Here is a 72089-nt window from a genome sequence, read left to right on the forward strand (position 1 = left end):
GTGAATTGGTTTTGTATCAATGGTCGTTTCAAGCCTATGTCCACCTCCTTTGTACGTTTAGTGTATTTGCAATTAACGCAATGGCCACAGGGATAATGTCCCGTTAGGGTGGGTAAACCCCAGATATCTGCAACGCTCGTCATGTGACCTTGTTTTGGTGTAATGTCGTTCCTTGTAAGCAATTCTTTCAAATGAAATGTTCTTTTATGTGCAAACATGGGGAAATCTAAAGGACATTCCCCTCCAGTAAGAATATGCCAGTTCTTACGTATTATTTTAGTCAACTGGTTGGATCCTGGGCAAAAAGTGCTGACAAAAACAATTTTGTTTGTGATGGGGTCCTTCTGATGGTATTCCAAAAGAGCCTCCCTATTGTTATTTTTTGCTCTTTTAAAAGCTCTTTTAACTATTCTCGGGGGGTAGCTCCTGGCCTCCAATTTAGATTTCAATTGTTCTGCTTCCGATAAGAACGTGTGATTGCGGGTACTGTTTCTCTTGAGGAATAGAAACTGCCCGAATGGTAAGTTTTCCCGCGTGTGCCTAGGGTGGCAGCTATCAAATTTCGAAATGGGAATTACAGTCCGTAGGTTTATGAAATGGACTGGCTTTTAAAATAGTGCTGATTTCATCCACTTCAATGGTGATGTCCAAAAAGTCTATTTTCTTTCTACTGCATGTGTAAGTGAACTTAAGGAACTGATTCCTCTGATTAAGCCATTGGAAGAATTCTGCAAATGATTCTTCTGTGCCATCCCACACGATGAGTATGTCATCTATAAACCTCCTCCATAAGGCAATCTTGGTAAAAAAAGGGTTAGAGAGAGGATAGATGTGTTCCAGCTCAAAATGTTCGACGTAAAGATTAGCTGCTTTGGGGCCACAGGAGAGCCCGTGGTACAATTTACTATTAAATTAAAAATAATTCTCGGTAAGCGCCATCTCAGCACACCATAAGATAAAGCTATTTGGTGTCGTGCCTGTAGTTCTTTTAGATAGAAGAACGTCTTTGAGGACTTCAAGAGTCTCTTTCTGTGGGATACATGTGTACAAAGCTAAAATATCAAGACTAGCTAGTTGAGTATTAGGGTCAAAGTTCATATTCTCAACACAATTAATAGCTTCTGTGATATCCTGTATATATGAGTACATGGTAAGGACAAATGGTTTGAGGTACTTATCGGCTAGTTTAGAAAGAGGTTCTAATACAGAGCCGGTGCCCAACACAATCGGGCGACCCGGTGGATTTGTCAATGATTTGTGAATTTTAGGCAAAGTAGAACATTTTGGGATGGATGGATTGCATACACAAAAGTAATTGTGTTCCTGCTTACAAATCCAGTCTCTCTCAAAAGCTTTGTCCACTTTTTTGCGTATCAAGGCTGACAGTCTCGCAGTGGGATCCATTTCTATGGGAGCATAAAAGGTAGTGTCCTCTAATTGTCTGTTGCATTCCATGATATATGCTGTTTTATCTTGAATAACAACTGCTCCACCCTTATCCGCTTTGCGTATCACTATGTTCTTATTGTTAGCCAGACTTTTCACAGCCGCCTTTTCAGCATTACTGAGATTTTGAAATGTAGGACCCGGAGGTGTGCTTTCCAGGAGCTTCAAATCTTTCCATACTCTTTTCGCGAAGACTACGGCTTCGGGAGTGCGAATAGCTGTAGGAGGGTCAAATGAGGATCGATTGCGTAATCCACTCTCATTATTTTCTTTGTCATAGTGTGCATCAGCAAAGAATTGCTTCAAATTGACCTTGCGCAGTAATTGTTCGATTTCCATATGTGTTTGAAAGCTATCGTACTGTGCAGTGGGAACAAAACCCAAACCCTTATTCAAAATCAATTCTTCCGCAAGTTCCGGTTGATATGTTAACAAGTTGACTAATAGGGATGATTGCTTCTCGTTCTCCTCTCGTCGAGGTCCCAATTGTCTTCTAACGTGCACTCATCCAAAAAAGAGACCAAGGGTATGCTGCCCGTGTGTTGTTGTTGTTGTGGCGGTTGTAGTTGTTGTCCTGAGGTAGACTGATTATAGGGGCTGCCCCTTCTTTGAGATCTCCTATTACGATTGTTGCCTCGTTGACGACCCCGATTTCTGTAAGGTCTTTGTCCATTACCTCTACTGTACCCTCCTCCATTGGAACTTCCAGAGCTAAAAGAAGTGTTTGCCCTTTGTCCATGTTGTCTTTGCTGTGACATATAGGGGGAAATGTACCCCTCCTTGGTATACTGAAATGCATTTTCTTGGGAAAATTGAGTCAAGTCTTTGCGCATCCTAGCAATGCGTTCCTGTGTACAAAAACCTTTGAACTCAACCATTTCTCGTGTGATTTTGTCTAATCTTCTTTTGTAAGTTTCCAACGGGATTCATTTTTTAATGGCATACTCCATTGTTTCTAAATCCCCTGTCAGTTTGATGGTCATAGTGTGTGCTGTATCAATTATCAGAATAACCCAATCTCGCCCGCATTTGTTAGCTATGTAGCTCCATTGTAGTACGAAATGTTTGTCATCCGAAAATAAGCGGGGTTCTTTACGAACTACCAATCCTTGTGGTAGGGTGCCTGATCTCAAGTATTCAATTATGATGGACCCATGTAGTACAGTTCTAATAAGTCTTTTTTTTAGTTGAGCTAACTTGTTCCAGTTACTTAAATTGGAAATCAGAGGGCCTTCTCCTTCCAAAAAAAGAGAGGCTTGGGCCAGTAGGTCTTCAACATATGCCAAATTGTCCCCCCATCTTTTGGCTCGGGCAGAGCAGGGCCGGGGGCCACATTACAGCAGCTGCATCAATTAAGTAATTGGACAGCACAAGCCTGGCTGTCCATTGCATAAAGTGGGCGGCAGGGATACCACACGCGGCTCAGTTCCTCACCCTGGCTGGTGGCCTGACTCAAAGTCAGCAGCCACTGCTAGGGTGCTGGACTGGGTGGAATTCATAGTACTCATTAATAGTATTCATATGTTTGCATTTAGTGTGTTAAATACATTTTGTTTTTTTGGTGAGAGAATGCCTTTGTCAAAAGATACAAAAAGTTACCATTTCACATTATCGTTTGTTATGATTAACACCCTAATTCATGGAATTATTTGCGCCGGAAACAGGGATTTGTGTGCCATTTTGCAGACAAATCCCTGTTTGACAGATGGGGATTTGCGGGCAGAATGGCGCACAAATCCCCGTTTTCGGTTCAAATAATTCCATAAATCAGGCAGTATGTCTTAAAAGACAGCCTACAAGCCATTATTTGTGATTTTGTGGGTTTGCATTCTGATATTTGTAGTCTTCAAGATGGGTTGAAAATACTGCATTTGTACTCTTATTGTTTGACATATTTCAATAAGGATTCCTATATTGCTGGAGTACTTTAATTATGATGTGTGCATTTTTCAGGTCTGATTTATAAAACAGAGTATTGCTGAAAGCCAAACATCATGGGGAGGAGGGGAAAGGATCAGAGGGCACGTTTGTTGTGATGATTTACCAGGTCCATGGATGTGGGAAAGGAGGTTGCTGGACTGAAGATGTTCCCCCTGGTCCCGTGTTGAGTTTCAGGATACAAGTTGGCATTACATGTGGGTTGAGTGCATCCACTCACTTTTTTCACAGTGCCGACTCCATTCCCCTTTCGTGTATTTGAGGCCAGCATGCAAAAAAGGTTGTTTTCTCAAGTTTTCGCACACCAGGATTTGAACCCACAAAACCACATGAAAGTGTCCCGAAAGCACACATCTCGTATTGGTATTTTGCTTTCCATAGACTATTTCAACATAGATTTTTGGGTTAAAAGGTGCACACCTTTTACACTTTGCCAGCAGTGTACTAGGAAAATCTCCTCTAGCTGTTTTTTTCTTCGGGTATTGATGATTCATTTTGAAAAAAACAAAGTTCACTTCTATTTTGCATTTTCATAGTTTCATAGTTTTTTATTGATATACATATAACAAAACAAATGTTTTAAATATCATTGCTTTCGCATGTGCATTTTAAAAACAGACAGTTGATCTAACATTATTACAGTTAAAAACATCTCAGTTGCTATTACATTAGCGATTCAAAAGTGCATTTGGATAGTACGAAATACATATGGTGTCACTTAAAATTGTCTCACATGATCAGACAATACACTGTATAATTAAAACAATTTTAGTATAGAATAGCACCATAAAATACATTAGGTTTATATCGTTTCCACTCATAAATAGTGACCATAATGTCTCAATTTCATCAGACTTAAAAGTGTTATTGTATGATTTCATATGTCGATACCGAAGGGCTTGTAAACTTTCACACACAATTAACAAGTGGTGTAACGTCTCTGTGACATTATTACCACATAAGCGGCAATATCGCTTGTCACGGGGAATACCCAACTGAGAGCCTTTTACTTCCAATGCCTCGGATATATTGAATTTCAATAGGAGGTATTGCCGTACTGTTTGTGGATTGGGGTAGGCATGGTTGTAGTTTGGAGTCTGACCTCGGGACATGCGCTCATTGCAATAAGTCCCGCTGTGAGTTTTAGTCAATAGGTCTGACAGCTGTTGTTCATAGCTTACATCTTTCAATATATTTTTCAGGGTGGATTTCACAGAGTACAAGCTCATTTGGCTAAATGAGGGAATTGAACTAGTGCACTTATTGTAAAGTTGTTTCAACTCACCCATTATTCCAAAAGCATTGATGTTCGCGAGTTTCATGTATGCTTTCACATATCGACAAGTGATTGTATCAGTCTTGATACGTAACAACTTTTCGTAATTTAGTACACAATGGTTAATGAATACATGCGATAGACCTAACAGATTGAATTCTAGGTAAATATATTCAACACTTACACATTGTGGAAGAAAAAACAGTTTCCGAAGTAACAAGGCTTCAAATCGCACAACCAGTTTAATGAAGTTGTGCCCCCATATTATAATGGCGTACAGTAATATTGCTCTAATCTTAGCAATGTAAATGGTCAATATCGCAGATACCGAGTAGCCGCTATTTCTTCCAATGAAGATACTCAGAGCGTTGGTAGCAACCAGACAGCAGGCCTGTAGTGCGGACCACTGAGCGTGCCATGCTAGGCGATCATCAACGATGATGCCTAAATATTTATAAGTTTTAACTTGTTCTAAAGACTTACCGTTCATTGACCACACATATTTTTTGGGACAGCGTTTCTTAGTGAAAACCATTACCTTACTCTTGTCGATATTAATCAGCAAACCATTGAGAGTGCAGTAACTGCTGAGTGCCTCTAACATTAGCTGGAGACCAGCAGGTGTATAATCAAGCAAAATAAGATCATCGGCATATGCCAGCCATCCGATAATCACCTCCGAGATCTTTACGGGATTTGCCACGGCAATATTGAATACATTATCCATATCAGCCAAATACAGATTGAATAATATTGCTGCAACCATTGCATTTTCTTCCATTAGGAAAGGCCAGTTGAATTAAGTTTGCGTATTTCACGGTAGGATACGTTCAGTTCCATTGCGTATGTTAATGATCCCCCACACTTTTTTTCTGGACTTGACACCTATTGATGACATTTGAAGACCTGCAGAATTGCTTACTCCGCCTGCCTTAGTACTTTTCGGATAAATAGGCTTTGTTACGATTGCATTATCCTGCAGCAAAAAACACTTTGCCCTGTCTGGCCCAGGACCAATCTCTGCCCTTACATCCTTGGAACGTGTAGTCTCCTAAGGTATGTTTGGATTACTTACCAGTGATCTTCATTACTCTTTGCCCTGCTCTTCCTCATCACAGTATTTTCTTTTGAGGTACCCATCTCCACAAACGATTCAGCTCACTCGGTCGGCTACTCCAAAATAATCCTCACTCCTGATATTGCTACAACTGCAATATTAACAGTTAAAATTCAGATATTGAGCATCAGTCCATCTGATCCCTATGGCTATTAATGACAATTATTTTACATAATTTTCTATGAGAGGTCTCACACATCATTTGCCACCCAGGGCCTTGCAAATCCTAGGGCTGGCCCTGACTGCGGGCTAACCCTGTAGTGAGGGGCTAATTATTAGAGACTGCTGGAATCGCTGGGAGAGGGGCAAACTTTGTGGATGCATCTGCATATTCTAATTAGACTATTCTAGTAAGCTTAAATGTTAAAATCTGTTGACTCTCTGTTTCAGAAACACACACTTACTTAAGAACTTTGAGAATGTGCTGCCTGCTGTCTCACATGTCCTTCTCACTCACCTGACATGCAAGTATCAAGTCTCTCATCATGATTTCAATTGCCAAAAAAATGTATGCATACAAATTCAGGTGCTAACAATGAAATGTGCTAAATTATTACCAATTGCATGGCCTTTGTTAAAAGTTCACCCCTCCTCCCAAGCACTGTTTGTCAGGTCCTGTCCTGTTATGGCATTGTAGTTCAGCCAGGTCAAGTCAACATAGCCCAACATTTTGGTTGTCAATGCCAAGGGGGGATAAAGCATGGTCTTCTCAATGGCTGTGCGCCACTGTTTGCATGTGTTATTGTTTATGTAATGTACCTATGAATGTTGTGGGCACACACTGCATTGCAGTGGAGATGCTGGTTGCATGTGTGTGTGAGTAGGTGAGTGTGTACAAGCAGATGTGCTTTGACGTTTGTGTCTGAATGAATGATAAATAATGCATGGTGTGTTTGTTCTGGGTGGAATTAATTTTGTGAATGTTATATTGTTGTGTCACTAGATGGGTGGCAGGCAGGAATGAAGATGTGTGGGGGCTCATTTTCAACATGATGGTTGGGGGCCCCCTCCTTAGAGCAAAAACAGTCTGAGGCACCCGTGGGGTGCATACATTACAATGGTGACAAAGATAAGGTTAATAGCTGCCAATTATCTCGATGCAGTCAAGAAGCTAAATGCCCACTGAAGAGCTCTAAACCCTTCATTGCCAGCAAGTGGCTGATGTGGAGGAACCAGTGTTAGAAGGCAAAGAGGTGATAACACTTTGGTGTATCCCGTGGGAAGAGAAAACACAGTTTGTAATGTGAGCGCTGTAAAGTGCACAATTTAAGCCCCATAACTAAAATACAGAAACATGAACATAATGCTGTGTTACAAGACCACTGAGTGTTGACTGGTCACATGGAGACAGGTGCTGGGGACCACCCCTAAGGGTTGAGGCCTCTTATTAGAAAAGGTTGAAATGCCCTGATGCCGCCCATGGTGAATGGGTATGAATTTTTAGTGTGTGTGTATATGTATATGTGTGCACGAGAGGTTTTTGGCAGGTGTGGCACTTGTTTATAGGCATCGAGAAGGCACATATGAAATATTACATGGCTATACTCCCTTTTTTACTGTGCCATGATTTTATTCTAGGCATCTTGATAAAGCAAGCATGGTATGTATTAATAATTGGCTAGACTGTCATTTTTTACTGTTGTCAATGCAGTGAATTGTATAGTCATACTGTGGTGCTATAACTTTCAGAAGACTGGCTTGTCTTTAGAATAACATTTTAAAGATACATTGTCGGTCTTATGCAAGTTATAACAGAGCATTGGAAAGGGACTCTTGTGGTGTCATAGTTTAGCTTTATCCCTCAGAGCCACCATCCACCCTTCCTCCACCCCACCCCTTTCCTTCAGTTGTGATGTGCCCCCCAACATTTTCAGTAAAGTTACTCCACTGAAGTTTAGTGAGTGCTGCACATTGCTACACATTGATTGTGTTTATCAATTTTAATTTAATGTGATCACTGCCGGCTCTAGAGACCCAGTAGCTGACTGGTTAGAAGATGAGTTTACCACGGGAAGGGTGCAGGTTTCAGTTCACAAATTGACTCATCTGTGGAGAAGTGCACTAAAAAACAATTGATTTAAAATTGTTGCCCATCTATGTGCAGCAGCAATCCCTAAAATTGGTATTTCCTTTGTGGTCTCCTAATCACGACTGATCCTGCTTAGCTTCACAGGCGGCAGTGTCGGCAAATGATTAGTGGCATCCAGGGTGTTGAGATGAAACACTGATGGCATTCGGATTTACAGCCTGGATGGGCTCAACCCAGCTGCCCAGAATCTGCCACAGTTGGTTTGAGGATGGGAGACCACAACGAAAATACCAAGCTTAGTGACTGCTGAAGACGGATGGCCAATATTATGAAATGATAATGTTTTGGAGTGAACTTCCCCACGGATTAGTCAATGCGTGTACTGAAACCTGCACCCTGTCCCTGGTAAACTCATGCTCTAACCAGTCAGCTAGCAGGTCTCTAGAGATAGCTGTGTTCCAATTAAATAAAACCGTATAAATGCAATCCATGTGCAGCAGCCACTAAACTTGGTATTTCCCTGGCATTCTCCCATCCACAAACCAACTGAGGCAATCATGCTTAGCTTCATGGGTGACAGGCAAAGGGTTAGTGACATTCAGGCTGCTGTGATGAAACACTGACTGTATTTGGCTTTATACCCGGGATGGCCTCCACCCTGCCACCCATGTAGCTAAGCAGGTTGATTATCTGATGGGAGACATGCAAAGGCCTTGTGGCAAAGGCCGTACACTTCTAATGATGTAAGCTTGATGGGTGGGGCAATGGATCCATGGTTAAGAGTAGCACAAGATGGTGGTTTCCAACACGTGAGTTTCGCATGTGTAATGTAACAAAATGTAAGCTACAATGATTTTTTGGAACCAATCGATATATATGCTAAAAAAATACATGCCTTTTCCTTTGGAACAATACAATTCCAGTGCAGACTTCCAGTTTATGGGATTGAGAGGTACAAAATTCATAAAATATCAGTTGTGTGTGGGTGAATATTTTATCTGAAGGGGTGTGAATATTATTCCCAGATACGCCATTACGACCGAGTGCAGCGAGGGAGCCGAACCAATAAAGGGTGGTTCAGCTGAGTTTCCCCCATGACATTTTTTAAATAAGGGGTTACAGTGGTACATTTTAGAGCACACTTTTTAGAAAAAACGTTTACAAAGCCAAACAGTTTGCAATACGTTTTATAGGGGAACTGATGAAAAAATACAAAAGATACAAGTCACCAACAGTGCACAGGAGCATTTCTCTGACACATTTGCCTTTGCCCACAATATGTGGCAGTATAAAACATGTTCACACTGGCTGTTCCCATACATTTCCATGCTGACTGCACCATTCTACCTTAGTATTCCCATATAAGAACATACTCATGTTTGCCTTGCACATAATGGCAGTAATGATACTATAAGAAAATATGTCCATGTTTGTTCTGCCAATATATGGCAGTATCCCCACGTAAGAACATACTCCAGTTGACTTTACCATTAAAAATGCATGAAACAGTTTGAACACATGTCCAAACTTGCTGCACTAAAATACCAGTCGAGCTACATAATAACATATCATCCTTGCTTAATCAAATATTCCCTATACAAAATGTCAAACCACAATAATAAATGGCTAGAGAGGTTACATAAAAATAGGAGTCTTGCTTCGTAGTAACACTTATCATGGGTGCTTTGCCAAAGATGCCCAATACAAAATTGCATCCCACAACACAAAATTACTAGACTGGCTGCATAGAAATGACAGTCTAGCTACACAATAACACTTGTCATGCTTTTTTTTTTTTAATCAAAGCTGCCCAATACAAAATTTCATGCCATGGTAAGAATAATGCCACTGATCCTGCTTGCTGTATCAAAGATGACCAATACAAAATATCATACCACAATATGAAATGGCTAGACTGGCTATATTAAAAAGCAAGTCTAGCTATACATTACCACTTATCATGCTTTCTTTATCAACCTTCCCCAGTTAAACTGCCATGCGCGCCCCCTGGGGCCCAGAGTGCCTTACAGGTACACATTTATTGTGAGGCCATGGAAATCCAGGGGGGGGGAGCATAGAATTTTTTACTGGACATCTATCATAGATATCCAGCAAAAAAAATGTTGTGTTTGTCCCCTGGGCCCCACAGCGCCTACAAAATGAACACAGTCAAGGTGATTATGTGTTTATGCAAGCTGCTGCAGTCCCAAGGGGCAGGCATGGTATTTGTTTACTAGAAATCTATCATAGATCTCCAGTAAAATATTACCATACCTGTCCACCAACTCCACACCACCTCAGAAGGAGAGTTTCTTTGGGCCGGCAGAGAGGGCAATTGAGCAACAAAGGCATTTTTAAAATGCCTTTTTTATAGCCATCCTCCCCCACTCGCCAAAATCAGCTCCATGGACTGGCACAAACACACACACACACACACACACACATTCACACAACATTCACACAGCAAACACTCTCACTCTCTTATTCAAACATGCACCCATCATCATACCACAAGTATACAAGCACCCATACACATATTTAAATAATAAATACATGATGAACATATAACACACACATTTACACAACATACACAAAGCAAGCACACACAAAATCACACAAGCACCCCTCATCATGCACTCACTCATAACACAAGCATACACACACCCATACACATAATTTAAATGATGAATACATGAACTTACCTTCTGCCACCAGTCTTGAGGTTTTTTCCCCAATGCTCAAGCCCCTGCTAGCATGAACAGGAAGCTCCCTGGTTCGTGCACATGTGTACAGGGGCCTGAGCGTGGGTGATGAGACACCTCACTCCAGCCTGTTCTTGTTATGCTAAAATCCTTTTACCCCTAGAGAACTTGGGTAAGACCTGGAAGACCACCTTGCTGTGGAGTACGGGGCTTCAGCTGGATTTAGATGACTGCAGGAATTCACCTGTGGAGAGCTGCTGGGGTGCATGGTCTCCAATGTGCCAGGTCCGGTGGTGAAGAGGTCCTGGATCCATTAGTGCAGCGCTGATTGGATCTTCAGCAGGACGTGAACTAAGTAAGACAGGAGGAGTGGAAGTTAAAGCAATATTCTTGTGAGCTGTTTCCTGAGTAATATTCCCTTGAAAGCTTGACAGGTATCTTACCCCTGACAAGCCACTGAGCCTCCTTTTCGGTAAGAAGGATGTGGCACAAGAGTGGCGCTAGGAAGTTCGTGTCCATGAAGGAATGCCGGATTCCAGAAACCGAAATGCGGCTCAGAGCTCTAGCTGGCTGACTGCACGAAAGAAGCTTTGCAGTCAGAAGGCGGGGCTCATCCTGAACGAGTAGCTGCTTCTCGTGGAGGGTGTATTTTGTAATGTGTGGCGTGGAGCGTAACCAAGCTTTGAGGAGAGTAGCAACGTGAAGAGCCCTCGGCCATCTTCTGGGATATAATGGAGAGGAGGAGAGCGTGGCTACCAGTGTAAGTCACTGAGAGGAAAACACTAGACGGTTACCACGGGCAGGCAGAACAGCCATGATGGTGTGTGCTTGAGGTGGAATACTACTGATGTTCTGTTTAGGAGAGGAAACACTCATCACAGTATGCCCCCTCTTAGGGTTACATCCCCTGGGTTTTCCCGGTGTCTACTGTGAAACCACTTCACCACACGCAGAGCGTGAATCGCAGACTCAGACTTCTAGGTACGATCGGAAGGGAAGTACCCCTTCCATTCCACTAAGTATTGCAGCTTACCCCGATGGTATTGGGAGTGGCAGATATCCGCAACTTCATACTCTGTCCCTGAGGTGAACAGGACTGACGGAGGGCGCGTGGAAACCTTAGGATGGAATTGACTTTGTTTGTCATGTTTTAGCTGGGAGACTTGGAAAACAGGATGGATACGGGCCCATGTGTTGAGAAGACGTAGCTTGTAAGCAGCTGCTCCAATAGCAGCCAAGACTCGAAAGGGACCCATATTCTTTGGTGACAATTTGGAGGGTACTAGATATTTTGGAAAAAAGTGAGAAGATAACCAGACCCACTCTCTGGGTTTGATATCAGGGGCTTGAGTTCGATGGCGGTCTGCAAACCGTTTCACTTGGTCTTGTGCTTCCTGTAGGGCGGTCTTAGCTGTTGATGGCATTGGTGTAGTTGGTCCATCAGATGGTCCACATCGGGGAATTTGGAGTCCGAAACCAGAACTGTTGGAAACGATGTGGGGTGAAACCCATAAGTACAGTTAAAGGGAGATGTTTTGATTGCAGAATGGTAAGACTTGTTATAGGCCTATTCAGCCACTGGCAGTAGGTCTTTTCAGTCATCTTGGGTGGCTTAAACATAATTTTGGAGATACCCTTCGAGTGTTTGATTGAGTCTTTCGGTCTGACCGTTCGACTGAAGATTATAACCCGAGCTCAGGGCTCGGGAGATTCCAAGAAAACGGCAGACCTGTCTCCAGTAACGTGAGGTATACTGGGATCCTCGATCAGAGACAATGGTTTCCGGTAAACCGTGTAATGAGAAGATCCTTGTGATGAAAACTCAAGCCATCTGGGCGGCTGAAGGAAGACCAGAAAGAGGAATAAAATGAGCCATTTTTGTGAAGGTGTCAATCGTGACCATGACGGTAGAACACCCTGCGGACGGAGGTAATTCCACCACAAAATCCGTGGAGATAATCTGACAGGGACGTGATGGTACTGGCATCTTCAAAAGTTTTCCTAGAGGCGAATGACAAGGGGTTTTGGACTGCAAACAAGTTGGGCAGGAGCCCACATACTGTCTGATATCGCTCCTTAAAGAGGGCCACCAGAAGTACCGGGACACCGGTTCCTGTGTGGTTGTGATTGTTCTATGGCCAGTAGTCTTAATATTGTGACACTTTTCCAGGATTTCCTTTTGAAGGGACTGGGTAGGTATAAATGCTCAGTGACCATAAAAGTAACACCCTTGTTCCCTCGTCAAGGCCCGCTGTTCTGATCGCGAGAGGGGTTGTTTTATTGAGGGTCCAGAATGTTGCTTCAGGTGGTTCAAGAAGTCCGGAACCGTTTGTAAACCCATTGCAAGGTGGGGAAATATGGGTTCAGATCTGCACTGATCACTGGGAATAGGTTCCTTTCGGGACAATACATCTGCCCTTAAGTTGTTTCTTCCTGGGATAAATGTGAAGGTGATCCGAAACGGGGGAAAGACGTGTACCTATCGGCCCTGTCGACTATTGCAAGTCTGGGTGTACTGGAGTATTCTTAGGTTCTGATGGTCAGTCTGGACTTCCACTGGCCATTTAGCCCCTAACAAAAGGTGTCACCACTCTTCGAATGTGCGTTTAATGGCCAAAAGCTCCTTTTCCAGAACAGTGTAGTTCAGTTTTGCTATAGCAAGCGTTTTGGATAAATATGCCACTGGACATTCTTGACCGTGGTCATCGACTTGAAGTTAGACAGCCCCTAGTGCATACTGTGAAGCATCTGTCTCCACAATGAATTTGTGGGTCTGATCAGGAGTCATCAGAATAGGGGCTGTGGTGAAGAGCTTCTTAAGTTTGTGAAATACCGGTTGTGTGGTTACAGTCCAAATAAAAGGTTCTCCCTTCTTAAGTAAATTGGTTAAAGGCTGAGTAAGGGTAAAACAATTGGTATAAAGCGCTGATCAAAATTGGAAAAACCCACAAACCTTTGGATGTCTTTACCAGAGGTTGGGGTTGGCCAATCTTGTACGGCAGAGACTTTCTCCAAATCCATCGCTATTCCCTTAGCGGAAAATACATAACCCGAATAGACCACTTGGGATTGGTGGAAAGAGCATTTATCTTAGATGGTCCATGAACCGTTGAAAGATGGAGTGGCATTAGAAAGGTCAAATGGCTTGACCCGATATTGATAATGGCCAAATGGCATTCTAAACGCTGTCTTACACTCGTCACCCTGTTTGACCCGAATTAGGTGATGGGCTCCCTTTAGATCTAACTTGGTATAGATTCAGGCTCCTTTTACCGCCTCCAGGATGTGGGGTGTTAGTGGCATAGGATATTTGTCAGGAACTGTGATTTTGTTTAATCCACAGAAGTCAATGCATGGACGTAGTTCCGATGTATTCCTTTTTGGGATGAAGAACAGAGAAGCCGCGGCTGGGGACATGGATTCTGTGATAAGACCATTCATCAGATTAGTTCTCAGATATTCTGAAAGAGCTTCCTTCTCAGTAGTTGACAGAATATACATCCTCCCAAAAGGTTGGGGTTGATCTGGGATTAAATTGATGGTGTAATCATCCCTTCTATGAGGGGGTAGCTGGGTATATTCGGATGTGCAGAAAACTTCCTGATACCATTGATAAATATCTGGAAGACCTGAGATCAGGCTAAGAGTAGTAAATCCCTGGGGACTCATAGGAGACATAGGGGGTCATTCGGACCCTGGCGGTAGGGGGCTAATGGCACCGGTAAGCATGCTGGTGCTGTTGACCCCCTACTTCCCTATTACAAGGTCCCTTAGCGGGTCCCACCAGGGCAGGCTGGTTTTACCAGCCGGCCTTAGCGGGACCCGTTAAGCGACCATTGCCCGTTATTTGCTCCTTTTACATTGCCATTGAGCCCTATGGGGGCTCAAATGGGAATGGGGAATGGTTTTTAAAATGGGGATTTACCAGGTCTGCATAGGTCGGAATGTCCCGGTAAGTCCCCATTCCAAAACCACAGACCCGGATCCGAGTTTGGAGACAGTCATGGTGCTAATAGCACCATGGCTGCCTCCAAAACTCAGAATGACCCCCATAGTTGTTTTAACTGATATCTCCTGATTACTAATACAATGAGATAAACAGAACTCGGACCCCAGAAAGATAAAGGAGTTGTGTCGTTTCTGCCAGGGCAGCCTTAAGGTCACCAGATGATGAGTGGCCCGGTTGATATCCAGGATGAGGACCTCCTAAAGAGAAGATATCGACATCACCAGTGGGCCAGTCTGATCTTGAATGGCTCCAGAGACTAAAGGGCTTCCATCCACACTTTCCACAGGAATGGACTCTGCCTTGGTTGAACGAGGGATGCCATGAGTGACAGCCCAATGATCATCGATAAAGTTACCAGCTGCCCCGCTATCGATAAGTGCTGGAATGTCTTGAAGTACGGACTCCCCATTAGTGAAAGACACTCTAAGAACCAAGATGTGAGTATTCAGAGGATTAGTACACATGGAAATATGAAGTTTGGATGAGGAACCGTGGTCTAGCACTTGATCCCGAACCGTGGTTCCTATTACAGTCGGGCGCTGGCGTTTCCCAAAAGCCTAGGGGGAGCAATCAGACATTTTTGCACGGATTGGATGTTGGCTCCACAATACATGCAGAGACCTTAGGTCCTTCTGCGAACACGTTCTTCAGGGAACAAGGGGCCCCTTGCTGCCCTGCCCAGCTGCTTCTGAGGTGTTTTCCCGACTTGTGGTGAGGGAATTAGTAAATGGTTGTGGTATCCTTCCCTTCCTTCTTTCGCTCTGTCGCTCTTTCATGCGGTAGTCTATTTACATCACTAGAGCTATGAACTCAGTTAAGGAGGACGGCCTTGGAACTCGGGAAACCTCATCCCTGAGATCCTCTGAGAATCCTCTTCTGAAAATGCTGTCCTGACCTGGGCGTCATTGGACCAGGTGGTCTCGCTCTCCTTTTGCTTAAACTTAGTGATGTATGCTAGAACGTCCTGATTCCCTTGTTTAAGACCCACGACAGATTTCTCTTCTCGCTACTTCAAAGTTAGATAAGCCATTCAGTAGCTTATCTCCATTTCTTCCTCATAAAGTAACGATGGATACCTCTTTGTCACCGTGAATCCCTGGTACCACGGCTTTAAAATCGTGAAATCTCCAGCACTCAATGCTACACTTGGCATATATAAAGGTATGCTTTCTCGTTGTTAACAAATTAAGTTCCATATTAATCAACATAAGATCCAGGTAACTGACTGTTACCTTTGTCCTGTAGACTTTGCTACGGACCACCTGCCAGACACCTGCGCAGACATCTAACAACCCCAAGTTCAATCGCTGATACTACTAAGGTAGGCCCTTGGTACGCAGTCTTTACACAGGCATTCTTTCTGTGAGGTCAACTTTTTTCTGATACACACTCTTCTATGTGTCATCCGTCCCTTTAGGCGTTCACAATTCTGAATAAACATCCTGATGAAAATTCAGACCCTTCATCTGTTAACAGTTTAATCGCACTGAAGGCTGACTCCATCCCGAACCAGAAACACAAACATGACTATGTGTCGACAACTATAACATACTACCATTTTATAAGTAGTAGTTGAATTTGCACTATATATTATTGTTACTAACCCTCACTTGACTGTGGAGTATAAAACAGTTTGTAACTCTTTTGTTTTTGTCCAATAAGGCTTTAATGTACTTTTTAAGGTTCAATTGTGTTTTTGTGAACCTACAGATTTTAAATGTGTGTCTAAATGCATGAATAAACTGATTACCAAAAAAAATAAAAGTCTTACAAAATCAGTCTGTGACATCCAACAGCTAGTAATTTTACAAACTAGCTCCCTGCTTCTCTAGGCCTTCCTTTTTACACGTTTGAAGAGGGGAAGCTTTTGACTCTTCTGTTTTTCCTTTATGTAAATTCAAGTCAAGTCCCCCCTATAACAAAAAAGAATGCCCCATACTTGCCCTATCTTTACCTTATATTGGAAAGGCATACATTCTACACCAAGGAACAATTACCTGGTGAGTCAATTGATGAAGTTCTACCAGACCTCAGAGGGATATCCGCACACTAAAACTTGGGACAGTTCTTAAAGGAAGTGTTAAGGGATCAGTTGATAGTCCACACCACCAATGACCAAATACATGAGAAAATATGGAAAGAATCAGAACCCTAACTTGAAGAGGTTAATCATGTAGCTCAACGTATAGAAAGGTCATCAGAGGCATCTAAGAACATATCTATCTATCTATCTATCTATCTATCTATCTATCTATCTATCTATCTATCTATTTATAAAAATAATGGAAAAAACAATGAATTTCTGGCACAAAAGCCCATACAGAATTTACCATTGAAAACAAAGACATGGATCATTTACAATGGGTTGAGAGTATGTAACTTGAAGACCAGATGCTGCAGGAGGAGGGGAAACAGAAACCGGGGATGAGGACTTGTCAGAATGACATAGAAAACGGATGATAGAGGAATTGCTTAATTAAGGATGGAAGGGTGACGAAAAGTTCTCTAGGGTTGCCAATGAACTGCAGGTAGAGAGGGAAATAGCATAATGCACTCGCGTAGAGTGCTAGGAAATGGGTTCTTCAGGAAGAAGGAGAGCTTTGAGGTTGGTTTTAAATAGTGTCAGAGTTGGAGTATTACAGAGAGGGAGCAGAAGAGCATTCAGAGTAGGGTAGCGAGGATAGAGAGAGCAGAACCAAGAGGGAGCAATGGGGGCTCATGTCTTGATAAGGAGTTGAGCCGAGGATGATCTTAAAAAGCGAGGGGGAGGATAAGGAGTAGGATGAGCAGATAGGTAGGGTGGGGTGAATCATTAGATAGTTTTGAAGATGATGAAAATAAGTGTATACTTAGCCCTTTGTTTCTTCGATCAACAGCCAATCTGGCGTTGGGCATAGGAGGTAGATGTAAAGCGAGAAAGGTTGAAACGTGTGAAAAACCGCAAAGTTGATGACTTTGTCTAGAGGTGAAAAAGCATAGTTGTTGATGGCCATAAGGAGACTGGCACAGTAGTCCAATTGGGAAAGGAATAAAGAGGAGAGTAGCTGTTTAGCAGAATTGAAAGGAAGAAGATGACCGATTTTTCTGATAGTTAGACGGTTGAGTCGGGCTGCAGTGGAAAATTTGGAGACAAAAAATCAGGAAGTTCAGTAATGGGTTGAAGATGACACCAAGGTTACAAGCAGAAGCAGAGTAAGGATGGCAGTCGGTGGAGAAGAGAAGAAGAGGGGGGGAGATATAACCTATTTGACTGGGAAGTAGAGAACTTCAAACTTAGTGAAGTTGAGCATGAACAAGTGAGACAGCATCCAGTATTAGATGGCAGAGTGACAGTTTGACATTTGTGACAACAGCTTGTCAGATAAGGAGTGAAAGGAGATGAAACACTGAGCATTGTCAGAGAAAGGATGATAGCATAAGTCGTAAGAAGGATCCAGGACTCGGAGAGCTGAGGTTTAGAGTGAAGAGAAGCGGACCAACAGTCAGGGGTGAGTAAGGAAGTAAGGCTGTTCCAGGACTTCTGAAAGTATCTGGGAGGTTCAAGGTATGAAGTAAACCAAGTGAGGGTCTTGTCTCTGATACCAAGGGGCGATAATGTAGAGAGAAGGTCATAGTGTCCGACAGTATTAAAGGCATAAGATGGGTCCAGAAGAATAAGAATAGATTTAAGGTTTACATGCCGAGCAGATAGAGATGAAGTTGCTTATGTAGCGTAGGCCCCAAAATCCCAAATAGACCCAGAGGAATCAAACTCACATCCAAACAAGAAGCAATGATGGAGTAGACAAAGTGCACAGCAAAGCCCATCTTTATTCAAACATCAAAGCAAAGCCGGGACAGCATGCAAGCAGTTACGCCTTGCTGCTCTCTATATGTTAACCAGGGACAATTGCTGAAAATGTGTCATTGATGACATCACAACATATTAGTTCACAAAACCTTTGGAGAATGGGGATAGACTTGACGGTTTGGCTACCTATAGGTTGTATAAGGGTTAAACAGTTCAACTACTTGTATCTGATGACTCCACTTGGACGCACCCGTATATTGATAAAGGTTAAAATACATTCTCAATGACAAGTGGTTGGTTGGCATAATACTTGATGGGCAGTATGACACTAGGGCCTGCTATTCGTTGGCACTTTGCTGACCAACCTGGGACACTTGACAGGTTGTCAAGATATCAGCCAGACATAGGGCAGTGGAAAGAGGCCCATGAACTGCTCTTCTTCCGATTAAAAGATATCGTCCCTCATTCTCAGACCGTGAAACCAGGCAATCCCTTTTAAATGGCCTTGTTGTAGCAATGTGTGTCTACGTGTGATTGTATGGATTTTGGGTGTGCCTTGTATGTGTTCAATTCTGATATATGACCACTGTTCTCCATGTCTGGGTGACATGCTAAGAGACTGTGTGTAATTGAATTACCTTCTATTTACTAAGGTTTTAGCTAATATTAATATGCATGCCATGTTTTCTCTTGCCACTGGGGACACTCTTGGGTTATTCTCAAGGAGTCTTTTGACTTACTGCTCTACTGTGCCAGATTATCAAAGGCTGTTTGTGCCTTTTCTGAAACCTTAATTAATCTGGTTGTATGCTGCGACCATCTTGGAAACCGGTATCTTGTGCCTTGAATCAGCCATACCAACCCTCTGTTATTTCACTCCAACCATGGGCCATGTTGCCAGTTACTGTCTGAGTTCTGCACAAATATGTGTTTCTGTATATTTTGGCATTTTGCAAGGCCTCAGGGCTCATTCTGAGACATGACCAGGCTTCCATCTTTGGGAAGACTGCTGCTAAATGACACTTTTGCTTCCATGTTAGCGAGCAATATTTGTATGTCGTTGGTGTTGCATTCACTTTGTACATCAGTCATGATAATTTTCGGCATGTCTATGGAGGCTATGCTAGCATTCTAGTGCTAGTACTCTTCATGTCTAAATGCATATATTACCTATTGTAAATGTTCTTCATATGGAGTGCATGTTTTATTTGTGTCTAATGCATGTGCTTTTGCTATGTCAACTTTATTTTGGGTGCCTTTGTTCTCCTGATCCCACATTGTCTCCTATCCCTGTGGTAACAGTGAGGGATGAGGGCAAAATTGATTTCTTTTCTTGTAATATTTTTCGCCTTTGTGGTACTGACACTGGGGAGAAGCAGAAACTGTTGATTATGTATTAATCTGCCTCCTAACACTTCCATTGAGGAGAGCTGTCTCAGTGGAATGCAGAGGTCAGTAGCCAGATTTAATAGTCTACCAGAGGTTATAAGTATCACAGAACTAATTGAGTGGATTGAGTACTACTTGCAACAGGATTTTGGAATAGTGTGTTAGAAGAGATACTATATTAAGCAAAGGTTGACAGGACAGTTATGATCTAGACCAGGTTTCTTAAGTAGAGGGATGACAGTTGGAGCAGTTTAGACACAAGAAGGAAAAAACAGATGAAGTTGCAGTTAGTTTTGCTTTCAGGACCTGATCTTAAAACCAAAATGGAAAACTCAGTAATAGAAAAGGAGGAATTAGCTTTTGCATGGGCTGTGCACCATTTTAGACAGTTACTATGGGGGGACCATTTACCTTAAGAATGGAACATCAGCAATTACTTGAGCTATTGAGTGAAGGAGGAGCGGAAAGAGCATCCCATAGGTTATTCAGAATAGCATCCATATTGGTTGAGTACAATTACAAAATGGAGGCTACCGGTCATGGGAAGCCTGATGGAAGAGATGGTGAAAGGTAATGCTGTTTTAGTTGTGGAAGTATATGTGTTAGCTGGCACAGCTATAACTAACAAATGTTAGATGGCTGCTCATTTGAATAATATGATGACCCAAGAAGTAAATAAATATGTGTTTGAATGGTGGCCATTACAAAAAATCAGATAGTGGAAGTAAAGCCATTGGTACAGTAGTTGCAAACTCTCCATTGAAGGAAATGTGTTGAGAAAGGGTGAGAGAGTGGTTCATCCAAAGGGTGTTACGGGCAGTCATTGTAGCAAATGCACAAGTTGGACATTCTGAGATTACTGTCGCAGAGATGCTGGTTGGAGAAAACATGTGGTGGCCTGGTGTGGACAGGGGAATTGACAGAGTTGTGCAGTAGCACCTTTGGGCATTCTTATGCATGGAATGGGTTTACAATAAAAAATGATCTCTGACCCAAATAACCAGACAGACTATGGCAAAATACTACTTTTTTTTTTTTATCAGAGCAACAACGTAGGAATACATGGCGTACAACACATCATAGTCCAGACGCTTTCAATCATATTTTAGTTACACAAAGTATTTATACCTCGATGTGTGTCAGCTATGACATCATATTAAATGGCAAATAATAAAACCTATAGGATCGAGGGATTGGTTAGGGGAACATATCTGAAAGAAAGGGTGATGTTGATATGCAAATAATTGTCAGAGACTTGGAGAGGAGGCAAATGCATATGAACTATTTGTATGACAGGAAGAAAGGGACAGGACATGTCAGAGTTGAAGATGGGATATGCTCGAAATCAAGTTGCAATATACAAGGCAGAGGGCCTGATCACGAGTTGGGCAGTATCCTGTCTGGGATACCACCAAAATGTATTAGTGTTAGCATCCACCCATTACTGCCGGATCACTGGTTGGGCGCCAGCTCTGGGTAAACACGTCAGACTCGAAATTGGGCAGACCCTTAAATGCGGCAGTAGCACCGTTAGCACTGCCTTTACGTACTACCGCCAAACTCGTGATCAGGCTCTGAGTCTAGATTCAGCAAACCAATTAGGGTATCAAAGGTAACAAGAACAATTATCATGACTTGTGAGGGATGCTGTTGTATTATAGGTAGAGTGGCTAAACTGGGTACAGGAAATGTTTTGATATAGGTTTTTTGAAAGGGGAATATACGTAATATTGTCATCTAGTGTTGGTTAGATGGAATGCTGGGCGAATAAATTCTGGGAGCAGGCAGTGAAGATTTCTTTTGTGTCGGTAAATGCAGAAATCTTATGCCGGCATACCTCTGTACTAAGAGTAACTGTAGGTATAAATAAGCATTTCAGTTTGATTGCTCGTTCGCTTCTCTTCCTTTGTTTTCTCAATTTGAATGTACTAATTAATCACCTTTTAAGGAGTACTCAACCCTTTAACGCACCCTCACTGCCTGAGCAAACAATACTTCACAATGACTGTCTTTAATAGTGTAGCTATTATGCAAAGACACTATTAAGCCATTACTTGAAATGACGGGCTAATCCTCGGACCTTTATCCATCCACTCTTAGAGTTAGTATATCAGTATACACTGGTTACCTCTGTCAAGCGCCTAGGCTTCCTTTCACAGCGCTTTATTTACAGTATAACACTTTTTGTAAGGCTCCACATGTATATGATGGTTCCAGTTCCTGCCATGCCCTGTGGTGCCACACTTTCTGCCCAGTGTGCTTTCATCTTTTAGCTGCCTTGTTCCATGTGCACTCTCTGTGGTACATTAATTGCTTCTGCTCAGAGGGACACTTTTTCTCTGTATATGTCTTCTTTCATTGGTTCAAAGCTGGTTGTATGTGCTCACAATAACTCGTCTGTCTTCTGGTACATCTGCTGGTCTCAAGATGCATTTCCTGTGCCCATTGGTATCTCTGTGCTCTCTGGAGTATGTTCACTGTGCCTACTGGCACTTCTTCTGTTCTCTGGTACATGTAATGCTACACGGATAGTGAGCAGGAGAGTGGCAATAAGCAAGTTGTCATATGAGCGAGGAGTGCCAAGTTGCAGGATTAGTGCAAATATGCAACAGGTCCCAGTGAGAAGAGAAAATGCCAACCAGTGAGCAAAAAGTCATTGAACAGAAAAGTGCTAATGAAGAAAATATACAGTTAACAAGAGAACACAACTATCAGAACACAAGGAGTTCCCAGTATCCATATGTCAGTGTATTGACAAACTACAACACCACTAGGACATATTCTACCAAAGCCCTCCTACCATGTTGCACCATGGGGCACAGGAGTGCTGCACCACAGGGCATGAGCAGTAACTAAAGTGAGCAGACTAACTTCACAGGTCGTGAACATTACGTAAAGTGTCACACCGGCAAGTGCAGGTCCATGTCTGGGATATTATTAAGGAATAAAGGGAGCCAAGAGGATTGACACTCCATTTGAAGGTTTACAGAATGCCTGTCAATTATATGTAATAAAACAAGAAATATTTTGCCGCAACAATATCTGCCACTTGGAATGTTATCTTTCACAATACATGAGTGTTCTGGAAAGAAGGTAAACGTATACTGGAGGAACATCGAGAGGGGAGGTGCACAAAGGTTATTGTCCTGCACATCCTTGAAGAAATAAAGGCAGGATAACACATTAATGGAGTTGAGAGTATACTTTTAAGAGAATGGACTGCTATACCCGTCCATCTAACCTTTGCTTGGTAGAATATTTCTACAATTCTTTTTTGCCAATGACAAGCCTTAGAATGTTTTTTTGAAGAAGAGAGTGCATTCATTGGCTCTATTTGAGAGAGTTGTTTTTTTGTCGCCATTGTGTTGTTTCCACAGAAAAGTCTTAGAATTGCTTTTGCCAATGCAAAGTATTCCTAGTCTTTTTGTGAATGAAACTGTAATATGTGTAATATCATAAAACATTAAACGTTTTAGAAAAATGTTATAGAAAATATTGCTTTCAGAGTCTGTTTTTGAGAATGTTTTATTTTGGTGGACTCTGTTGCTTGTTTAGCTCATATTATTGAGAAACTTGCAGGACACAAATTGATGTGTTTTTACTTGTATTACTGTTTGCCGTAGGAAAAATGTAATGTTTGGAGGCAGGGGAATTCTGTAAATAGTTATTCCATCTTTATTTCACGGGTCCAGATTTGTATTGCTTGCATATAAAATACTAGAATTTTTTGTGCCAATTAAAAGTCTTAGAAATCCTTTTGTGAGTTAAACGTCAGACACGTTCTTTTTTTTCGCAAGGGACCTCATTTAGTAACCAGCTGACCCATATGCAGGCAAGTGGTAACATTACCTGGGTGACAATGTACCCCGTGCTTCCCCCCACCAGGTAGTACGCAAGACATTGGGTAAGTGTTGGCAATAAAAGGATGTGGGATTTTATTGCACAGTTATGGTCATAACAGACATGGGGCCTCATTACACGGACGGCGGTAAGGGTTAACGGTCACCGTTAATGGCAACGGTTACCGTTAACCCTTACCGCCGTACTACGAGGTCCCTTTGCGGGTTGGAGGATTTAACGCCTGCTTCTTGCAGGCGTTAAAATCCAACCCGCTAAGGGACCTCGGAGCTAATTACGGCACCGCAAAATTGCGGTGCCGTAATTAGCGCCTTCCCCAGTCCCATAGAGCCCTATGGGGCAGAAATGGGAATGGGGAAGGGCAATGGCGGAAAGGGGATTTACCGCCCCTCCAACCTTGGAATGGGGCGGTAAATCCCCTTTCCGCCAAGGCGGTGCCGGTATTTTACCGGCATGAGCCATGGCGCTAATAGCGCCATGGCTCACCGCCTACCGTGTAATGAGGCCCATAATCATAATTACAGTAACCATAACATGCTGTACTTTTGTGCATCGGGTCCCGAGGTTACCCCTCTGGCCCGTGCCACTATTCTTGTCCCACGACAGTGTGGTCACCGTACAGTGACCTGATTTCTCTCTCTTTCTTCTCGTACTTTTTCTTAGGGTGTGAGGGTTCGGAGAAAAAGCAGAGACTCTGAATGCACAGAGTACTCTTTGGTTTGGGTCCACGTGCAGGGACTACAAACCGGTTCTGTTTTCTGCTGAAAAACGCAGCTTCTTATATAGGACCCAGGGGCTGTCCCCTTGGTCCTTCTGTGTGTTGGGGGCCTGTGGTGCCAGTCGCCAGGCCGGCTGATGCCGACAGTGGATTGCACCTATAGTGCCTAACAACTGGTCTCCGCCTACTTCCTGTTTTGCGAGCCCTGGGTTTTGCATTCCTGCGGGGGAAGGGCAAGGTGTTGGTTAGACCCACTGCCCTTCCCTTGGTATTTCCCGGTTTGGCAACGTGCGTCACCTTTGTAGTTATTGTGGGGGAGAGAGGGAGCACTGGCCCATTTGTTGGGCTGCTGCTCACCCTCCCCCCCCCCAACTGCCATGGGGCACAGGTTACAAGGCCTCGGCTGGTGCCTGCGGCGTGCCCAGTTTTGTAACTGAAAGTGTTTTTCTTTTTGCAGACAATATAAATGTGTTGCTTGACAGAAAAGTCTAAGAGTTATTTGGAGAATTAGGAGATTATGTTAAGGGGTGGTAACTGAGTGTGTTGACTTTGTGTGGAAAGTACATATATTTTTTGTTTGCATCATCATCTCAGAACTCATGGCAGGTGATTATATTCAATGTCTTAAAATGAGCCTGCTGTTTTTTTTTTTGTGGCTGGTCCACATACTTATGGGTTGTGTAGATAAGTCTTAGAAATATGTTTACCAATTTAAGTGGTTGTAATTGAGTGTGTCACCTTTTCTTAAAAGTCCATATCAGTTTCTGCTTAAGGGTTAGGAGGAGATTATATTCAGAGGCTATAACTGAGTGTGTCATATTGTTGTGTCTAATCCACATACATGTTGCTAGTGTGGAAAACTATTTGAATCATTTGGAAATAGGTGATGATCAAACTTAGTGCATCATTATTTTATGAGACTCTCCATATGTGTTGCGTGCATAGAAAGTTCTTAGATTTCTGTGGAGGCAGGAGAAGATTTTATTATAACCATGCTGAGTACTGTGGAATGTTTTACCCACTAGGCTCTGCCCTGCGGCGTCACTGTGTGCTGGTGGCACCAGAATCAGCAAAATGGCCACAAAAATCCCATGCACGCCAAAACCTAAGGAAAGTGCGCTCTACCAAGCACAAAAAGATGACTGCCAAACTTACCATGCATGTTGTCAGTGGTGAAATGGAGACAGCACTCGTAAACATTTCATTGGGCTGTACAACATGTAAAAATGGAGCACAGATGAAAAGCACTGCTTGCTGAAAGAAATCCGAAATCTGCTTTTAACTCTTTTCTTGGTTGCTAGAAAATACAGAATGCTGGTCCCAAACACCCGCAAACATCCCATCTTCTTGTTGGGTGTCCCATACTATGGAATAAAAGGAATTATTGTGCATTTGCAATATCCAGAAAAGTTCAATTGGTCACAAAAACATCCAAAGCCAGTTTGCCTGCCTGGGAAAGCTGTCAAAATCTGGGCGCAGTACCAGCGGCCGCCTGTGACTGTTTCAAAAGCCGGTTTTAAAACTGTAAAAGTGGTACCATTAACATCTAATGTCTCAAATCTAAGTGACTTGTTATCAAGAGCAAACTAGGTTGTCACTATTTAAACTCCATGATTTAGAGCTTAGAATCAGTGTCCTAGATGTTTGTTTTAAAATTGTAAGTTTATTTTCAACAAAGAAAAATGTAACAAATGTACTTTTAAAGTAAGCCTGATTCAGTCAAAACTACAAAGAAACTTCCCCCACTGGGAAAGACATCTCCCTTCTGCTTCCCACCAAAAGGCCAGGAAATCACATTCAGGTGTTGATGAAGAGGGGAGGAGATTTTGGCTGCTGCTTCTGGGAGAGACAAAGGACCTTCCTGGGCTGAGAGGATATGCAGATTAAGGTGTCAACAGTGCTCCCTACCAGAAGGAAGAAGGCGGGATTGCGCTTGAGCTACAAGAGACAGATATACCGTTTTGTTGATTCACAAATGGACAAAAATCAGATTTCTAATAAAACTGATAATTTATTGTGGACAATTGTTAAAAATACAGAAACCCCAGACTTCTGAATTTAAATTTTGGAGATACATTTTAAGAGGTGCCATAACTCTGTGCTACGTTCTGGGACATAACTGTAGACATTGTGGTTTTATAGCAAATGCATTGTTGTCAGAAATATGAAACTTCACACACTTATGCCCCTATGAAATGTGCACATGTGTACCAAGTTTGGACAAAATAGATATTCTATCCCGGACAAGTGTGAAAAATTGTCAAATCCAGACCCAAGATCCTACAGAGATGGGGCTTGGATGAATACTTGCTCCACCAAATATGTCATATAGATATGATATTGCCATCAAGTTTGTAAAATTGTAAATATTTATTATATGAAAAGTAGTTTCATGTGCAAAAACAAAGGAGAGGGTTTTCCTGCCTCATAAACCACATTGTCATGATGACACTCTGTTTTCTTCTCCAATCAAGGGAGAGGAAAGACCCTAGCCAATAGAATACATGAATACATAGGGGGTGCGCTTAGGATAATTCATCATACCCACCCCTTTAGTAAATACATAAATGGAGACAGCTGAGGGCTCACAGACACACACATTCACCCACCGACCGGTTGCTGGCGGAGCACTTTGCAAGAGAAATCCATATTCTAGACTCCAGAATCCAGAAACTTTGAAAGCAGAAAGGCCCATTTCCAAAGCTGAACCATTCTCAGCTTGACCTTTAAAAATCCAGAAACCAGATTTTCCCCCAGACATCCAAGGGGAACCAAAGAACAGCCTGGCTGTGCTGTGCTGCTTTCCTGCTAAGAATTATTGCCAGAATCCAAAGATCCAACCCACTAGAGCCGAGCTGTGACCAGATAGCTGTGAACCAGAGCCCGATAGATCCAGTCCAGTCCCACCGTGCAGTATCCAGAGCGCCTTGTTGATTGCAGACCAGAGCGCCTGGCTGTCCAGTCCATGTGCCCAGCAGAATTCCTGTCCAGAAATCTTGACTGACCTGAATCCCTGACGGTTCTATTACAAAAATATATAGTGAGTATCCTTGGTATAGGTCTGCCACTAGCATATGTACTGTCCATAAATCATCCCTATCCAAATCCATCCCATATTACATCCAGAACTGTATTGTTAGAAATCCTTCTTGTCTTGCCTGAACTCTCCATCTCATTCCCTATTATCTTCTGTACTAGTAGTGTTAAAATCATCATTGCGCTGATGTATTTTCTGAAGAAGGCGAGCGTCTCGGCAGGCAAAAACCATCCGGTGATGTCCTGGCATGGTGGCTGTGCTGTCGTGTAGTTTGCATCTTCATAGTCTACCCCTAGTGTAAAGAAACCTTGTTTGTAATTTTAAAAGCGCATTCTTGTTTGACAATTTAGCCTCTTTCTGAAAAAACGGCCTCCACAGAAACCTCCAGAACTTCTTCACCGTTTATGCTAGAAACGCAATTTAAGTGTCTACTTAAAGCTAATATCCTAGGCTTTCCAGAGAACCCACAATTTTGCCCCGATATTTTCATTTGGCTCAAATCTATAACGTGTGAAATAGCTTTTCATTGCACCCAACCTCAAAAATAAGTTTTCTATTTGCTTATCACTCTTAAATCATTGTTAGTGTTTGTCTGATACCACACAAAGTGGCTCCCATTAGAATTACAACAATTTAAGTGAATTCAAACCATTTTCAGGGTTCTTACCATTCCATTCAAGCCAACTTTAAAACCATTTTGACAAGTTTGCAATCATTCCTGCATCTTTCTCTGTGTTTGCTGGGGGAAATTGGGATTGATACTATTTGCTTGAATTCACATTCCTGAAACCTGTACTCTCTCCTTCTATATTCTTTATATTGTATATTGGGCGGAATGAAGGGTGTGCAGGGGGAAATATTGACCACATTGCCAATTGATTGAACACACACAAAAGGATTATTTCTGTGCTGCATTATTTTTCCCATCATTGCTCCTTGTAATTAAAGAGATTGTTGAGTGTGACATCACCCCATTGGTGATCATTGTTTAATCATTACAAATAGTGTGATATATATTGTGCAATACATAAAATAAATATTTTAACTTTGCAAACCAGCCTGCTTCCTGGTTCAGTGTGACCGGGGGGCGGGGGGGATTCAAAGAGAGGGGCGAGATATAAGCGGTACATTGTTCAGAAATAAAATAACTTATAGACACAAATAATTAATTAAGGGTTTCAGCTGTGCATCACACGCTAGGCATTGACTTAGGCGAAGTGCCTGGTTGAAATCACTTACAGTACCACATCCAGCATTTCTGGAGCATGTAAACATGCAAAGGAAAGGGGAAGCAATATTCCCCTTTCCCTTTCACATCAGGCACTGTAGCTGATGTATGAACCAGAGAGGAAAGAGTTGTGTGTGGTAAATTGAACATGACAATGTTGTATTCAACAGCAGATGCTCAGGTACTGTGGTCAGAAGACAAGGTGGAGGTGGTTTAGTATACACGATCAATTGCTAAGAACTGTTAGTAGTACAGTTTACATCTACTGATGAGCCAGTGCAGTGTAGACCATGATGATCCAGGACCTATGGCAGAGAGGAGAATAATGAGACAGAATACAGAGTACACCATGTAAGGAAACCTGATGTGCCAAGACACGAACCAAACAACCTACAAGGTCACACTGAGACAAAAGAAACAACAGGATTGGGGAAGTTCCTGGTCTAAACACATGAACAGCCAGTGCTTATAGGAATAATGATAATCATGCAATTGATAATATTTTTGACTCATCCAAGTACATGCAGAAGCAACACATGATTTTGGAAACCACTATAAAGAGGAAGCAGGTCAAATTCCACATTTACATGGATGAGAGGGAAAGACAAAGCTACTTGTTCACCTGTACAGTGTCTTTGACATGTAACATGTTAGATCTAGAATTGATTGATAAGTGCCAGAGTGGGTTATCCAGACAGCCAGTGCCACAACCTCTATCTTCAACTCCACATTTGAGGTCAGATTTGGTAGTAGGTCATGTCTTAAACCACCACAAAAATCCAAAGTGCACACTTTTTTTATAAGGAAAATGATAGATAACATATTGCTGCCAGGACTTTGTGCAATACAACTGTTTTCCCGGTGAAAGAATGGAACCTACTTGGGTACCACATCTTTGAGATCCTAGCCCATAAGAGACATGATTTCTGTCACCCAAAAAGTTAGCGTCAGCTCACACTTGAGATGAGCCTACAATGCAAGAAATGTGCTGCACCAATAGCCATGGCAACATTTGAAGGCCCCACTGCCACCCACTGGAATTCTGTTTTGCACATGTCAGACCGAATAAGTAAAGAAGTGTCATCAGCTAATATCACTACTGCCGTAAACAAGCATTCAATTAGACATTCTGTGGGCCAAGAATGTGGCAGCTGAAATCTGATGTATGTTGTGTAATATTGCCTTTTGGGGAGGCCAAGACGGGTTCTAAACAGTACAGTGCATCACACAGTAAAGTACTGCCACTGGCATGCCTTCTAGAACTCAGCCTATTGAACAAAAAAAGTCCTATGATTTAGCATTAGGAAGTACACTGATCTTGTTGGCTACTCCATCTGACCAATTGTCTACCTCCACTACTGATAGAATTAGACTGGAGATGGAGAGCGTTCTGGATACACTTCTCACTCAATTTGGGTTCCTTAATGCAGATGAGTCAGAAAGAACACACAACAGAAATGTAGCAACTCCGATAGTAGACACATATCTACGTGACACACTTCACATTAGTAGTGATATTGCCCCCTCAATTTTACTAGTAAGTGCCCTTTCTAGCTAGGACCTATTGTGAAAGTGAATGGCTATAGAATTATTTTGGCTTCACATCTGCTGGTGTGCTGTCTAAGCAAGTACATAGTCCTGGAGGGCTATTATAACAACTAGAAGCCTTTGCAGTACCCCTTGTTGAACAGACGGCATGCATTAAAAAGACACAGCATTCCAATTAAGGAAGACTATGGGAAAACACCTTTTGTTGCTTGTTCACAAGTGCAACTATGAAGAGGTCATGTCTGCATCTATTCAGGCACCGAAAATGGAATGTAGTTGTTTAATGGGGCTTGAGGTTGTGAAACAGAGAGCTCTAGTGATTGACCACTGGTGTGGGCGAGGTCTGACTGTCATATCATGATGTGATGCCATCAGCATTTGTGCTAATACTCTTCTAATTAAGCCGTACTCCTAGATTTTTAAAACTGAAGTAGTTTAGGGACCAGATAGGTTTTAAGAGGGCCACCTAGATGAGCATGTGTGGGTTCTCCTTTCTACCTGAGGTCCACCAATATTATAATTATTTGGGTTCTCCCTGATACCTGAGAGCTACCAACATGATTTTATTTTTAGTTTCCACCTGCTACGATATGAGACTATGTTAGCTTCTTCCTGTGCTACATGAGAGAGATGCAGGCATAATAGTTTTTTCAGGGTATTTCTGGTGATGGTGGGTGGAGGAATGTAGGACATGCTCTGGGGGCAAAGAGCAGGCAAACATGTGAACACAGAGGCAACATTGCAGAAACATGTACAGACCTGAGGTGCAATACAAACGTATACATGTCCAGCTGGGATGCCCTCCTGGCATCCTTCCATTCCACTAAAGTCATCATTAATGTCTACTCCAATGGGACCATCCTGGTCCAAGGCCCCCAGGCCAACCTTCACCTCTTTGATAGACGCTTCCCGCACCTCATCAACTTCATTTCTTCTCCTGCTGTCCCCTCTCCCCTTTCCTTGACTAACTCGCCTCCCCCTTCTGCATCCTCCTTGGCTTCCTTGCCTCCCCCTTCCCTCTCTGCCCCCTCTTTAGCTCCTTCTATACCTCCACAGGGCGTACCCCTGATCTGTATCCCTCCCCGGAAGTCCTTCAAGGATGGCAACCTTATCCACATTGCCACTCTAAACTCTCGCTCTGCTGTCAAACAGTCCTCTGATATTTGCTGCCTTCTGGAAGAACTTCACCTTGATGTCCTTGGTCTCACTGAGGCATGGTTCACGAGCAGCTCTGTTACGAGCTTTGATACACTCCTACCTGATGGCTACAAGATCCTCTCCACTCCCAGGGCCAACCGTGCTGGGGGTGGTGTAGCCCTGATCTTCCCTGAGTGGATTCCTTCCACTGTCACTCCTATGCAGGCTGACTCCTCTTTTGAATGCCTTGCCTGCAGGCTCTCTCTCTCTCCTAGCCATTCCCTTACTGTGGCTACAATTTATCGGCCACCTGGTCAGATTTCCTCCTTCCTCTCAGAGTGGGCGGACCTCCCCTCTTCCCTCCTGGTCTTGACCACTCAACTTCTCCTTCTGCGAGACGTCAACATCCACCTGGATGCCTCCTGTCCTCCCTATGGACTCTTTCGCGACCTCTGTCACTCTCTCTCACTCACTATTCTCCTCTCTGGCCCAACTCATTCTGCAGGGCACACTCTTGATGTTCTGATCTCCTCAGACCTTCCGCTCTCTGTCCCTCTCACCACTCCTCTCTCCTGGAGTGATCACTTTCTCCTCTCCTCCCACCTCACCCTCCATACCCATCAGACCAAGCCACTTCCATCACTGCCACCCACTTTCTCGGTCATCCGACCCATGAAGTGCGTGTCAGCTGAGGCTTTCGCCGCCACCTTCTCACCCCCTGCCCCCCTTTGGCTGACTCTCATGCTGACACAGCCCTTTACACACTCCACTCTGCTATATCTGATACTCTTTATATCCTTGCCCCTGTCATGAGAATCCACCTGAAGACCAAAGCCAAGTGCAACTCCTGGTACGACTCCGACCTTGTCACCCTAAAACGCAAGTGTAGGGTGGCTGAGAGGAAATGGCATGCTTCATGTACATCCTCTGACAAACTGGCCTGCCGTCTGCTGCAAAGGCAATACCGGCGCTCTGTCCTAATGAAGAAGAGAGCGCATATCCAAGCCTGTGACTCTGTGGCGTCTAACAACTCGGCCGAACTCTTTAAAATCTGCAAGGAACTGGCCAATCATGCCGCAGACTCTACCTCTCCTGTCCCCTCTCAGGCCCTCTGTACTGCACTGGCATCTCACTTCATCTCTAAAACTCAGGACATCCTGTCCTCTCTCTCCTCCTTTCCCCTCCATCCCCCCACTCCCTGCTCTTCCTCCAGCCTCTCTGCAGCCACCTCTCCTCCCTCCTCCTCTGCTTTTCCCCTGTTCTCCGCAGATGAGGTTTCTAGACAAGTCTGATCTATGAAAGTCTCGTTGAAACAGGTTCACCCCTGTCCCTCCAAAACTATTAAGGACCACATAGACTCCCTGGCTCCTGCCCTGGCTGATTTCTGCAATCACTCCTTCGCCACTGGAGTCTTCCCATTCCCCTTAATGGGCCTACTCTCCTGGGGTTCCCCATCAAATTGCACTGTGCTTGGGTGCCCATACCCGGATGCCCGCCCCTCCATTCCTGGGTGGTACTGGCCTATGAGCCCCATGCTTCTGGCTGGATAGTAATCTGCCATCCCTGTGGCCCTGTGCTCATGTGCGCCAGGGGACATGGGGATGGCAGAGTCCAGGGACTGAGAGAGATAAAGGCCTCTGGTACTAGGGCTCCTGGGGTTACGCTCAGGAGTTTCTCTTTCCCAGCGAACCTCATCTCTATCCGCCCCTGCTCCCTGTTGCAATACAAGAGCCTGCGCCTTCAGTTCCTCAGTTAAGGCCTTACTAGACTCTATCAGTCTCTCCTGCATCGCCACCTGTTGTTGGAGTCTATCATTGTGCTGGCAGAGAGCCTCATTCTCTCTCTGTGCCTCCTGATTGGTCCTGGAGCACTGGGCCAGTCTTTGCTGCAGGAGGGTTACCTCCTGAGCTGTGTCCCTATTGGCCTGCTCCTTTCTTGCCAGAGCATCCTCCACCCTCCTGGTGTGTTCTAACAAGTTCTGGTGTTCTTTTTGGAGGTCACCCAGCCCCTGGAGGGCCAAGTGATTTTCTTCTGTTTTTCTTTTTAAATGGCAGACTTCCTGGCCTAAGGCGTCTCTTTCCTGACTAAAAGCCTGCATTTGTGCCGCCAGGTCGTCCCTCTGCCTTTGAAAGGCACCAGCTTTCTGGCGTTCTTCATCACACTCTGCCTGGGTATCCAGGTCTTTCAAAATCAGCTTGTTGCTCTCTGCCTTCACTCTATCTAGGTGACTTTGCAGGGTGGCTACCTGCTCCGTGCATGCCCTGTTAAAGTCTAATTGTTGCTCCAGCTTTTTCTGGCTCTGCAGTAAGGAGTCCAAACTGTCTTGGTGCACCTTCTGCAGGGCCAGAAATCTAGTATCCTGGTCAGCCTTTTCCTGTTGCAGTATATCCATGTCCTCTTTTATTTTAATGATATACTGCCTACTATCATTTTCTGACTCCTGGCTCCTCTGCAGCCCCTGCTCAGAAGAGTCCAGATCAGATTGGGCCTTCTGTAATGCCAGCAGTTGCCTACTCGCCAGATCTTGGCCTTCAGCACATTTGTCCTGCATGCCTCCCATATGTAAATATAAATATGCCGTTACCCTGGCAATCTTGTTGTTCTCATCCTTGGCCTTAGAGGACATATATAGTTCACTCAGGGCCACATGTAAGGGACCCTGGTCTCTCCATGTATCTGACCCTGTTTCCGTGATCTGGGGTGCGATTGCTTGCAACCAGACCGTCTGGTCCTGATGAGTCCACTCACCTCTCACAAATAACTTATGTAAGAAGTGCTCTCTGGCTATTTTCATGTCTACTAAGGTCGTCATTCTAGAGATTTGAGTTCCTTCTTGACTTACAGAAGTTTGTATTTTATTTTTGCAAAACAGACCTTTTCCTTAGAGCGTTCCTTTGAGGAGTGCTTTACAGCGTAACACAGCGTGGTGATCCGACCGGATATGTGTATCTGGTCAGCTGGCACGCTGTATTAATCTACACAAATGGTAGATCTAACCCAAACGTCCCGCTCGAGCCCCCAATTTGTAAGAGGATTCAATTCAACACTACAGCTAAGTCAACACCTAGTCTAGAATACTGAATGAAAACCCTTATTGATATATCTTTATGTCCAGTTCATGCGTTCTGGATGACTACCCCTATATAACACCCCTCTCTTGGAATCCCCTGACCCCACTGAGCCAAGAAGTAGTTCTGTTTTGCAAGTTTAAAAGGTTTATTTGATAATTTAAACAATAGATATATATATCACACTTTATAATAATTAATAATTAGATATCACACTTAATCTGAGCAGTAATCAATAATGGATAGTCTGGCACTAGCACACTTGTGAATAGGAACAGAAGAAGAAGGTGGTAGAGAATGCTTTATATAAGTTCAGATGGATGTAATGTTGAATGAAAATGCAATACAGAAAATACTCAATATGATTTCAACAAAACAATGTAATCACTTTTCTCTGGCAATCCCCTCCCCCCTTTATGCAATGCAAGGCAATGGAAGGAAAGCACACAGTTCTCAGAAATGCAATCAAATGTAAGTCAGTTCACCCCAGCAAGCTTAGACTACAGAAGTTTGAAACACAGGCCCAAAATGCTTTTACATGTGCTGGCAATGAAGTGAAAAATATGCTAAAATGCTTTTAATTCCCCCTAGAGGTTCAGGGTGAGTGGTATCTAGTTAATATTAGTCCAGGCTCACTCTAGCAATGATTCAGGGATGGTTCTTACGAGGCAAACAAATTTTTAGCAAGGAAAGTAAAGAATCTGCTGTTTTCACACGTGGAGAAATTTGCAAATCGCGGTAAAATTCGCGAGTGCGTTTTTCACGATTGCGGCAAAAATGTATGGAATGGGAATGCGGTTCTAGGTTCGTTGAAAGGCCAAGATTCCCAGCTTTCAGAGGAGAGTTACTGCAAGTCTCTAAGACAAACGGTCACGGAGATATGAGCGATATGGTAAAGGTCGTTTTTCAGATTTGAAATTTTAAAGTTCAAAAAGACAAGTGACAGCTAGCAACTAGAAAATGACAGGTGACAGTTAGGAGGCAGTTCTACTTAGATTAAAATAGATTGAATTATATTATTTTAACTAAGAGATTGGTTCTGCACAGTTCTGCGAGGTACTCACAATATATTTAGAAATAGAATGGGCCTCACCACGGATCTGGTCAAGTTTTCTTCACTCGCCACGGACGGTCTCTGCGCACAGCGTCTGGGTCAGCTCTCTAGTTCTGCGAACTGCTCTGCTTTCTCTGGGTACAGCACTGCTTCTGGATCTTTCTGCACAGCTTTCTCTGGACCCAGCGCTGATCTGCACGGCTCCTGGAAGTTGCTATCGCTGTTAGGTTTGCTGGATGCTGAGGCCCACTGAGAAGAGTTCTCAGTTTGTGGGTTTAGGCCCTTGCTTTGAGTTCTGAATCAAGTTCTTTGGAGCTTTAAAGTCTAAGTGTGGAATCTAGTATCTTCTGGATGTTGTGTGGTCCGGCAGAGCGCGTTGCAGCAAATGGAATTGAATGTCCCTATCTGTCCTGACTGTCTGCTTTTATGTGTTTTGAAAATGGGTGTGTGTGCAGCATCACTAGGCTCTACCCCTCTCCACTTGTCATTGGCCACTTCATCCTCTTCCCCTTGATTGGGGGAATGAAATGAAGTGTCATCATGATGAGGTCTGTTTATGGTACAGAGAACCCACCCCTGTCAAATTACACACAATCTATATTTTGACCCAAAAGACATATTTGCACAGGTACACATTTGTTTAAAATTACATGCACCCATCACATATCACAGGAGGTATACCCTGTCCAAATCTGCTCTTCCTGGGAGCTTGCATTCAGAAATGGCAACATTTGCACTTTTTAACTGGTTTCGTAATATCGGACATTACCCCAAATTTATACACATGTGCGCAAGGAGTATGGACATTACTTGATGAAGTGTCAGATTTTTAACATGCATACATTTTAAGTAATACCCTCTTAACTGCTAGCTTGCCCCCAGATCATGCCACCGGTTCTAAAAACCTCTTAAAATGTGGGCAGAAAAATCACAAGAATTATGGTATCATTTAAATAATTTTCACAAGTCCGCTCTATGAATGATCCATCTTTTTAGAGTTATGTTCTGGCCCCAAAGGGGTGTGGTTTCCCCCCAGCACAAGGTTGAATTTCTGGTTTTTCCAGTTCTGCCAGGCCAGCTTGCTCTCACAGGCAGTGCTCCTCCCCTTTCCTTCCAGGAGGAAGCCACTTTTACGGCCCCCATAATAAAACATTTGCCTGAGTCAGGACAGGGCTTTGTTCAATTTCCTGCAGAGCCCAGGTAATTCAATCAGGGAAGTGTCATATCCCTTTTGGTGGGAGCAGCAAAAGGCAGATAGGCCTGGGAACACAGCTGTTGTGCAAGTCTCATCTCCTGTCGGGGGTAGCTGGTGGGCAGAATTCAGTTCCTTAAGCCAGGCCCCAGCTAATGTCACTTTTAGTTACCCAGTTTTCTGCATTCAAATAAACTAACCATTTTTTACATATGCAGCTAAAATGCTGATTTTAAGTTTAAAACTATGACATTTAAACAATCGCATCCTATGTGACACTCAAAAGTAGGTCACTCATTTCTTTTAAACATTTAGATTTTTAGTGTCTTTCAGTCCAAATTTACTTAAACTGCTGAAATCCACAGCTCAGCCAGTCTTGTTATAAACCTTCAAGTCACTTCAGAATATAACTTTACATTGTATCCACCTCTCAGTAAGTCTTTCTTTGGCATGCTTTGGGTTCATTTATTCAGTTTTACACAAAAAAAAAAAAAAAGTCTGGTGTTGTTTTAAAACGCCGGCTTTCTGATAGTGGTGAGTACTGGTACTGCAACCGTTTTTGGGATTTAAGAAAATGAATTCCCCACAATTCTAGGTTGCTTTTGGCAATCAGCATTGCCATTCCCAATGGTTTCAGACTACTGTGTGGGTAGTCCAATGGTGGTTTTAGGCAGTGCCCTTCTGTGCCCATAACATCGGCAAAAATGAGTGGCAGCCTATTCTTCATGCATTTCCCTGTGCATTTTCTGGGAAGCTCTGGCCATCATGATGTTTTCCATGTCAGTACTGCACAGTTTTGAGGTAGGGCTTGGATGCATGGATAAAAACATCCCACAAACATATAAACAAGGCAACTTGAACTAGCGCTGTGAGGCCTGTGGGCGATTTGGCACGTTATCAAGAATTAAAATAAATAAATAAAGCTGCAAAGGCAAAAGCTCCCCCACTTAATATGCATCCATATTTGTGGAGGCACACATTGAAGATTTGACCCACAGTTCAAAAGTATATACTTCACCTTTTAAACGTTTACAAATCAAATGTAAAGGCACTTTCCTCATGCTTGACACCACTGCACCTTTAATTTAAGATAACACTCCAGCAAAGTTCATGATAGCACGTTCTGTGCCTTATTCATTTGCTAACTGTATCGAGTACCTACCACACGTGAACATTGGACGTATACAATAGCGGAGAAAATATGAAATTCTGCATCACTGCATGTGTGTGTGTGCACGCATCTGGATGCTTAAACCAACGCACTCTGAAAGAATGTACACATGTATGTGCGTTTGAGCAATGTACACTTGTGGTTGTGCAAGTCCGGTTTGCAGACGCTCATTATGAATCTGCGCTTGTGGGAATGACTTCATGAATTCCGAAAGTAACATTTCCCACAGCTGATCTAAAATGCTGTCATTTCTATTTTCGCGTTCCACGGTCATCTTACCCAATGCTTGCTCAAGAAATTAGATATAGGAGCTACATTTCCAGTTTTATTTATTGGAAAAATGGTGCTAAAGAAAGAGGTTCCCATTAAACGCCAGTCTTAGCACCTGTATTCCAAATTAGGGGATTTTGCTTTTTTGTTTTTGTTAGGCAGAGCTTGGGCATGGAACATAACTTACATATCCGTCTACACCAACTGCTTCGCCTTATTAACTTCACTGCTAAAACTGCCCATCTCACATGTAGAAGGTACATTTTAACCTGATATGAGCTGCTCTCTTTAGCTTATCGTGCTAAACTGTCTGGTAGTAGAAGTTCACACAACTTCTTCTTCCATGTGTATAGTTGCACACTTGTTTGTTTCTTGATGGGTATTGCTAGTCGTGCTTTCCTGTAGAGCTTCTTTTGCAGGAGTAGTGGACGAGCAGACCCTGTGAGCCAGCACGAGCAAGCTGATGGCCCTTTCAAAACTCTCCCACATCTCAAATATGAGGTGGATCTTCCTGCCCAGGAATCGTCCAGTGCTTTCCTGCCTGCTTGCTTGCTGTAACACGTCACACACAGCCACTGTAAAAAAATAAAACACTTAGCTATAACATGAAAGATGCCAAAAGGAGGGCCTCCCGTTACCATTTCCCTTCAATAGTTTCTTTAACCAGCATATCAAGTTTCAATTCAACTACCACCATTTCAGCTAGTTTGGCAATGCAAAATGATATTCTATCGAGACCTAATTTTCACAGTAACATGGTAGTTATTTCTATTTTGTTTTTATGGCTGATGAAACCTCAAAACCTGCCCCACAGACATGAAAGCACAAATGACCAGGATTATGGAGGGCCATTCACACATCTTAGAGAGGTAGCAAACGTATTCAAACAGGCTTCCAACAAGCATTTTCTCTAACCTAAAATCACAATGTTGGTTTCTGTAATTTAAAGTATCCTTATTGTATGTGGGAATATAGAGGCTTTTCATATCATACTTATTAAAATGGTTAACTATATCCAACAATAAATGACAGGTAATGTTGCTTGGGCATAGATTTCTGCAGAAGGTGCATCAGCTGACTGGGGGCCCTTACACATTACATTCAAAATGAACCCACACATGGGCCCTTTTAAATCAGTAACACGTCATACAAGGATGGGGATGCAGAATAACTCTTACACCAAATAATAATATCGACTCAGGAAGTTTGGCAAAATGTCTCCTCTTAATGTTTTATTTTCAATTGTCTAAAACAGGGATTTACAACAGACATCAATGGACGTTCAATCGTGCTCTCAATCATTTTGCATAAAAAACACACTTAAGTATTAGAAATTCACCATAAGTGATGGCATACTGCATGGCAAACTAAGAAAACCTATGTGGGATTGTGATAGGTTCAAGGAGAACATCTAAGTATACTTTCTTTAAGGGATAGGGTTGTAATTGGGTCTCTGCAGTCATGTGGACAACCAATGCCCACCACCTGTGCACGTCATCCTTATCAGTTACTAGATACATGATATACCATTGGCTCTCAAACTATAAGGCACTTCATTATATGGCCTACAATTTGTTGGCATGTGTGTGCCCTTCTGGAACATTCAGCTCGCTAGCAGCATTTAAGATGGTACCCCAGGTGCCAGTGGGTGGACTTGACTGCGTCTCCCCACCTAATTAGCCCTACATCTCTTATTGCTCATGTTTTCTGCCATTCAGATTGTCTTTGAACTTGGCCTTGCAAAGTAAATATGCTATTGTAATCATTTGCCGACTCGAATCTCCATTCAGGTACACGAGGCACCAGCATATTCTAAGATGGCCGCTCGCCCACTGTTGTCTGCCCCCAGTGCCTAACATGGCCCCTCACAGCCTCTGCTACCCTCGGATTGGCTGCATTCTGCTTCATACCTCCTGATTGGGTGCCGGCAGGCGAAGCCGGACCACCTCTCTTAAGGCCCACAGAATCAAGGCTAGCACCTGTTTGCTGCTTGTTTGCGCTTGGAAGCGCGGTGCGGCCACCCCCGCTGCCCGACCGAACTGACCCAGCAACTCACTCCCACTAAGCGCACCTCACGCTAATGGACAATTATCCACGTGTCACCACTCTGCTGCAGGACGGATGAACAATGTACCGAGCAACCATGCATACTGTGCAAGCTACTGTAAGTACATGTGCCTACCTGCATTACCTCGCTTCCCGACCGCGATCTTCCTACTCATTGCTAATGTACCTACTATGTTTACTTCAGCCTCTGCTAATCTGTTCCACTTGCATTGACGATTTAGTCTGCTATTGACAACTGCTCCCTCTGCGACCGTATGTATGCACTCAAGTCACTACGAGTACTGTTAAATCTAGGTGCCTTCGCTTTAACGTGTATGCCTCTTTGTCACCAACTTAAACTGTCAAACGCAGATGCTCAGTGCTATACATTATTTGCACTTTAGTCGCTAACAGGATTGCCATACCTAGGCGCCCGGCTGTAGCATGTATACTCCTTGAGCCACTAATGGGATTGTCAAATTCAGGCGCCATTGCGGTAGCCTCCTAGCCACTAATAGGATTGTCAAATCTAGGTGCCTTGCTGTAGCCTCTAGGCACTTTAGGCATGAATAGGCCTGTCAAACCCAGGTGCTAATCTAGGTGCCCTGCTACAGCATGTATGCACCTTAATCATAAATTGGATTGTCAAATCTAGATGCCTTGTCATAGCATGTATGCATTCTAGCCACAAATAGGATTGTCAAAACTAGGAGCCCTGTTGTAGCATGTATGCATTTTAGCCATGAATAGAATCGTCAAATCTAGATGCCCTGTTGTGGCATGTATGCATTTCAGCCATGAATAGGATTGTAAAATCTAGGTGTCCTGTTGTAGCATGTATGCATTTTAGCCATGAATAGGATTGTCAAATCTAGGTGCCCTGTTGTAGCATATATGCATTTCAGCCATGAATAGGATTGTCAAATTGAGGTGTCCTGTTGTAGCATGTATGCATTTTAGCCATGAATAGGATTGTCAAATCTAGGTGCCCTGTTGTAGGATGTATGCATTTCAGTCATGAATAGGATTGTCAAATCTGGATGCCTTGCCGTAGCATGTTTGCTTTATAGACACTAATAGGATTGTCTAATCTAGGTGCCTCTGCGGCAGTATATCTGCATTTTAGTCCCTAGTGGGCTTGCCAGATTTAGGTGTCACTTTGCCATTTTCGCATCATGCGCAAAACTAAGAGCTGCCTTTCACACACACTCTGGTCCCTAGCCTGGACTTTTCTAACCATCACCACAACAATGGCCCTCACTAACTCTATACCGTGCAACCTGCAAGAGAGAAACCCGCGACTTAGAGCAAGGTTGCCACGACTTTACGACCTCAAAATCAAAAGAACTAACCCATCAGGCGTTACATCCACTCCAACTGCCAACCCTCTTGCCTTAGCTGTGGGAAGGTGTCCCAAATTACAAATCGACTCGCTCCACAAACAGAAGAGACCAAAGCACCCCAATCCTAGACTTTTCCAAGAAACAACCTCAACTCCTACCTTATCAGGAGCCCTTATCAATGCTAGGTCCCTGATAGCACACAACACAGAAATTGCCGACATACTTGCTATGAATAGCCTAGATCTTCTCGCTGTCTCTGAGACCTGGCTCCACGATGCTGCAGGTCCCGCACTCATGATTGCCATACCAGACAACAACAATATGCTAAGAGTTGATCGGCCCAACTCCAGAGGAGGCAGCCTGGCCATCATTGCCAAAACTAAGATAGCTGTAAGACTCACCCCACCTCCATTAATTACATCGTGCAAACTGCTCTCTGCTAAAATACCCATCTCTAACAACAGTACATTAACTGTTCTCCTAGTGTACAGACCACCAGGCCCACTAGGTAACTTTGAGGAAGACTTATTCAGCCTCCTCACGAATAGCATCAAAGACACCACCCAACTCATATTACTAGGTGACTTCAACTTGGGATTCAATGATGACGAGGACAAACAGGCCCATTCTATCCAATCAATCTTAGTCGATCATGGTCTTACCCAAAAAGTCTCAGTCCCTACACATATAAAAGGACGTACTCTAGATTGGATAGCCAACCGTAACTGCGACACCACCATCTCTAATATTGTACCACAAACCTGGACTGACTACTACCTCATATGATTCTCAGCTACCACAGAGCCTCCTAAATCAGTGAATACTGAAATCATACCTCCCATGCCAACGAGAAGTAAAAAAGAAATCACTGTGGAAAAACTACTCCCACTACTCTTACCAGCTCTCACCGCTGGCACTATTAATTCTGACACAAACACGCTAGTTGAGACATTCAACTATTCTATATCCAAAGCTCTGGACATGATTGCCCCTATCAAACTTCGCAAAAGCAAACGAGAATCTCATCTCAACTCATGGTTCACACCTCACCTCAAAGAACTATGTATCCAAAAAGGCAAGCTCCAAGCTATCTGGAGGCATACACCCTCAGCTGAGAATAAAATCTTACTTGCCAACTTTGCTAAAAAATATAAGAAAGAAATTATCCAAACCAAAAAAAGACACGTTTAATGAGAGAATTAGTAAAGCAAACTCCATTTCCAAAGAACTTTTTTCCATTCTCCGGGAAATGGAAAACCCAATTGCTCCCACAGACAATGTCCCCAAGGACAAACTATGGTGCACTGTCATCCAAAATGCCTTAGCAAATAAAATTACAACTCTACAATCTAAAATTACAAAGAAGAAAGCCTCCTTGAGCTCTACCGGAACACATACCACCCTCCTGACATATATACTGAGTACATCGTCACAAAGCAACTGCAAACCATTCAGGTTTACCAACATATCCATACTGGAAACTGAAAAGGTTATATTATCCCTGAAACCATCGAACTGCCAAGGCGACAGCTGCCCAGCTCAAGTTATTAAGGACGCAGCTACAGATTTAGCACCCTTCATATCTAAATTAATCAACGCCTCCTTTAGCTCTAGCACTGTACCCACAAACCTTAAAGAATCTTGGGTACTGCCTCTCCTCAAAAAACAGACCCTTGACTCAGCCAGCCCCACCAATTATAGGCCTATACCACAGTCCCATTTCTCCTTAAAATTATTGACAGAGTAGCCTACCTCCACATTCAAAGCTATCTGGAGTCAAATCAAATATTAGGATCACAACAATCTGGATTCAGACCACTACATGGTACTGAAACGGCCTTAATTGACCTCAAGACACAAATCGACGAGTTGAAGGATAAAAGTAAAACAGCTATGCTCCTCCTCCTTGACTTATCGGCGGCGTTTGATCTGGTGGATCATGCAGTGTCATGCAACCACTTAGCATCTGCCGCCCATTTCTCAAGTGAAGTTATAGCCTGGGTAAAATCCTTCCTAGCTAACTGTACGATGAGAGTGTTCTCCCCCTTTGCTTCAGCTGACCCAATACAAATCACCTGTGGCATCCCACAAGGTTCATGTGTCTCCCCCACAATGTATAACATCTTCACTAAGCCACTCTTCGGCAAACTTGACAGACTGGGGGTAACTTATACTAATTACGCGGACGACACGCAGATCCTCATACCGCTATCTGGCAACTTTGCCGAAGACACAGCTACAGTAAATAAGATTTACCACCTCATTCAGGCATGGATGGCCTCCCACGGCCTTTGCCTCAATGACGACAAAACAGAGATACTGATCCTGGGCTCTGACTCTAACCTTAAAAAACTCAGCCCCAACTATCTCGCCTTCAACATAGATGGCAATATAATTAAAGTGGTAACTGAGGTAAAAACACTAGGTTTCTCTCTTGATTCCACATTATCTCTCAAAAAACAAGTCAACACCTTGGCTTCCTCTACAGCGTATACCTGCAAATTAATGAGGACCTGCAGACCCTACCTATCCAAAACCAACTGTATCACACTAGCCAACACACTAGTAATGTCTAAGCTGGACTATTGCAACTCCCTTTATGCGGGCGCCAATAAAACTGTCATAAACAAAATGCAAATACTGCAAAATAATGCCCTTAGAGCAGCCTTGGACATACCTCACAGAGCACACATCTCTAATATCAGGAAAGACCACCACTGGTTAAAAATCAGCGACAGAGTGCTTCTCAAGACGTTATCTCTCAACCATAAAGGACTGAAGAATACTGCACCTCCTTACATCTCGGCTAGACTGACCAGAAAATCCTCCAGTCACCACACCAGAGCCTCCAACCATTTCCTACTAGAAACCCCCAGATTTAGGTGAACAAAATCGGGTGGTGTAAGCTTCCTTGTTAGAGCCTCCCAAGCCTGGAATGCACTTCCCATTGCATTAAGAGCTAGTCTACCCTACTCTAGATTTAGATGCAAGGTGAAAAGTTGGCTCTGGGCCAATGACAATTAACAAACTGAACCCTTGCACTAGGCCTGGGATCACTGCATACTACTGCCCTGATACATCTGTAATCTGGACTATAGACTACCTCGTTACCTAGTGTGGGTTGTGAGATACCCTTATCTTGTACTTTTTGTATATATGTACTGTAAATATGGTAATACGATATGTATTGCATCAGTGGTTTGTATCCTCTGTATGTAACCTAAGCTTAAGTAATCTTGTACACGATGCACCCGGCTACCCCAGGGTTTGGAGCGCATTATCAAATAATAAACATATCACTGCCCCTGAGAATAAAAGGGAGTATAGGCACATCCTTATCGTAGCTCAGGTGTGCACATCCACTCCTATTTTCATCCTTGACTCACGTGACAGGAGACCATATTTCGGCATGTTTTGCAGCATTTAATTGTCTTGAATTAATAAACTTGGCACTCATGGTGTTCCTTCCTCACACCTTAACAAGGGCTGATGCAGCTTCTCACGTCCACTGTTCTTCAAGGATAGATAACCGGTTCTTGACGGCTCCATCCTTTGACACCAGTCCAGACAGCTATTTAAGGCTGTTCCTCGATCTTCAGCTTTTTTCTTACTGTGACACACGGCCCTCTGATCCTTCTTTCTTCACGGGTCTCAGCTTACTAAATATGTGACACCGATGTCCAGAGAATTCTATTAATAGTGGCACTACCTGCAGTTTATTCACTACGTATAGCCAGCCTATATGATTACTTAATATACTTGCGTTACAACATCTGTACAGTTATACAAGGGCTTGCATGTTCTACAGTGCTCTTCACACATGCAATCTTCATTCCGTATATGAAAGTATTCTCGATTCTTTACTTTGTCATCAGATTCTATAAGGTCTATGCACCTTCTTCTTCAACCATTTTCCTGAGTTCGTTACACTTATTTCTTGTGACATCACCAGCCTCTTTTCTTCTCATTTTTATATTCCTTTGGGGACCTACACTAAGAGATTGTCATCTCTGTAAGGGTACATCACATAGGGTCTTCTCAATGGATATCTTGCCTCTAAGGCTGTTCATGGAATAGGTGTTGCGTATGTCACAATTTCTGGCTTCCAACATATAGGCAGAATGGGGGGCGGGACTTCCTGCAGAGGCATTCATCTGCTCTCCTGCGAAAGGATATATTGTGCTGCAAGAACTACTTGAATATCAGTGAAAAATGATAATGATAGTAGTATGAAAAAGGTAATTCTGGAGAGGCGAGTGTAGTAAAATCAAAAAGTGACAGGTGCAAGGCTTTGAATGAAACATTACCACTACTGTTGTTCTGCGCAACATTCCATGCCATAATTCTTTAGTATGTGCATTATAGAAAGGGACACGCAATTGGCAAATGACTCTTGGTGCTGCCATTAAACGTTGCAGTTCAATCTCAATTGCTAGGCAATGTTCCCTCTGTACTGGGACACAAGCAACCATATGCATGTTTAGGCCTTGTGGTCTAGCAGTTAGGGAAGGTTTCCCATATTAATGACAGGTCCAAGGCTGATTTTCAAACAATGGTATAGCAGGCTGACAAGAGCAAAGCTGGTGGTTATAATTGATTCAGAGGCTTTTGACTATTAGATACAACCAGAAATCATGCAATGGGACACACATAGGATGGAGATAAAATGTGAAGAGAAACACACATCCTATGGGTGTGTTCGGTCATCTAACCACCCAATCACTAGCCATGGCTATGTTAATGCCTATGGCGTTACCAGTAAGTACCTGCCCCTCGCCATCAGAACATAACCTTTCTGGAGCTCTTTGAGCAAGCTCTATACCAAAGTAACACCAAGAGTGTTGCTGTATAGGGCCTGCCAGTGTTATATATAAGCATTCTTTTAAGTGTTTAATTACTTCATTGCCTCTTTAAATTAGCTCCTGTTGTAGTAAAAATCTCTTAGTTTTGTGTCTTAAACCAGTGGAATTTATAAGCAATATCTTTGTCAATGCCTCTGTTCCTTGTACTGATGTCCTGTCTTAAACAAGCAATCACAAAGTCAACGGTTTTGGCTTCGGTATAGGTATTAGAAGGACATTTGGCAGGCAATGCCATCATATGCCCAGGTACTCACACCATTGTCCAGCTGTCCCCCTCTTATGGCCAGGTACCTTATGGCAATGAATGGAAAATGCCTATCCATGCTTAATCAAAAGCCCAAGCTGTTGGCTTTGCCAAAGCACGTTGGCTTCAGGGTTTCTCCCTAGCTGAACTTGTATATGTCCAGATGTGGGTAGCTGCTTTATACGCCTAAGGAATCCAGCTGCCCCTCACTGAGTTCGTAAAACAAGGCTCTACCTGAAAACGATATGGCTAGGATGACATGTATGGACCAGTTTCAGATCTTCTCATGTTTAATTAGTGGGGTTCTGACCTAAAAGGAATGTATCTTTGTCTGTGTGGAAGGCTAGTCCACTCTGCCAGAAAGTTTCATTATTATATTATTCTAGTACTGACTTGATAACCTCAAACTCTTTGAGTAGCTTAACAGAGTTTGCATACAAACAGAATACTTCATGGGCCTGATTCATAGAAAAGTGCGCATTGATTCTGCAAAGTCCCCATGCGGAGTACGACATTGCGTGTCCCTGCCCGCAAAGTTTCCTATGTGCGCTCCGTGTATTCATGGAATCTAGACCGCAATGTAACCCTATGCACAAGTTGCTACCGAATGCCCACGAAACACTTCCACGCAACGCATATCCAGCCATATATACCTAACTTTGAATGCTCCTCAGCTACCAAGTCATGCACCCTGACAACACTGCATAGGTCCCCCCGGAAATGTTACCAGCACCCGACAACATGCATACCATGTTCTGTTAAATTGGGTAGTTCTCTGGTCAATCTGCATGTCAACCCCCATACACCGCGGCTGCACCTGCATACGTGCAACCTAACTGTGAAAGGCACCCCAACTGCGTGCATGCACCCCTAAACTCCAAATTGGGCCTTACCTTTATGCAGTGATTCCTACGTGATCAAGGCCTTGTGCATGCCTTCACATGGTGGTGTGAACGGGAGCTTTGTGTGCTGATATCACAGATGTGATGTTGTGCAGTCAGATCAATAAATGAGCTTGGTTTCTTGCAGTGCTGGGCGTTGGATTTTTTCATGCAGCCTGTCCCTAGACACGCCCATGTTATTGGTCGTTCTTCCTCATTCTGCGTAGAAATGGGAATATACATGTTCCTCCTTTCTTTTAAAAATCTGTGCAGGCTCGATCCACACTCTGCGTTGAGTCTCAAACAAGGCATTTGACTGCTCGCACAGTCTAGCTATACCAGCGTGAAGTCCCCGCAAAGTCTGGAAAAGCCCTGCAATGCCGATTACATGAATCGACAGAGGTTTTTTTTGCATGCAGAAAGGCCCAAAAAGTCACTATTTTCCCCATAAAGAATTCCATGAATCAGGCCCCATGTGTATTGTGTTTTTTTTTGGAAAGCATGATCTAGATCCTGGGTGTTTAGGCAGCATGAACCCCTGCCGAATAACACAAGAGAAGAGTGTTTCCTATAATGGTCCGGGAAAAGTATAAAAGGTGTACATCTTTTAAAAATAAAAAAAACAATATTTAAATATTACCTAAAGAGTGCAATCAGAGGTGGTTTTAACATTTGGACAATGGGCAACTGCCCATGGCCCCTGCTATGTCTCTCTTCTCTCTCTCCTCAAATACAAACAGCCAGGCCCTTTCAGTGAGGTCTTACCTTTTTAATGTGTCTTAGACATAGATTATTTACAAGACAAATTGATTGGAGATGAGAAATGGTAACAGACAGTGACTATTGCTGTGGCACTTTTTTTCTTAAAAGCATACAGCGTTTTAAAAAGCTATTTAAGTGTGATTGTTGGGTGATTAGAAATTAAGGGGATACAGAACAAGTTGTGTGAAACAATGACCTTGTCATGGATTTCATTTCACTTTGTGTCTGTATGAGATTTTTTGAAAATTCTTTTTAGTATCTATGTTGGAACTTGTAGGCTTCCTTTCAGGATGGGGAAAATGAAGTTACAATCATAGGGGGTCAAGCAGAGTGAAAGAAGTGGCACTAAATACATTTATTGACACTTTTTATGAGCTGCAGGATTTTGTATGATTTGACAGGGGAAGTTGGAGAGCAGATCAGACTTAACAAGGTCCCCCTGCCCAATCCGATTGGTTTTCCACCAGCATGTATTTTACGTTGCGGGGATACCAATGGATTCCTATGGGATCCACCTGACATTTACACTGATAAAAGCAGACAGATTCCAAAAACAACCATTGTGGATGGTTCCCATAATCATTAATTGTGAAAGTGACTTACACTTTTCCAGAAAGGTAGTGGAAACATTAAGAGCAAAGATATTTTTGCCTGTGTTGTACTCTTTACGTTTCCAGTACTTGGTGGAAACAATTTAAATTCAAGAATTGCCCTTTTGTAAAAAAGTGCAAACAGGAGTGGTCCCCTCTATGCAATTTAGGTTCCAAAACAAAATGCCCCCTTATCTTTTCATCAACATGTCTCTACCATGATGAATACATTGTCAGATTGGATGTGATGTGTGCATTTTTAAAGTAATCAGTATAAAATATAGTAATTTTAGATGTTCAAAACCAAACTTCAACACATATTTTACTACCTTGAGACTGGAAGATGCGTGGCCATGTATCTAAATTTCTGGCTATGCTCAAAGTTCCGCTTTGCCACTTAACTAAAGTGTCTGCTCATGGTCAAATCCCTTAATTTCACTATGCCTTACCTGCTAAAATGAAGCTCCCCTAGAAGTGATTCAATTTGCATTATAAGTTATTCCAAAAATCCACACTCAAGTTTTGATAGAAGGCAGCACGGGTCTTAGGACCCACCAAGAAAACACACATCTTGTATTGAAAATATCAGGCCACATTTAATGTTAATGTTAACAGATCTTATACTGCGCACTGTTGCCATTTTCTTTGTCTCTTTGCGCTCTGGGGTATCTGCAATGTAAGGAGGGTTGGGGGGTTTGTTAGTGGGATTGAGAGGGAGAAGACCAAGAGAGCTGTGATGTGCTGTAGGCAGCTTCAGTTTGGAGAAACAGTCACTGAGGGTTGGTGCATTTTTGGTTGGTAGCCGTTATGTGGTGTTGAGGTATGATTGTGTATGGTTTTGTTTGATGTTGGGTTTTGTAAAGTGTTTGCAGTTTGTGATGCAGTAGAGGTGTGGTTGTGTTTAGTTAAGTGTTTGAGTGTGAGTATGCAGAATGATGAGTTTTTAGTATGGTTAGTAAACATTTCTTACCACCAACAATCCATCTAGGTGCAACACATTTACTAGCCCCAACAATCCATTGATCAAAATTGTGTCATTCTATAGAAAATCAAAGTAAACACATCAAACAAAGAGTCATCATGGACAATTGCATATTATAACCAGTATGCAACCACTATTTACCAGACAATGATGTACAGGGTATGGCAGGGGAGGAAGGCACTCTCTTCCCTGTCACGCCTCAACTTGAGCGATACCAGCAGGCCAGAAACCCCTCTACCAACACTGTCTGCCTCCTGATGCAGCTCTTCCAGCCTTAGCACTCTGTCATGATGCCTACCCCCGGGCATCAGGACCAAGCCCATCAGCTCTGGAAGCAGACATCCAGATACCTTTTAAAAACCCAACAGCCCCGGCTGGGGGCTGTTTGGGTTCAGTCCTGGCGCCTTAGGCACCAGGCTCATCATGGAAATCAGTACTGGCACCATAGGCACCAGGCTCATAGACTTTACTTACCTGATGCAGGCCATGCTGCTAGTGAGTCCAAGCCAACGTGAGGCCTGGACGGATCCATCTCGCCTCCGGACCTGGAAGGAACATCATTTCTGTATGCGTCGCATCTCAAGCTACAGCGCCGCGCCATACTTACCAGTCCTCGCAGCATCTTTCAATTCGGCGCTGCCTCCATCATTTCTTCGCCGAACTCCGGCACCTGAGGGACAAAAGAAAACAACAAGGTGAGCCGAAAAAACCAACAAACACTTATCATCATAGACTTACCTGATTACCACCGGAGGCATTATTCTATAACTCTCCACATCTTCATGTGCCGCACCTGCAAAGGAAGAGAAAACAACACGTTAAACACCGGCAACATTTACCGGACGGCGTTGGGTAATACAGACTCTTACCTGAGCGCCACCAACTGCCACGAGGGGTATCTTCTCACGATCTTAGTTGCAAGACAAGGAAGGAAGGGGGGACAAGAGTGAATCATCGGACATATTGAACTCTATGAACTTGATACTTACCGAACTTTGCCAGGAAACCTCAGAGTCAATACTCTCCGGAACTTCCCACGCCTTCAAACCAGTGAAGTAACTGGCATCAACGCACCCCTGCAATTCACGCAGGATGGAGAGCTCATCATTTAAATACATAAGGTGAGGTTCCTAAAAGGGGATATCGGAGATGACAAGAAGGGAGAACGGGAACAGTGGGAGGGAGCTATCACTCATATCCACGGGGGGCTAAATCCCTTTCTCCACTTGCAGGAGAATCCTTCTATGGATCAAGCAGATGAGATTAGGCGGGCCAGACTACACAGTCATCTCGGCACTACGCATCACGTTGGTGGAGACCGCAGCTGTCCGGGTCCGATCAACGCCCCTGTGGGAACCAGGTGAGCGTAACACACTCTCTCCTACATGGTAGTACTCCTTCGCACCATCAACTCAATTAAAATATGCTGCAAAAATGCAACCAAAAATACAACTTTGTGTTTAAAATGTAATTTTGTAAGAAACATAAATGTCCTATTCCTGGCTTCAGTATTTGTAAGGGGTCAGGGGTCTCTATCATTCACAACAAGAAGGAGGGACCACAAGGACCTCCTCTGGGGCCTGCTGGGAGTAGCCACAGAGTTCAGGAAGGCATTGTTGGGTGAACACTATCTGAGATGGTACAAAGTCTGGGGACCTCATGGTTCAGCCGTCTCAGAGGAGAGGTGAGGTATCACCCTAGAGTCTATCAAGCCAGGCCAAGAAAGGTATTCTGGGGACTGATGGGACTAGGTGGGAGTGGAGGTAAATGGAAATGGTGGTTAGGGACACTAAAAGAAGGTCACTAGGGTGTGAAAGGTAAAGGAGGATTGGATATAATAGAAAGGGGAGAGCAGATGGGAAGGGAAGATAGGTAGATTGATGTTGCACCACTATTTTCCTTTCTTCTCTTTGGCTCTGTACTGTTTTTATAGAAGGGTGCAAATGTATTTTTCCAGATCTGGGAAGATGTTTTTGCTGGATGATGGATCTAGGAAATCTGGATCATCCCTTTTTAGGGTAATCCTAGACCCACATCAGTGGAATATGGGCCACCCTGATCACAAACCTGGCCCACCCAGATGAACATTCCGGGCGTAGGGCTTGCTCCATTCTCTCACCATTGAGAGTTACGTTTGTTGCAATTATCTGTATTGCCATGCCTGGCAGATTAGCTGGCCTTCTATTTGTAATATTGACTGTTTTGTTAGTGGCAAGGTCGATTTATTCTCCAATCCTCAAATATGTGTGCACTGGATCACACCACAGTTGATGTTTTTTGTCAGTGTGAAGTTGTGCATTACCTAGTAATCCTCAAGAGGTGTGGGACTCAGCAAGACCTTTCTTGCATGTTATTATTTGCAATATTGTCAATGCTTCCAACTGCATTGTCAGCAGTCAAAATTGCACTAAGGTATGTGATCTCCTATCCCATCTTGAGTGTTTGTCCCCTGTTTCTGATCATTTTCACTTCTGATGAGATGCTGACACTGTTGATCCACACCTGAGACTTCACAGAAGCATGACTAGCACCATGGATGTGAGCTTCTTAACCAATTTCTGGATCATTAACCATGGACCTTACATCCATCCACCATCCTCCACCTCAATTTTCCCATAGATCTTTTATCCAGAACAGCACTTCTGTGGGACAGTACTCAGCTGTTGATAATGTGGGCATTATGAGAATCAAGTATTCACATGCATGAAAAATTGTTGACGATGATAACTGTGGTGAAATGCCTCAAATGATGCAGACTTTAAAACAAAAGATTTTGCAGTCTGGTGCCCATATCATTCTTTGTGTGAGCAGACCCTTAGCACTGAGATACAGAAAAAAGCAACTGGAGGACAGGAGGGAGGAAGTTTTGTCAATGCAGAAGAGATGCTGTTGAGCAGGGAAAGTGGGAAACAAAGCAAGGTTTAAGAATGAGTGCTACACAGCACAGTCCCATATGGCAAGAGACAGCATGGAGATTTGCAAAAGAGAAGCCATTAAAAGGTGCCATCCAATGAGGCCACTGGAGTTCCTTGAGGGGACACTTTGACAGAGTCCATTAATATTCTGATGAAAACTTTGCCTGATCAGCGATCAGGAAAGAATGTTTTATTGCTGGGAGAAGCCTTAATCTGGCACACTCTCTAAATGAGTGTCTGCCTGCTTTGCCAATGGACGGATTAATAGCATTGGAGCAATCTACCTCCAACATATTCCTGGAAATTCTGCAGTGGAAACTGACTGTAGACGGCTTGCCTTACCCAGAAAGCTTTGCAAATATACCTAAAACAAATCTGTGGATGTTCCAATGAGACAGATAATTTAATTTAGCACTACTAACAGAACCCTCAGACTCAGAACAGCCAGTGTGTAGATATGGTTTTTTAGGGGCTGCAATTATTTACTGGGCATGTCACCCACATACACATGATAAGTATTGACCTGGAAGTAGTCAACAAAAAAGCTAACTAGAAGCACTTATAGAACAGCTCATCCAAAACAAGACCATACCAGGCAAGGTTACAGATTGGGGATGGTCTGAGATTGTTCCTTTTGAACTGAAGTCCTGATCATTAGACATCCATATGGCTGTCCAGACAATTGGAGACATAGGTGGACTTGGCCTTTGATCTTGCTTTATGCTTGAGGTTTTTCCTCCAAGCTGGAGCATTTGTGCTCATGTTTTGACATTTTTAACTGTCATTGCTTTGATTTATTTACAACAGTTAATTTGATTTGTATGGGTTCCCTCTTACTTTTTTGTATTCTCAAATACTTTTATATTAATTCAATGATCAAATTATCTGTTTTTTATAATTGTCTTTTGACATTGCTATCGTTTTCTGTATTTCCCTTTTGAACTGGCTGCACCACTAACTCCTTTTATAAGTAAGTCTCGAGCTTGTGTAACTCAATCAAAGGGAAGACATGGTGATACCATTGTAGTCTGTTGGTTCCTAGCCTGTAGGAGTGTTGATTTCATGCACTTGGCTAGCTGGATATTCAACACCAAAGCCATAAGTAGAGGTGGCATGACGGAGCAAGTCTTTGAATGAGACAGAGAAAGCAGCAGATGCCTCAGAAGAGGAACTGTTGATGCACATTATCATAGGCCTTGGGAGGATGAAAGCACAACTTTAAAGGGATGACTAAGAAGTGGTACATCTTTACCATAGTGGTGAGAGGGATACAGTGTCATAGAAAGTGGGGTAAAGATGGTGAGAGCAGGCTGAGGAAAGAAGTGAGATATCAGTCACCAGGGTAAGCTGGAACATTGTGAGAAAGGAAGTAACTCTTCTTGAGTAGATGTTTCAAAGTTCCCACAGTAAACAGTGGGCATTGTGTGAGAGATGAAGGGATGCCATCCTACACCCTGCAACCTGTAGACAGGATTCCTCTGTATGCAATTCTAAACAGAGAACATTTGTCCAAAACTCACTTGTTGAGCATTCCCGATGGTCTCCATGGAATTTTGGTGGGTCTTCATGACAACCCAAAAATGTAGGTACATTTACATGTAGATTGTAGTATGTCCCATAAAATATCTACATCTGTTGGACTTGGGCAGGGATGCTTCTTTGCAACCTGTCTTTTTAACCTTTATGTGTTGGATGCATAGGATATTTTAGATATGGACTCTTTTGCTCTCCCAAAATTGTGAGATACTAGATGTATGCTAACTGATTATGCGGATGACTTCATACACTTTGATTTAACAGCCTTGGGTTTAACAAAGTTAATAACTGCCTTTGCTTGATACTCTGAGAAACATGTCCTTAAGGTCAACCCAACAAAAATGAAGATTCTGCGCTTCACTTGCCTTCACTCTCGTACAAAAGTGGAAATACATGTGGTTTATGAAAGATGTCAAGCTGCAAATTAGCATTTGAATGATTTACAGGGGATTTCCTATTTTTGATAGACCTAATCAGTCGCTTCTCTGGGATTCAGTAAAGCGCAAGGAAGGATTACTTATAGGGCAAATGTCTAAAATAGACTTGCTTGAAGTATGGTACATTTTCTATATAACCCTTGTTAAAGTTTTATGAAGGAAAAGTTGTCCATACGCTTTTGTATGGTGCGTAAATTCTCAATCCATGGATCTTTTATAAGCTGGACCTTTTTAAGGGCTTTGTTTGGTGAAAAGTACTATGCCTTCCTAATTGTATTTCTCTATAATAAGATAAGAAAAAGGTCTAGAATTGTGAAAGGTTTGTCCTGAGTGGCACTTTTTATCATTGTCGATACTCCTCTGGGGTCAAGGTATGAGCTTTTGTTACTGTGTGGTATTGGATAAAAGAGAGAAATGTGCGAATGACATGGTGGCCTATTGTAAAAATCTACTGTCTTAGTTTGGAATGGATTAGTCTGATCTTATTGGTAATCCAAACAGTGATAAACAAACGTTTTACAAAAAAGACTGGGTTGAAATAATTGATAATATCCACAAGCATCGATATCTTGCACATTTAGCTCATTCTCACAAGAACATGGGGGTACTTGTTTGTTACTTGAATGTATATCCTGGTAAACAACTCAGCAACATTTTTTTTAAAGATTCAGACTTAATATCAACCCAACAAGAAAAATCCTGGAGCGTAGTGGCATGATTCCCATGAATGCAGCATTCTGTCGATTTTGTCAGGACAGTATTGTCAGAAGAAACTTTGCACCAATTACTGATCAACTGTAAGACCTTGAGCCATCTGCAAATATTGTATTTTAAGGAACATGTTTTTAACTTTAATTTTAATGATTCAGACAGTATTTGGTCTAGATGTTTGATTGGCCACCCCACTTCAGTGGTGGTTGCTGTAGTGGGTTTTATAAGGAGTTTAAAATAAGATTGTATGGCTTTATCTTAGTTTGGCATATATGAACATGTTCTGGTAATGTATATGCACTGCTCTTTTTCTAATCCTTAGATGTAATCTTATTATGAAACAGATTATTTTCTATGTATTTTATGAATGTATTAAATTACTATTTTATGAAAGGTTGAGTGGATTATTAACCAAATTCAAATTATAATAATAATAATATTTTCTTCAAAACCTATTAGAGAGAAACACAAACAGTGCTGCTCCGTGGATCCTGGAGTGAGTAAGTGCAGGCAAACTCCAAGAAATCCCCCAGAACAACAGGGTCTGTAACTGACTGGGAACCTGCCTTGCTTTCCAAAGACCTCTCAGTTGTTTTTTCTAGAGCCAGATGATTTAGGACAAGACACAACACCTGAAATACTTAGATAAATAAATGCCTGGAAGGAGCACTGAAGGATCTGGTAACATATACTGCACACTTTACCCATGTATAAGTGTCAGGGGTTGACCAGGAAGACGTTCACCAAAAAGCTGAAAAAAAAAAACATTGGAGTACCAGCTCAGGGGAAATTAGACTGAGCCACACTCTGAATCTACTTGGGTCTGATGAAAGCATTTTCAACATGAAAGTAATTGCTGCAATTGTATACCCCTCAGTGGGCAAAGCATTGGAACTTAGCACGCTGGTGAGATTTGTTGGCCATGCCAGAGATTGCATCATTTTTTAAATATGTTTATGTTTTTCCTTGATTAACATTACTGTCGACGGAACACCCATTATGTGAACCCATTGACCTACCAGCAAAGTATTCATTCTCAGATTGTGTTTTGGTAATTGTATCACTCCTTTTGACCCCAGTCAGTGATGGTGGGCTTCAAAGGGACTAAGGTTTCTGGAGTAGCAGGGAGGAGGCAGAGCTTAACTGATGATGCACTAATACTACTTTAATTCAACCCTCTTCGCCACCATGTCTGCAGCCATCTTCACTGCCATGTCTCACTCTCATAGTTCTTTACACATATATTTCCATCCCATAAAAGCAGGGCTTCTTCCGTACTAAACCCCCGCTGCTCGCGGGCCAACCTTCTCTTGGCCACTCATTGTCCTTCCACTGTCCTCCTCTTGGCCACAATTCTCCAAACATATCTGTCCCCTCTCTGACACTTTCCACCCTCCATCTCACCCTCTATTTAACATCCACTATCTGTGGGATGCCCTCCAACTTCCTCTATGCTCTCTTTACTACCCTATTCCCCACTCTGGTGTTTAGCTCTTTCTCTCAACATCCTTCCAACTTCCCTTTTCCCTACCTCCAGCAATCTTTCAAACACCTACTTGCTATACTGATGTTTCCAAGACTCCTCTCGATATACCACTTCCGCCTTCTTTGCCTACTCTTCACACTCTCTAGAACCAACTCGAACAACCTCCCACTCATTCCAAGCACTTCATTCAGTCCTACCTTCTCTCCAGCTCCCTCTTCTGCTATTTGGCTCATAATGTCCACGCCTTCTGCATGTTGCTTTTCCTCCACCTACATGGAAGAAACTGATCAGACTGGCACTCTTGGTTAAAACAACTGGACTACTTTGACCAAAACACCTGGACCCCACTAGAATTTTGAGCATTCACTTCAGGTTATATATATTGCCAAATATGCTAGTTTGATTTTTACTGAACTTGGGAAGCTCTGGTAGAAGATGATAGGCTTGAGCCTGTTTTGATGTGCTCACTCGAAACACATAGAGGAGACATTGGAATGAATAGTAATTTCCACTATCCTCAAAGTGGTTTCCAGTGGTGCCAGTGGGGGAGGAGTTAGGGATGGAGGTGGTGACACTCGGATTTCTCTCTGTGGAGGTAGGAGAGGGCCTTTCTCTACTTCCTTTTATGGTAAATTGAAAGATATGAATATTTGCCTCATTGTACATTATTCAGGACAGGATCATGTCTTGTATTTTGTCATATCTCCCAAGGAGTGAAACAAAAAAGCAGACAATTGAGAACTGCAACAGGGGGTGTAAAAGTGTGCCACACACATACTCTGCGGAATCAACTATTTCTATGTTTTTCTTGCCATTTATGTATAAGAAATTGTAATTGTCATTGTCCCGAGCCAACGTTTCAAGATGTTCTTCTTGCATATTGTGTTACCCCATGGTGAAACCACTGATAGACTATCATTTTACACACCCTCTGCAACATATGCAAACATTTGAAGCTGATACATTTCACAAACCCCCATTATCTAGGCGTCAAACGCATATATGACCCTGCTTAACCTTTCATCATATACTGTTCAAAAGTTCATTGAACTATATATAGGGTCGAATTCCATCATCCGAAAACGTCCTGGCTGAGGAGATGGGGGAAGGACATTCAGAGTTTACAATTTTCTCTCCCTCTTTCGGACATTGTCAGAATGGCTTCAATGGCCACACATGTTGTGAGATATGTTAAATAGGCTGGGAACATGTGTATCTTTCTTCAAGAATTGCGGTACTTTGACGGTCAAGTGGCATGGAAAGCAAGGTACAAGGCAGTAAGTGTCTTCTGCAATTGAGCACACAATATTTGTACTATTTTCCTAACAAATTTTTTTTATTTTTTATATTTTTTTTAATTATGCATTGGTTATAAATATACAAACCTTTAGCACATGTATTTAAAAGAACAAACAATTTGCAAATATAGAGATATAACAGGAATTAGACTAAGCTAAAACAAGAACATTTCAATACATTCCATAATTTAAATTCCATAATATGAATCAGAAAATAATAGAAAACATCACAAGAATGAATGACGTAAATGTCACAAGATTATCACAATAAAATACTCAGTGTGTTTTGCTGCCATGGACTAAGTACGTTAATAACAAGTTAAACCCGAATTAATACTATTTTTTTTGGGTAACTTTCTTTATTGGCTTTCATATAACATACAATCAACAATTCCCCAACTGGTTCCCTCCGCTACACCCCCCCACCCACTGCTCATCTTATACTTTGTTATTAGCAGGATTCGTGCTTTATCAGTCGCTATTGTTGATATCACATCAGCAAGTTCGTGGGTGTCTTATTGGAGTGTTTGGTTATGACATGTTCTCTTGGTGGCCAGTCATTGTTGAGTGTCATGCATTGGCTCCTGGGGACTGAGCTGCTGGGCGGCATCTGATTGGTATTGTCGAAAGGGAGGTCAATAGTCAAATGGGCAGCTGGTGATTGGGAGCGTTACCGCATATCTGGTTTCCCTGAGTTCGCACAGATTCGAGTTTTCCACCCAGTTCTTAAATTTGGGGGGTTATTCCTTCCCCATCTGCTAGCAATCAGGTACCTGGTGATTCCAGTGGCCATTGCCAACAGTTTCTTTTCCGTGCGGGATACCCCCTCTTTCAACGCAAGAAGCCATAAAGCAGGAGAATAGGTCCGCGTAGAGGACGGCATCTCAGACATTGCCTTTTCAATGTCATCCCAAAAGGCTCTAAAGCGGGGGCAGTCCCAAGCTACGTGAAAAAGTCTGCAGGCTTTGCACCACACCTTTTACATGCTGGAGAGTTCTCAAGAAAGAATCTGTGTAGGTTAAGGGGAGAGTTGTAGACTTGGTGGATGAATTTGTAATGAATCAGTCTGTGTCTAGCATTTAGTGATAGGTAGCTGGTTTGGTTGCAGACAAGTTTCCATTGGGCGTCACTCAGGGTGCTACTCAGCGACGCTTCCCATGTGTTCCTATAGGCTTGTCTATGTACCCCTATCCCACTTCTGATCATTTTGTAGATGATTGAAACCAATTTACTGGTAGCAGGGCGTTTGATCGCCTGCTGCTGAACTGGGTGGGAGGTTGGGGCCTTTGGAAAGTCAGGCCATTTGGTCGTTAGTATGCCTCTAATTCTGTAGTAATTAAGCAGAGTCACTGTGTTGTGGTCACCTCTGGATCGCAGCTCTTCCCATGGTATGAACTGCCCATCCAGGACCAGGTGCCCCAGTACCCGTACCACCAGTGTTTGGAAGTGTTCCTTAAGTGATTTTTCGTGCGTGAGTGGGTTGCCAACTACATTATATATCGGTAAGTCACAGTGGTAGTGGGGGGCAGTCTAGTTTGTGACTGACTCATGTCCATGCCTTGCACGTCACAGCAAGGGGTTGTATCTCGTTTGTCGGGGTAGTATCTCTGTTGCCCCAGATGATGCCCATTGGTAACTGCTTTTGCCAGAAGGGAGCGGTTGGAGCCTGGGCCCAGAGGATTCCAGCCCGCTATGTATTGTAATTGTGCGGCTAAGTAGTATAAGTGTAAATCAGGGTATTCTAGGTCTCCATGTTCGTACGTGCACGCTAGTGTGTAGAATGCTATTCGAGGTTGTTTGGCAGCCCACGCCAGTCTTATCATCATTTTCCTAATGCGAGTCCAATAATTGGCAGGGGGCCATATTGGTTAGTTATTAAAAATATAGAGGAGTTTTTGTAATATAACCATTTTAGCTAGGACAATGCGGGCAGCCTGAGAAATAAAAAGCAGTATCCATGACTCTACCCTCTGTTCCAGGGTTTCCAATACCATTATATAATTATCTATATATAGGGCATCTGTTTTTGTGGAGACCATGATCCCCAAGTAACGTAACCCTTGGGGCCACCACCAGAATTCGCCACCAATATCCACCTGCTGGACCCCTGGGGTTAGGGGGAGGACCTTGGATTTGTTCCAGTTGATTCTGAGTCCGAATAATTCTCTGAATCTACTCACATCTTGGGTTATAGGGGTTAAGTTCTGCTTGGGGTATTTGACAGAGAGTAAGATATCACTGGTGAATAGGGATATGGTTGTAAGAAGCGAGTTTATCCTAATCCCGCTGTGTGCATGTAGATCCCAAACATGGCAGGCTGGGGGCTCCATCCCTAGGGTGAATAGAATCGGGGAGAAGGGGCAACCCTGTCATGTGCACTGAGTGTGATAGATGTAGTCTGAGGTCCTACCATTTGTGTATATTGCTGCTCTAGGGGCCATGTATAGTAGCCAAATCTAGCGGATATAAATGAGTCTGAGGCCAGACCTCCGAAGTACTTCAAAGAGAAAGGGCCACTCAAAGGAGTCAAAGGCCTTCTCGGCATCGAGGGCTGCTATCACCATTGGGACCTCCAAGTTTACATTATGCATTAGGGTGAACAGTCGTCTCAGGTTGTTCAGGGTGGATCGACCTGAGATGAATCCGGCCTGGTCACGGAGGACCAGTGCTGGCATATGTGGGAGAAGGCGTTGGCCTGTTGTTCCCATCTACTGGCCCAGGCTAGTGTTCAACTTGGGTGGTCCCCCTCTCCATACCTGTTGCCATTATTGGGTCACCCAGGAATTTTTCCTCCCTTGCTGCCAGTAGTAGGAGCTTGTCTCTATGTGCCTTCAGGTCCTGACGTGTCTGAGGGGTGTTTGTGGCACCCTATTGATTTTCTAGTTCCCCAATAGTGTACTAAGCTTCCCTCATGGACCTACGCAGAGCTTTCAATGCTTCCCCTTCTTTTGATATACAGAACCCCCTGACGTAAACTTGGAAGTCCTCCCATATTATTCCCTGGTCAGGAACTGACCCTTTGTTGGCCTGGAAATATGTTTGTATATCTATGCTGATTTCGGCGCGGAATGCTACGTCCTCCAGGATCGAAGCTCTAAACCTCCACCTGGGTTGGTCACAGGGGATCATGAGATCCAAGAAGCGGACCAGGATGGGGAGTGGCCTGATAGGGTACGGGGAAGTATAATAGCCTCTATTGAGTTCCTTTGATGGAGGTGGAGGTCATAATGTAATCTATTCTAGAGGAGCTGTTATGTGCCCCAGAGTAACAGTTATATTCTCTTGTGTCTGAGTGTTTATCCCGCCAAACTTCATAGAGGTTGTGGTATGCAGCAACAGCCATCAATGCTTTGGCTGTGTGCGGGAGTACTTGCTGAGATGTTGAGGATCTGTCCAATTCAAATGTAAGGGCTAGGTTAAAGTCACCCACCCAAACAATCTCATATCCTGGGAATTTATAAATGTGTCTAGCGTATTGGTAGAAAACATCTTGGGTATCTGTGTTGGGGGCCTATATATTTATGAGTAGGAGTTTGATACCGGGCAGCATTAAGTATCGCCCTTCCTCGTTTTTTTCTGCTCGTGTAGCAGGTATTGTAGGCTGCTATAAATGTAGATAGCTACGCTTATAGAGTGTGAGGTGTAGGAAGAATTGTAGCTGTCAACGCCACATATCGTCAGTTTGGGGAGAGGCATGCTTCGGGTTAAGTGCGTCTCTTGTAGGCATAGTATATTTGCCTTGGGATGTCTCATGTAGTTCGCTAGGAGGTGAGTCTTCTTCTGGTTGGTGAGGCCACTCACATTCCAAGGCATTTATAGAGGAGCCCTCTGGTTTCTCGGCCGCTATGGATGTGGCCATTTTATTTGTGTTACTCTAATATCCGATGGTATGTTCGGAGAGTTGTGGTCGTGATATCAATTTTGTCATAACATGTTGGCTTTGTGTTGTATGAGCGAGTCGCTATTCTATCGTAAATGTCTGTGATAGCTAACGACATGGGACTATAAAGCACATGCCTAGTCCCCCCCCCCACTTCCATCCACACCAGAAACTGTAACCTACCGGCCCCCTAACCACACCCTCACTTAAACCATCCCTCTATTAACATAACTTAACAAATCTGCAGTGTTTGCGGAGATTGGGGAACTGAGGGCTGCCAGTGGGCTCCATTTGGCAATGGCCATAGTTTGGTGTACCACACCTGTCACCCAGTGCCCCAGCGATATTAACCGATATATCAAAACATGTGTTTCATAGCGACTTATTGTTTCAAAGGATATAGTGCCGAAATCATGGAGTCTGTTGCAGCAATCCACCCAGACCCGGCAAGCCCCTTGCAAAATGCGCTGCCACCTCCCGCGAGCTGACGAACATTGTTGAGCTGCTGTACTGCACTGTGTAACTTGGCTGGGAACATCATTGAATATCTTAGGTCTTTTTCTCGTGGTATATTTTTGACTTCTTGAGATGTCTTTCATTCATGTTAGACCGCAGGGCTGAAGTCCGGGAAGAGTCTTATCAGGGAGCTGCCCCACTTCAGTTCCTTCTTTTCCCGTGCGGCCTGAAGGATGGTGTCTCTGTCCCTGTAGCAAAATATCCTAGCCATGATTGGGTGTTCACGTGCCCCAGGGGGCGGTTTTGCTGCAAGTGATCAGTGCGCTTGTTCCACAATGAACAGATAAAACAGAGGGGGGTCATCTAGGATGTGAACCGGGATTTGTTCCACAAATTTCTCCATGCTGACTATGTGTGTCGATTCTGGAACTCGCATAATGCGGATGTTATTTCTTCTTGAGCGCCCTTCCAAGTCCTAGTTTTTAGCTATTACCTTCTAAACTGATTGTTGTAGAGTAGCCACCTCTCGCTGTAGCCTATTTTTTGCCCAGCTTCCGTCATGCACCCGCTTAATTTGTCAATTTTTACAGCAGAGACATCCACTTTGCATGTGAGAGCATCTATCTTGGCCCCCAGATTATCGGTACTATTTTTCAGGACTAGTAGTGTTTGGCTTAAGGCGGATACATCCACCTGCGCTGCCGTCTGATCCTGTTGACGGGGGGAGGCAGGAGGTGCCAGCTCAGTGAGGGCAAACTGGTCCATCTTAGCTTTCTTTTTTTGATTTCCCATTCTATTGTATGGGGCTCCCATGTAGGCGGTGTATTTTCCTGTTTGATTAAAGTTGTGTTGCCAGGGTGTCTTGTATTCCCCTGTTTCCAGTCGTTTCCAGTTCACTACTTCGGGCAAGGGCCTCTGTTTGGGCATGTATATATTCGGGGTCGTTCTCCGCTCAGAGCCACTAGGAGGGTCTTGGGTCCTGCTCTGTCAGGCACTGCCTCATCAGGAGTGGGGTGTACCTGTTGGACACCTGCGTGTGCTGGCAGTTAGTCAGTTATTTTCCCATAGGTGGTGCTGTCGAGAAGTGGTGCGGGGCGACACTGCACCAAGATCCCTGTTGAGGCCAGTGGAGTTGGGGGCTCAAAGTGGCACCTCTCTGCAGCCTGTAGGAGTGGAGGATTGGCAGCTTGGCCCCTCTTCAGTGGGTCAAGTTGATCCGGTCTCTCTGCTGGAGTTGTACGCCGTGGTTATCAGTCGTGAAAGCTGTGGGGCTTTGTGTTGTGCCATTTGTATCTTCCTGACGAGGGACTGGTGGTGGCCTGGGGGATCAGGAGCATAGGGGGGTATCTGAGCCGTGTTGTTGTCAGTCTAGTATGCTGTACCCCACGTGGATCTACTATATTTCACCCACTGTACGCCATGCTCCAGGGTCGTGTTGGTACCCTTTCTTCAAAGTTCTTCAGGGAGGTTAGATGGATGCCCCTCTCCCCCCGCACAGTGCTGTGCGTATCACGGGCATGTAAACTGGTTTGTTCCACTGTGTTATGCCATTTAATGGGGATACGTAGGTTAGATGAGGGCTGCTCTTAAATGTCACTGTCACTCCGCTGCCCAAGGGTATGGGTGTGGGGTAGCCTAGATGGGCTCGAGATGGGTATAGCTTGGCCCCAAGGTGCACCACGATTGTACTGCTGGATGTGCAGCCCTGACTTCAGGCTGCGTGTTGTGGCACTGTGTGGCCCAGTTCAGTGCGCCCGGTGGTGCTGATATTACTTGGCCCCTGAAGGGGCCATGGTGGGTCCTATGATGTCAGGGGATCCCCAGATTCAACTGATTACTGCAGTAGGAACGGGGCGCATGTGAGGCGTTTGGTGAGCCTCTGTAAAGGAGGTCTGGGGAGAAGCAGCTCACCTCTGGCTCGCCAGTTGTTGTTAAGAGCCCGCTCCCCAGTCAGTCGGCATGGGACGCAGGGCGGTGGGAGAAATCTGCTGCTGGCAGGCGGGCCGCGTGATGTCCAGCAGGTGTTTCCTCTTACTTCTCGGCTGCCTCGACATCAGTGTTCCTTCCACTCCTCAAGCAGCCGCCTGGATCTCAGGGTGGGCAAGGAAGCAACAGCCCCGGGCTTGAGCACCACTGCAAAACCCTTGGGGTGTCTTCTCCACGTCTGCTAGTGGAAGGCTCCTTTTCCCCGACTGTCCAGCTGGGACCAGCTTTGTGTGTTATATCGGACTCTCGCGGATCGCCACCATGCAGCATCCACATTCCGTCCCCCCTGCTGAGCCACTCCTCCACCACTCGTGTGGCACGATGCTGAGTATGCGGCCTCGCCGTGAATGAAGCTGCAACACGGGAACACCAATTGTCACAAAACATCACCAGGATGTGCTGGTGTTGATCCTCGAACGATTCCGCTGGTCCCCAGGGGGTTCCGGACGATGTGTGGCAGGATATTTAGCAGCTGTTGTTCAGCCATTGCCAGAGCTTCTCAGGCGGCGGCCATCTTCTGAAGCTGCGCAACAGCGCCCCGAATTAATACTATTAAAGTTTATGTAGATTAAACTAAAACTAAGGATACATACTAATACATATAAGATGTGACATGTGCAACAATAACGTTTCTCGAAGAGAGGCAATTCAATTCTGAGCTGCTTTCCAAACGTTAAAAAGGCGCGGGAGATGTAACAATTGATTGTGCACCGGAAAATGTGCATATTAAGTTGATATTTGTTACATAACTGGAGTAGCTCTTCAGATAATATTATGTCAATATTGGACATTTGGTGAGGATGTGACATGCTGTTTTAACCATCACATTGCATAGCCGACAGGACCCCCCCTCACGTAGTAAATGTATCCATCTGCTCGTGTGTAGGTAAAATGTCAAAATGCCAAAATGTAATAGATTGATGGGTTTAAGAGCAATAAAATGTGGTTAGATACAATCTAGGAGAATTACAGTTGAAACCCTGTGTGCTGTACTTAATGTATAGTTTATTTTCTGCTAGGGAATCAATGTTCGATATAATCTCAAAGTCTCTAATCTTATCCTTTAAAATCGCTTAGAAGTGCGGAGACGGTGTCATATACTCAAGGTCAACATCAATCACCGTAAGGTGGCTGAGTGCAGTTTGTCGTATTTTGGACAAAAAGGGATTGGCAGGGTCCTGGGAATATTGGATAGCCAGTAGGCCAGTTAGTGAATCAGATAGAAGGGGGGATGTAATATGGTTAATAACAAGTCGGGAACGTTGGGAAGGCCAAAGGGGAGGAGGGCACTCGAAATTCACACCAAAGTGCCTGAATAGGTACAGAGGACGGAACTCCCAAAATCAAACGCAGAAGCTTGCCTTCAAGCTTGCCCACACAATTTAATTTGGTTTCAAGTACAACTGCAAGGACATAAAGAATCCCAGGGAACCTCATCCGATAAATAGGGGTCAGACCCTCAACATTATGCCCACCTTTTTAATCAATGAATTTCTTTAGATAAAGCCATTTCTTTAAACTGTTAGGTCACACAAAATCAAAGCAGAGGTAGCCTACAGGAAATGGACCAATAGGGGTTCTTAGATGCATACATTTGTCCACCTTTTCCAGGTGAATGTGATTAAGCTGCCAGCGATATTTGGACTATTTCATTTTTGATTTGGCACCAATGATCAGAATTTTAGTTTTATTAACATTAACTTTAAGTTGGTTCTTGGAGGCATAATATGCCAAGGCACCAATCAAATTCTCTAAACCGATGGGAGTTTGTTCCAACAAAATCGTAACACCATGAGACTGCAGTGCTACCAATACAGGGGGAAAGTTGAGAGCGACGACAATGGCAGCACCCATGCCAGCCATGTATAAATTGTAAAGAATGGGAGCTAATACACAGCTCTGTTTCATACTGACATAAGTGGGGATTTCACTTGAAAATGTCCCCTCCCGGTGTATACGCATCACCACCTCCATTTAAGAAAACAGGGAAAAATAAAATGTAATAAAGAGGGATCTAAGATAGCTTTGGCCACACTGTTTCAGAAATTGGATTTAGTTCTAGCACTGATTGCCCAGTGATAAAGTTTCTGGCCATAGACCACAATGGCCCTCATTACGACCCTGGCGGAGTGGGTTTACGCCAGCGGTATTCGTGGCGGACCCGTCCGCCCTACTACGAGTTCCCGTAGCGCCATGGAGCCTTTTTCCGCCTGGTTTTTCCGGGCGGAGTAAACCATGGCGCTACGGGACCTTGTTGTTAATTACGCCACCGTACTTTACGGTGGCGTAATTAACGCCTTCCCCACTCCCATTATACCCTATGGGGCAAAAATGGGAATGGGGAAGGGTAAAATGGGGATTGGGGATTTACCGCTCCGCCAAGGTCGGCATGGGGCGGAAAATCCGCCAACCCCCATGGCGGTATCGGCAGCTTTCCGCCGTGCTCCAAGGTGCATTTAGGACCGCGATTTCCGCCAGGGTCGTAATGAGGGCCAATGTCTTATTGCCATAATTTATATTGAAGACCAAAGAGAAATGTCCACTTAGCGTTAATAATGGAAAATGTGAAGCTTCTGAGCCAGTTCTTATATTGTCTATGCGCATTGGTATTGAGTTTCTTTTTCTCCTTCATTGTAAGTAGAGGATTATGAATGATAAGGGAACATGTCTTTCAGTGAGACTTATTAGCCTGCTGGATTGCTATATCAAAGATATAACGGATGCGAGTCATTCCAGTTAATGCCCAGGGGCATAGTTGTAGCAACTTTCGCAATATTGCAAAACTTGCATCAGGGAAGGGAGGTTCCAATTGTTCATCCCCAACCACTGTAGGAGAAATGACAAATTCTTATGGACAAAACTAGCAGTACTCAAAACATTTTTGCTGCTCCAGATAATACAGTTCTACTGCGCATCAACAGTAATATGGGAATTAATATAGGGGATGCTGCGGCAAGGGATTTTATGTATCCAAGATAGAAAAGCGTGGTCACTAAGAGAGGTGAAAGTGGTGGACAATATATTGCAGCGCTCCCAAAAAGTCCTATCCACAAAAAATATAAACCAGACATGAAAGGCTTTTCCCATTGGTCCGCATATAAAGTCCCTTGCTTGTATTATTGGATTGTGATTCAAACATAGCAAGTCAAATGCATTAAGAAGATTAACCCAACCCAAAACACAGCCCACTCGTGAAGCGTTAGCATCCCAGCACAAATAATAGTAGGAGTCATTCAGAGATGATGGACTCAATGGCAGTATTGAGGGGGCATTTAAATCACCCACGATGACATTGACAATAGAACCATTTCGGGCATAGTTGAATCCAATTAAGGAGGACTTTATCAATAGAAACCTGGATTTTGTTGGTAGCTAATCCCCCTGGAGAGTTTACAACATTAATAATCACATTAGGAGGCAGGGAAGATAGAGATAAAACAAAACACATGACCAATAGAATATACAGAGAAATGAATTCTGCACAGATGGGTTTAAATTAAAAACAGATTGAACTCCAATTGCTAGACCTCCAGAGGGGAGGCCCCTAGTTCCCCGGTTAGCGGGGTGGTAAAGAATGTTATAACCATGAAGAATAAAAGTAGTAGTGGACCAAGATTCTTGTAGTATAAACACTCCACTAGATGGAATAAGGACGATACCCTCGGGGTGGGCCAGACATTAGCGATAGCCATGTGCATTCTAAGAGATCCATTTGATAGAGTCCTGTTTAATATATTGTCAATAATTATCTTGATCTAAAGAGTCAGGAATCCAACAGGTAATTTCTCTACCAGGTTTGGAATTATCAATGGAATAATCCAATGCTGACCGAAGGCTGGATCTTTCAGTAAGATGTGTTGGCATGATGTTTTGACTATGTTGCATTGGTATAGATGGAAAAGGATCTGAACGGTCCGTCACTCTAACTGTTTTCTTGCAGGAAACCATTAGTTTGAGTTCTAACTTTAGGAGGGTTCCAGCATAAGTGAAAAGTAATGATACTATAGCCGGTGACACACATTCAATTAAAGCCGAGTTGGTAGGTCTGTCCTCTCTATGGAGCTCGATGTGGGATGTGTCTTCGATGGTATTAGATGATAGCCGAGGAACAAAAGTGAACGATTAAGGAAGGGACTATCAACTTTAGGTGGGAGTTCTTCCAATTTCACACACTTTGCAAGTGGGAGAAAAAATTCAGGCTCTTGACAAAAAACAAGATTACAGACTGAAAGGGCCGCAGGTGCTTGAAGCGGAGCGGGGGAATTAAATGTTAGAGGGGGCGGCACCAAAAGAAGGAGCCAAGGTGAGCTGGTGAGAATGGGCTGAAGATTGAGAAAGAGCACCAGTGGGAACAAAGGTGGCAAGCTGTGTAGAAAGCCTGGTATGCATTGATAAGGAGATCTCCTGTGACTTGAATTGCAGGACAAGCTGGAGCTGGGTCAAGCCCTTCTTTGATGAAAGTGAGCTAATTGTGCCAATCCATTTGTCCAGGGGACCCTGCAACACCACTTATCGAGTTTTCCCATCTCCTTGAACTTTATTAAAGGTAGTTTGACAAAAGTTCAATAGCGATGGTTTCAACGATGAACGTCTTGTGGTGAGTTATGTTGGGGAAATGTAAGAAAACATCCCCTGTTTACCATGTTGGAGGATTTAAAATACTGGTTGATGCTGCCTATGATGTCTTTTGTCCACAATGAGAGGGCTTTGAATCATTAATATCTCATTACTAAGCGCCTCAAGAGCATCTTCCTCTGTCTCTGCGTTTACTAACCAGGAATTCATCGGAAAATAGTACATTCAAGGATTCGGGAATAGGGGCCTCATTATGACCCTGGCGCTAAGGAGTTAACGGCGCCGTAAAAGGCTGCAGTGCCGTTAACCCCTTAGCGCCTAATTACGAGGTCCCTTTGCGGCTCCCAACCTTAACAGCTGGTGTGGACCAGCCGTTAATGTAGGGACCCGCAAACGGACCTTGAAGGTAATTACGGAACCGCAATTTGCAGTACCGTAAATACCGCCTTCCCCATTCCCATTGAGCCCTATGCGGCAAAAATGGGAATGGGGAACGGCCAATGGTGCATGGGGAATTACCGCCCCGCCAACCTTGGAATGGGGTGGTAATTCCCCATTGCACCATGGCGGACCCATTACAATACCGGCAGCAACCATGGTGCTAATAGCGCCATTGGTTACCGCCGGTGTTGTAATGAGGGCGTAGGTGTCCTGTTTGAGAGAACATTGTTAGAGTCCTGGGATGGACCCGTTAAATGAACCCTGTCTGCTGTTATTGGCTCCTACAATGTTGAAGAGAGGCAGTACAAACTGATATTAGGTAGGGCGAAGACTGTGATACCTCTGCAGAGAAGGGCGTTGAGGGATTAGCGTTGCCATTAAGGACAATGTCAACCACTTTCACCAGTATGAATTTTAACTCTTTCTGTTCCACTGTAAAGTTTGTACAAAGTGTCAGTAAGGTGTTTTTTTTAGAAAGGATCATGTTTGTATGGGAATAGAGGCAGGCTTGGTCTGCATTGTAGCCATAAGAGTCGTTATGATAGGAGATAGATACCTCATCTTTGCTATCTCTCTTGATGCTCGAGGATTCTGATGAGCATACCAGCTGTTCGGGATTAGGGCTGGCAGACAAGTTGGAACCGATAACATTGCTAAGACTGGCAGTTATGGGACCCAGAGAGTTTCTCCTCAAACTACGACATAAATTGAGAAGAGAGCCATTATTGTCAATAGAAGGATAGCAAAAAGGGGAGCTTTTGTCCATGGAAGGTTTTTTGAATGGTTTTTGCCTTATTTGAGGAGGCACGACTACCCCTGTAAGAAAACCTATGATTTCAGGTTGTAAAATCGCTGCTTTAACAAGTGGTTGATTTTTGACCTTTTCCTGTTTTTTTGGAACAGTGCACTTCATTGGGTCTCTCAGCATTGATTACCGGGCTGTGTAAGCGCTTACCCATATTTTATGGGCCACTACGAAGGCCATACCTTGACTGGTTTTTAGTTTTCATGTAGGGCATGCAAGTGCTGCAGAAAAAGGGCAGACACTAATAAGGCACTCAGCACACCAGTGACTGGTGCCTGACACATCAGCTCCCTGCTGCTGCCAAACTCTACACAGTATCAGTGCCACTTATACACTTGGATGACTTGGCAGCTAAATACCTCTGTTAGACCTGCAAATCTCCTCACTCCACTCTACTCTGTCGAGGACTAAATGAAAGTACTAGAATACGTGGAATGCATGTGTGTCAAGTCGCACCTTCACATCTACAGACCGAAGGCCGCTCCTGACAACGTCAGCATCCTGACAACAATACCAACAGTCAATTCTTTAGCCTAACACATCACAAAAATATTGCCATTAAGTACTGTCAGGAATATGCACACTATGTGTCTTTTTCAAGGCAAACATTGAAAGAGTTTCTTCCAACAACATTTTTTGAGTATAACAGTTTAGATAGTAGTGGTTCAATAGCTGGTCTGCAGTTATTTCAAAGAGGATAAGTATGCAGTGATGCCCACATATCCTTATAGGGCAGGAGTTAAACTAACATTTGGTCCAGCTTACTATTGTCATAATCAACTTTATTCCGCGTAGGCCACAAAAGTCAAAAACATATATACTATACATTAAATAATTGTTACATATGCAAGAAAGATAATATGACTAACAGATAAAATACATTCATAAAACCAAATATAAAATGACTTGAGGGTGATTATGCAATTAATTCAGGACACCCAAGGAGAGAGGTAACTCGCAGCCCCTATACTAAATCATTGATTGACAATTTTACAGCTTCCATTTTAGGGCTATACAACTTATTCCGAGCACCCAAGGGGAGAGAAAAATTGCAGCCCCTTTATGAAATCATTAATGAATGCAGTTTTACAACTTCCATTTTTAGACACAGCTATATCTCATACAATGAAGCAGAAACCACATAACCAAGTTATACATCAGCAACTACCCACATCAGCTTGTATGGCCTGTTATCAAATTTGTTCTTACAAGACGTGCCCGATGTGTATTCTTTGCCACCGCTAGCACAGTGAGTAGATTGTTGGAGTTTTAACAAAAGACCAATGCTTCACCAATAGTACGTACTCTTGGTACTCTTAAAATGTGCTTCATTCATTGAAATCTCGGGCACTTAGGATGGGACACAAACACATAAAATGGGCCATGGATTCCTCCAGCAGGTGACATAAAAGGCAAGTACCTGAGCCTCCCGACGAACCCCATGATTTTGTAAATGAGGCAACCCTCAGAGTACCCAACCTACATCCCAAATATAGGGCTCCTGCAAAAGGGGGGCTGACTTCATCAAGGAAGTCTTCATATCCAAACTCTCCCTTACTAGCCAAACAACCAGGTCACACTTTCCTTTTAAAACTCCCCTCCACTAGCTTTGGCAGACCCTGGGGAGAGGTTGACAAAAGGACAACGTTGTCTGCAAAAAAACAGGCAGGATATTTGTCCTTGCCCATTTTAGGCAGGTCCAAGCATCCATGAATGGGTCCCTTGATTGTTTATTTATGAACAATAGTGACCACCGCTTTCTTACCAGGCCCCTACACTTCAGAGCACTCAGAAGTTAGTATTATCCCTCCCTGGGAAGCCAGGAATAAACTAGCTTGAACTAACTATCCACAAACTCAGGATAATTTTGCCTTAG

This window comes from Ambystoma mexicanum, chromosome 3q (assembly GCF_040938575.1).
Source record: "Ambystoma mexicanum isolate Mex_15411 chromosome 3q, UKY_AmexF1_1, whole genome shotgun sequence".
Lineage (NCBI taxonomy): Eukaryota > Metazoa > Chordata > Amphibia > Caudata > Ambystomatidae > Ambystoma > Ambystoma mexicanum.